This window comes from Callionymus lyra, chromosome 3 (assembly GCF_982586985.1).
Source record: "Callionymus lyra chromosome 3, fCalLyr1.hap1.1, whole genome shotgun sequence".
In the NCBI taxonomy this organism is placed as follows: Eukaryota; Metazoa; Chordata; class Actinopteri; order Syngnathiformes; family Callionymidae; genus Callionymus; species Callionymus lyra.
Genome location: NC_141820.1, coordinates 15,140,323 through 15,212,411, shown reverse-complemented (window position 1 = coordinate 15,212,411; position 72,089 = coordinate 15,140,323). Strand labels below are relative to the sequence as shown.

The 72,089-nt window shown below is 37.6% G+C and overlaps 2 protein-coding genes across 8 annotated transcripts in view; one reads left to right on the top strand and one right to left on the bottom strand.

The window, feature by feature from the left end:
- rps16 (ribosomal protein S16) overlaps positions 1-1,549 on the bottom strand; it is a 2,480-nt gene extending 931 nt beyond the window's left edge. Inside the window, exons 1-3 of the mRNA XM_087786575.1 lie at positions 1,466-1,549; positions 1,326-1,377; positions 796-897 (exon numbers count right to left, since the gene is read on the bottom strand). Coding sequence (XP_087642701.1) covers positions 796-897; positions 1,326-1,373 — 150 coding nt within the window. The 5' untranslated portion in view covers positions 1,374-1,377; positions 1,466-1,549. The remainder of the gene's footprint in view (positions 1-795; positions 898-1,325; positions 1,378-1,465) is intronic.
- A 24,642-nt stretch (positions 1,550-26,191) lies between these two features.
- ppp1r12a (protein phosphatase 1, regulatory subunit 12A) lies at positions 26,192-69,682 on the top strand. 7 transcript variants are annotated; one of them, XM_087786574.1, is made up of 28 exons: positions 26,192-26,534; positions 40,287-40,417; positions 43,968-44,086; positions 47,987-48,146; positions 48,787-48,931; positions 49,006-49,080; positions 49,164-49,252; positions 49,871-50,028; positions 50,155-50,276; positions 51,003-51,110; positions 52,676-52,900; positions 53,374-53,465; positions 53,594-53,710; positions 54,576-54,728; positions 55,688-55,843; positions 56,674-56,829; positions 58,133-58,223; positions 58,670-58,849; positions 58,921-59,080; positions 60,168-60,289; positions 60,362-60,427; positions 61,310-61,326; positions 61,411-61,531; positions 62,281-62,385; positions 62,458-62,505; positions 63,114-63,164; positions 65,243-65,503; positions 68,331-69,682. In XM_087786574.1, exons 1-27 carry the CDS (start codon positions 26,298-26,300, stop codon positions 65,378-65,380), a joined length of 3,342 nt encoding a protein of 1,113 aa, XP_087642700.1. In that variant the 5' UTR covers positions 26,192-26,297; the 3' UTR covers positions 65,381-65,503; positions 68,331-69,682. The 7 variants fall into 7 exon arrangements, with proteins under 7 accessions (XP_087642700.1, XP_087642699.1, XP_087642693.1 ...); XM_087786567.1 differs by lacking the exon at positions 51,003-51,110 and having other exon boundaries at positions 26,193-26,534; positions 61,405-61,531; XM_087786571.1 differs by lacking the exons at positions 51,003-51,110; positions 65,243-65,503 and adding an exon at positions 62,614-62,647 and having other exon boundaries at positions 26,194-26,534; positions 61,405-61,531.
- The last annotated feature ends 2,407 nt before the right edge of the window (positions 69,683-72,089 follow it).

Sequence of the window (72,089 nt, the reverse complement as noted above, 5' to 3'; positions counted from 1 at the left end):
ACGAGATGAAACGTCCAAATACAAGACGGCATGTTATTGGCTAACAGACGAGCGTTAACCACCAAAAAGCTTCAATTCTGTATCCTAGGTGCTGATTGGCTCAATGTCACCGGGTCCAACAGTGACAGCAGGTGTGAATACCAAAAATACACCACTTGACCTCATGAAATAATCACTGTAAAGCTCATCCCATCATTATTGCAGGCTTCTATGGCGAGTACAACAATTTGATTTATAATTAAGGGTGTTTGAACTTAGATATGGTTCAAAATATTCAGAAGTTACTACATTAATATAGCACTGCTTGATAGTGGATTTCCGACTTAGTTTGTTCTGTAACTTAACTCTACGGAAAATGAAAATAAGCCCAATAACAGTAGAACAATCAAACAAGTTATTGGGTAGGTCTTGCCTTTTTACATCAATTACTAAAAGTTCCTTGTATTTTGCAGTATGCCTTGAGTAGTCTTTCCTGGTGTGCATCTGTATTCACTCATCTCATTACAGACACCATTGACTATATAGTACTTTTATCAATTTTAATTATATACATTATTGATTAGTCCTTCACATGCATCACTAGCGTAGGTCAGTCGCCAACACCTTAACTAGATCATCCTCCCTAGTGTGGATCTGTGTTTTCCACATTCATACATGGAAAGATGAACTCGAGAATTTGTACTTCGAGCACAACATACATTTTACCCCCAGATAACTTATGGTATCAGGTGGACACAGACTTCTTTTTTAACCCACATAGTCACGACACAAGTTTGCATCTCAACCAGATCTCACCTTGTACTGAAGAGTGGCGGGCTCCACCATCTCCAGGGGTCTGCCGTTCACCTTGATCAGGCCATTACCCCTCTTACAGTGGGCAACTGCTGTGGCAGTTTTCTGTCAATGGAAGAAAAAAAGCAGGACTTTTAGAATCTTGGAAGCTGGTTGATATGCATTTTTAAACAATTCTGGCGTTCAAATTGGAATTTTAAATTAAGTTAAATCTAAAGTTCACTAGATAACGTCTAATAAAAGTAGGTTTTCTCGATCATAACTTGACGGCTATGCTAGCATACGTCCACCATATTAGTTAGCTAACCGGTGACAACAAACCAAGATAAAACGGAGTCATGTAGCTTATGAATGCGGACAAAGATAGTCTTTAAATTAAATTCCGTTTTATCAAATCTAGGAGAACCTGGTCCGTTTTGGAAAGAATTACTAAAATACCACCAAGTTAGCATTAGCCATTTTAGCTAACATGAGCTAGCCATCGACGTTAGCCACCGAACCACGCGTGCGGTATTATAAGCGATTTCACTCACTTTGCGTCCAAACACCTGGACAGATTGCAGGGGACCTTTAGCTGGCATGTTTCTGAAACACAAGGATTCAACAATAAGATCGTATAGTCGATTTATTTATGTATTTTAGTCGATTTAACGGGCAGGGCTGAGGAACATACCGTCTTCAGCCGAGGTGCCGTACGGAGAGACCGAAGGGGTTTCACAAGGCGAAAATCAGGGGCTGCCACACGACAATTGATGCGACTTTACGGTAAAAATTTGCGACAGTGGCTCCTGCGCGTCCTCCATTTTGCTAAAGAAAAGTTATCGATTAAAATGTGATTTTAAAATATCGATCTGAAAATGTAAAAAATATACGAAAAACATCTTTATATTATTCTCACTGTTTTATTGGTTTGATGAATTTGTTGCGATTGTTGCAGAATACGCTACAATAATAAAAAAGGTAACGTATAATTAATCATTTATTTCGTTTGTATAATTAACAAATACAATTAATGATTCTAAATATATTATTTTTGAAAGATTTTAAACCTGTTAAAGTCGATTTTTATTTTACCGCCTACTGTTAAGGAGTCAACATAAATCTACTGCGAACACTTTTTGAAATTCATATTCATTTAGATTAAGGTATCACCGTATAATTGTTACATTTATTTATTTATTTACATATTTCTATTTAATATATACATATTACCGTTTGGTGTGTGTTTGATTTCGTTTTGCACATTTATTGATTATGTTTTTCAAACGCTAGTAATAGTCATAAAAACACTTATCTTAGCTTTTTAAATATTTTACAGATGTATTTGTCACAAGCTTTATTTTTAGTTCATCGACGAATCACAAATGAATAATTCACTTTTGACTACGTAACAGTGCTGACCTCTAGTGGCTGAAAGATGAATCGTATAAATATAGGAATTTCAAGGCTTTAGTCTTTTGTTTTGTTTTTTCTCTATCAACATAATTTGAGTAACTTCAACAATTGTAACATATACACTAACTTAGACAGTCTTGTATCCCTGCTATATTATTATAAACAATTGCCTCTAGATTGTTTACTTAATTAATTTATGTCATTCACAAGAATAAACACTTAAAAAAATGTCTTCAGTTTCAGGGGCTTACAAAAACTGCAAGTAAATATTTAGGAAAGAACAAATGATGGTTTTAAAAAAAAAAGAAAAGCAAGTGAGACAATGTATTCTTAAACTCATATAATTAGTTGACGAGGTATAATAACACTAAAAAGCAGATGCAGTATCAAGCTAAAGTCTCAACATGAAGTCGATAGTAAGATATTTACAGTTTCAGAGTAGAAGCTTCACAGCAGCATGAGTGTGTATACAGGAGCATGAGTCATGGAGCAGGAAGAACCAACTTTCACATTTGACAAGAGTCGGAGGGTTTACAGTCGGTGCTGAGACTCGACCCGGATTCCCTCGTTGTTAAAGTAACGTTAATGCTTCCAACGTTTTCATGCTATTATTACTTTAAAAACATTTATGAATCTGATGCTGGTTCTTATAGGAGTCTAGTCTAGATAGTCTAGAATCATAAGTATTGTGTTCAAAGGAAGCTTGCTGGAACATTTATCTCCTTCCCTCGATCATTCTTATGTGTATTCAAGGTGATACAAAACTGTTCTTTCTTGACATATAGAATTTAATAATAACTTGCACAGAACTACTTCTACTAGTATCTACGTTTATATATGTGCGTCTCCTAAGTTGACCTACTTCTTCAACGATATATTCTTGGTTGTGAATAGTCTTAGTGGTTGTTATACATTTTTGTGAAATCTTTAAAAATATTACGAATTTACTTACTTACTTTGAACTTACTTTGACCAGGAATTTCCTGTTAGCATGAAGCCACAAATCCACATAATATTCATTTTATAGTTCGCTTGATGTTATTTTTGTAGATCAGATCATTCATATTTACTAACCTGTGACAGAAAAAAACAAACAATTTGATTCATAATGGAGGGATTTATTTCCAAGTATTTTCTTGTCGTGATAATGTTGTCATTTCACATTGGTCAAAAAAGGTTGGTCATTTTAGAGAATTACAATTCTACACTTCAAAATAAACAGTGTTACCGGGTGATATCGTATATACAGTAGCTAAGCTAGTAAACTATTCCGATAAATGTATATTCACGTTGGAAAATAACTTTCCATACACATGTCGGTGGTTAATTTTAACCACCAACAAGAGGGAATAAATCATATCGAATTGGGTGAGGACCTGCCTGCATTAGACCTTGGCTCCTGCATGGGTTGTCCCTGATGTCTGTGATGTCACTTAAAGAACCAGACAAGTCACTTTTATTTTAAACGTTCAGCATTTTATCGAGGTCATCATTTTATTACAGAATCTAGGAAGATTTGATGATTTTTTTTTTGTATTTGATTGTTTCTGGACATAAAAATGATTTTCTAATGTAAATATTTCAATGAAAATAGAGTTTTGTAAGACACACTGATGAGTCCAACATCTATTTAAGACACACTTAAATCAACACATAAGTTGAACTCTAAGGAATGTGCCAATTACTCCCTTATTATTAGCGTATGTATTAAAATATGTCAATAAAATATAAAATAATAAGGAGGTTATAGCCTTTTAAAGACACAAGCCCCCCTCTTAGCTCTCAGTAGGTAAAACGACGCTAGCCTTCTTTTAAGTCCAGTGGAATTTTAATTCTGTAGATCTCCATTTCAACGACAAACCTTTCATTTCAAATGTGTAATGTATCGATTTAGGCTTGTGTTTTCGCAAGAATCGGATCAGATTACAGAACAATACAACACGATATATTGTGACACTGTAGTAACAAGGATATACAAATATATGACTCTGGTGTTGCAGAATTTACAGACCACATGACTCTTGACTAAGTCGTAACTGCTTTTATTTCTTTTGAAACCAAAATAAGTCCAAACATCAGTTTAAAATCTGCTGGAGTCGACTGGTTCCTCTCGTCCTCAGTCATCGCCTGGATTTCGCAGGATTTTAATTTTGTTTAGCTGTGGTGGACGCAATGAGTGCTGCCATCTAGCGGCCGGAGGTTTAATTGCACCCAGAAAATGAACATTGGTTGTGAATATTTGTAAAGACAAAATTATTATGTAATTTTACTCACTCATTATTGAAAAATAAACCATAAAAACTATGGATAAAATACTGTAACAAATAGATCCTCAAAAAACACCTTCAGCTTTGCAAGCACTCTCACGGTTTTCCAGGAATTAATTTAGAGGAAAGAAACAATAATTTATCCGTTGCAAAGGTAAATATAAATCCTGGCACTGTCCCTCGAACGCGTCTTATCTTCCACTGACGACAACAATCAGCACGACAGCGTCTTATCCTAAAAATATACTTGAGACCAGAGGAGAGTTTATTACGCTGCAGGAAAGAACAGGACGGTGACGGACCGAGAAGGAGGAGGGTGGTCCTCCTGCTGTTCCTCAAACATCCGTCACTGCGAAAAAAAAACATGCTAGAACCCAAGATTTCTCACAATCTCAACACAGTCCAGACGTCAACCTGCCGTCAGTTCAACGTCACTATTTCCATCTCGCTATCATCTGAACGTTTACGTGGAAACAAGATGATATCGAAACCCGTGAGCAGGAAGAGCTCGTTCTCCTCCTAATAAATAAAGACAGCGCCATATATGAGCATTTCCTCCCCCGCCGGGCCTTGTGGAAACACATCACCTGAAGGTGCGACCCCGTGACCTCGCCCTGTCACAGCACCGTGAGCATGAGACGTCGCTCGCAGATTTACTGGGGAGGAGATGCTGATCCAGGGTCTGGAGCCGCGTCCCATTTGACCATAATAGGCCTGGCCCTGGAGGAAAAAAGTGTTGACGTTAATTGAGCAGAAGAAGAAGATCCGCTAAAGCCGTGGGATGGAGGGTCGGCGAGGGGGGGGCGCACCGAGGGTCTGTGAGGTATACACAAGTGGGATCGCCATGGCGACCGGGGGAGAGAACTCTCCTGAAGCAGAAGAGTGGCTTCCCTGAGAAGAAGATGTGAAATCCACGAGTCTCTTATCACCAAACTTGGACATTCGTTCTTTCTAGGAAAATGTTTGTTGATTAAAATAAATTACCTTTTTTTTGTATTTGTGCAAGAATGTATTAGAACTTTAAATAGAAAGGTATTAACTGAACATTTATCAGCAGGTTTTAGCTCTAGATTTCATCAAGTGACATCTTAAGAGGGTTTATTTCCTGCAGAAAACTGTTCACTAAAGGCCTTAAATGTCTATAAAGTCGATTTATTGTCTAATTTATTCAATCAAAACTATTTAAAAGTATTGCATATCATTTAAAAATAGAATTAAGGTATAATTTCCGATTAAAAATCATGATTTCCGTATTGTAGTTCTATATACGACGACACAACGTTATCATGTTCTGATTATTGTAACTGAAACTTGATTAATTCAATTATTTTTGTACCATTTGGCGATTTCTGTCCGGTCTGTTTCACAAGATTTTTAAAACATAAAAACATATTTGAAAGGATGACTGCGGTTTATAAAAGCGTTATGAATTACATAATTTATCTTTCAAAGTCATGGTAAATATATTTTTTATTAATCAATGGTACATGTATCTGTACTGTGACAGTTAGTGTATAGAAAGAGGCCTTTAAATAAAATGTATTATTATATATGTTGTACTAAACTATGCCCTTGTTAACACCGAAGGCATCAATAAAGTTCTTTCCATCGACCTTTCTAAATGTTTGAGTAAAATACTTTTATTATATAAAAAACAATTCGCTCACTCGCGCTTTTACACAACAAACTTAAATCCTGCTGCTATTGCAAAGAAAGTACAAAAAAGTGATAAAACAGACATCAAAATGTGTTTCAAAGTCATTGTAAATATAAATCAAAGTGCATTGATCATTTATTTGTCTTGACCCATTTAAATGTTCAAAATAAAAGTACCATTTTATTATATATATATATATATATATATATATTTTATTTTTTTTAAACACACAAATGTTGGCCCTCCCGCAGTTTTAAACACTTACAACACCTGGCTGTTACAAAGACACTGTTTTTTTAAGTGGTATAACGGACATCAAAACATGTATGTTTCAAAATCATTGTAAATATGAATTTATCTCATTTATTTTTGACGTTAATATAAATTCACTTTTAATTAATTCTTTAACAAGAATATGGATCATGTCAGTGACACGAAACCTTCAGAAATATCTGTTTTTGTTTATCGCTTAATCGTCATAAAAGTAAAATGATGCCTTTGATCATTCCAAAGCAATTGATACGTTTATCCACCTAAGTATATTTTTTAAGTACTTTCTTGTTAGTTTGTTAATTAATTGTTTTACACACTTCGCTATATAAATAAATATTACTTACTTACTTACTTACACTTCTATCATCTGGCTTTTACAAAGACATTGATTGTTTAAGTGACAACACAGACATCAAAACAAGTATCTTTCAATATAATTCTAAATATAAACCCCTGTTTTAAATATTTATATATATATATATATATATATAAATCTAAACTTTTTTATTTATTTTCTACCAAGAATATGCATCATTTTTTTGAAGAAATCCCAATATATATATATATATATATATTTAATTATATATTATATATTATATTTATTATATATATTTACCTACATCCTCTGGCTATTACAAAGACACTGTTTCTTTAAGTGATAACATCAGATGCCAATCAGTGGAGTCCTTGCAGGAGCCGAGGTCCCAAGCGAAATCATTTATTTGCTACTTTTTGGTCGTTGAAATGGATCAGTTAAGATGAACTTTACGACCCCTTTGTTAAATATTTTTTTTCAAATTAATTCAAATAGATCTTATGTTTGACAATTAAAATGTTTTTTTCTCTCACTCCTTCTTTCCCATGGCAGCGGTAAATATTGACGAACGACAGCTCATGGTGTTAAAATGTTGAACCCTGGTTTGGACCTGAGCCCCTTCCATTAATTTGTCTATTTCAGCCTGGGTTTAGCACATGGGGTCTGGCAGCTGTCGGGGGCTCCGGCCACTTCAGTCCAGACCTGACAGCAGACAGTTAAGCTGGACTGAGTCGAGGTCAGAAACAGATCGTCTGTTGCTCTGCAGACTCTTCTATATGCTCTTCTTTTGAAATACATTTACATTGTTTCATATTGAAACTGAACGACGTTAAAGACAGTTTTAGGCGTTAAACCCGCAACCAAAAGTTCCAATAGATGTTTGACCCGTCGACTGTTTGAGTTTGACACCCCTGGCCTATATCAACCATTTAACCAAAACATTATGACCACCTACGATTGGAAGGTGACCACTTTCCACTTTCAAAGTTGTACTTCTTTTACACAATAACTAGCAAAGCACAAAGACCACACATACCTCTGCCAAGGAGCTAATTTCACATGACTTTATGAAAAATAAAAAATGATAAAATAGTATGAAGTGCAGTGTTTTTTTTTATGGTTATTGGTTTAAAGTTTCGATCAAGTAGCTCGTTTTTCTTTCGGCACTATTAGACCGACATTATTACATTGAATTTAAAAGGCTAAGAATTAAATAAAATTGAATTAAGGAAATGCATTTTTTTAAACTATTGGAATAAGAATATCAAACTGTATGTGAAAAATAATTCATTAATTAAAAAAAAAGTTTTTAATCAAATTATTAAAAAAAAAAATCAATCGTTAAATAAACATTTTTGTGCTAAATTATTAAATAAAAACAACCTTTAAGTGTATAAAATAGTGAATTAAATGATTCCAATAAACAATAATTTGATGTTTCAATAAAATTCAACCATTCAATATGATGATGGTAAACTTCCATAGGTTTTACACAACGAATAATTCTGTATTAAATAATTTTCAATAGTACACAGAGTCAATAATTCATTTTTAACTTTCAAAAATATTTTAATTAATTTTTTCCATCCATGTTATTTTCTACTAAGAGTGAGTGAGACGCTGGAGAGAACCCAAGTAGCACAGATGATCCAGCAGAGAGGAGTCGACTCTGCCAACGTAACAGCCCTTCGCTCGCCATTACTCAGTGTGACAACACACACACACACGCACACACACACACACACACACACACACACACACACTTCCCCTCCATCAATCTCTCTCTCACTCGCTCACTCTCGCCCACACGATCTGCTGCATCACCCTCTTCTGGCTCCGTCGAGCTCCTCCCTCCCGCTGACTTTCCTCGGCCTCTCCGTGGGTCGCGAGGGGTCAGGGGTCACGGATGAGCTAGTGCGACGAGAATGAAGCCAGTGAAGGTCACAGCAAAATCGGGCCTTTATTCACCGACTTCTGTCATTTCTCTCGACTGTAACTCTTGACCTATGACAGCATCTGGAAATGTCATGACGATGTGATCGTGGCACGAGCAGCTCCTCGACTTCTGTTCAATAACAAGACAAATTAAATAACATTAACTTCTTATTTTACGTTTTGTTTCAAACTATATTTTGTTTGTTTCTTGAACAAAGTCAAAATAATTAAGATCCAGTTGTTTAGATCGATCAAGAGAAGATTTAGTCAAAGTCCATTTATTTATTAAATTTGAACTTTACGATGACTTCTAATTCTTTCCTTTTCTTTAAATAATATTTTACAAACATTATATACTATCACCTTTTTTTTTTACAATTTCTTTTGTCTCCTATTTCTTGATGAATTAAACATTTTAAAGTACAATTATATACTTTTTGTGCCTTTATACTACTTTGTTTTTAATTCTATTTTATATAATTTTAATAAAAATTAATTCATATACATTTAAATTCCACAATTGAACAATCTTTAGATCTTATAATAAAATATTTGTATTTACTATTTAATACTGTAATTTAACAATGTTGCTCATGGTTGTTTTTTTATGCTATTATGTTATTACCTCTTACAATTTATTTCATAAATATCTCATATCTAATGATTTATATTAAACATATTGTTTTGTTATTTTTTTATTTTTTCATTATTATCGTTATTATTATATGTTTATTTAACAAAAAATCTTTAAAATTACAAATGAAATTTTTGGTTGTATTTTCCCTGTAGTTTTTCATATTTTTCATTATATATGATATATTGTATATGTGCTATATGTGTATATATATGTACCGCTTTAAGATTTATGGTAATGTCTCTGGTATACACAGTTAATATATATATATGAATATACATATACAGTAAATTATTTCTAGATTTCTTTTAAACATTTTAAACTACAAATAAATATTTTGTGCCCATATTTTTTTTAATTTGTATTTAATTATGTATCTTTTAATACACTTTTTAAAATATATATATATATATATAAAATCCCACATGTTTAAATAACAACAGTATTTAAAAGTAAATTATTTTTATTTTTACATTTCTTTCAATTATGCCTTTTATTTTCCATAATTTATATCAGAATATATTAATGATATAAGTGAATTATCATAAAAAAATAAGTATTTATTGAAAGCCCAATTTTCACATAGTATTATTGTAAATTTCCAAATCCTGATCCAGAGTAGACGACGAAGATCATGCGGTGAAGAAGAGAGTGCAGGCGGGGTGGACGACGACGGATCTAAATGATATGGATATAGATACATGATTTTAGAACAACCGAAAATGAATATATTTGGAGGGTTTGGACAAAGTCAAGAACTGGGTCATGACTGACTCTGGTGGCTGGAGAACCTTCATGGGAAGAACATCAGAGAAAAAAAACAGATTTCACAAAAATAAAACCTCTCATAAGACAATCATTTTGAAATCTCAGTATCTATGGGTCTTTTATCACGTTGCACATGTTGCTCTACACTTCTTCTACGACCTACAAACGAGTTCCAGGGTCTCTGTGGGAGCAGCTCTTGGGAAGCACCAGTGGGAAAGTGGGCCAGTGCTCTCCAAACCCTCCGCTGGAGAGCTCCTTAAAAGGCCTGGAGAGATGATGTCGTCGCCCCCCCACCCCACCCCCCCTACACCCCCTTGTGTTTTTACTTTCTTCTACATCAGCAGCAAGAATCGCGGCCAAAAACCTCCTCATGTGCATCAGAGGAACACACGACACTGATGACTTCACCTCCTCATCGGCTCCTGGAAAAAAATGGCTTCGGTGTGAAGGTCCACTTGTACATGGTTCGGATCAGGAGCCAGGGGTCGGTTTGCAGAAGTCAAGGTCACGCAAAGCAGAAATGAGCAGGAAGTGCAGCGTCACGACGGCGGCGGCAGATGCAGAAGTGAGGCTGGAGGAAGTCACGCTAGGGATGGAAGTTCTAGAGAAAGAAGCCGGAAAGTCTCGAAGCAACTGTTGTCTTATAACTTATATTATGTCTTCAACACCAGTTTAATAATGTTCTTTTATTGTGAAACCATGTTTTTAAATTGATCCTTTTTAACATTTATATCCAACATATCCATCAATAAAGTTTGAAGGCACATAAAGCAAATCCATTAAAATCCTAATATAACAGAAAAACATTTGATAATAATGTACACAATACAATTTTGAGGAGGTTATATACTTTTATTTTACATATCAGGCTTTAATACTGATATATTTACAGAAGGGACTCGATATTCTTTAAATATTTCAGATTTATCTTTCAAAATATGTAATTTTTAGTAAAAGTCAATGCCATCTTAAAGCTTTTCTGGAAAACATAAGTTTAGAAAATACACCTTGTTGTTCTTGCATTTGTTTTTTTACTGGGTGAATACTATAAATAATTAATTGATTTAATAAAATTAAATAATTGTAACAGTTTATTTTGGTGTCTAAACAATAAGGATCTGTCTCGCCTGCAGTTAATACAAAACTCTGCAGCCAGAATTCTGACCCGCTCTAGTAGAAGAACTCACATTTCTCCGATCCTTAAAACTCTTCACTGGCTGCCAGTTTCTTTCAGGATCATTTTAAAATTCTGGTTCTTACTTTCAGATCTATTCATGGTCAGACTCCTCCTTACATCAATGAACTGATCCAGACTTACACCCCAGCTCGGCCTCTGAGGTCTGTGGATCAGAATCTACTGATGGTTCCTGAACACGCTTCTGGACCAGAGGAGAGAAATCCTTCCAGACTGTTGCTCCTAAGCTTTGGAACCATCTCTGTGTTTGATGATCTACTGACTCCTTCAAGAAACATCTTAAGACTGTTTTATTTGCGCTTTTCCCTGATCTTCTGGGACTCCTGTGTTTGTCTTATGTTGTCTTGATCTTTTAAAATATATATTTTAACTGTGTATTGTTTTTGATTGTTAAAGCGCTTTGTGACCCTGGTCTAGAAAGACGCTTTACAAATAACCTTAACTTACTTACTCACTAATACCAAACAAACAAAGTTAAGAGTGACCTTGAATTGGTATACATACATCTGGTATATTTGAGTTAAATTAAAAAAAAAAAATTCTGGTGTTATGTATATCATCGTTAGCCGCTCGTATTGTATATATTAGCAGATTATTCTTTAGCATTTCTTTTAGCATTTAACCCCAAATTTATGTTGATATTTCCTCTGAGTCCATTTTTAATTTTAATGTTTTCTATTTCTTTTTGTCTTCAAGTAAGATCTGAAGGGCACAACGTTTTTTAAACTCTTTGTTACGTAGAAATATACTTCATTAAACTCTAAATTATCTAATATTTATAGACAAAAAAACAAAGATGGAGAGAAACAAACTACAAGTAAGTCATAACTGTATTCAAGTAAAGTTTTTAAAGTATGTATTTTTTCTTTAGGTAAGTTATTTGGTAGATATTTTGTACTACATTTCTTCATAGCTTAGTTAAATAGAGAGAAATTATTAATGAGTTAATAATTAAATAATTGCTTTAACCCTTGTGTTGTCTGAGGCTCAAGGTGACCCGAAGGCCCGAGAACAAATGTGTTTTTGGTATCCATTGTGTTCTATCAGGGTCAAGGTGACCCGAAGGCCCGAGAACAAATGTGTTTTTGGTATCCATTGTGTTCTATCAGGGTCAAGGTGACACGAAGGCCTGAAAACAAATGTGTTTTTTGTATCCATTGTGTTCTATCAGGGTCAAGGTGACCCGAAGGCCCGAGAACAAATGTGTCATTGTGTTCTCTCAGGGTCAAGGTGACCCGAAGTCCCAAAAAACAAATATGCTTGTGGTATCACTTGTGTTATCTCAGGGTCAAGGTGACTCAAAGTCCCAAAAAACAAATGTGCTTGTGGTATCCCTTGTGTTATCTCAGGGTCAAGGTGACTCAAAGTCCCAAAAAACAAATGTGCTTGTGGTATCCCTTGTGTTATCTCAGGGTCAAGGTGACCTGAAGGCCCGAAAACAAATGTGCTTGTGGTATCACTTGTGTTATCTCAGGGTCAAGGTGACCTGAAGGCCCGAAAACAAATGTGCTTGTGGTATCCCTTGTGTTATCTCAGGGTCAAGGTGACCTGAAGGCCCGAAAACAAATGTGTTTGTGGTATCCCTTGTGCTGTCTCAGGGTCAAGGTAACCCGAAGGCCCGAAAACAAATGTGCTTGTGGTATCCCTTGTGTTGTCTTAGGGTCAAGGTGAACGACCTCCCTGGCTTCCATATGCAGTGGTAAAGGTCCTTGATAAACAGTGTCATTATACAGTATATGTTTATTAATGTATAATGTGTACAGAACTGTGTACACATGTTAAACCTACAGATTGAACTGATGTAAGGACAAGATGAACAGAATACTAAACATATAGATCGTCTTCCTTTCTTCTAAGATCTCTGACTCATGCGTGGAATGTTCCTCACATACTTCACAGACATGTTTGCATCAGTGATGAGACGTCTTCGCTATTTTTATTGTCGTTCAACCGCTCAAGGTTGTCGGACGATGTCACACAGGTATTCAAGAAAGAAAACCTGATCCCTTGTCTTGTGTTTGCAAAAACACTTCCAGCCCACGTTCCATGTCAACCTTTCTTTTTCGTGAGCGAACGCCATCGTCAAGCGTGAAGCGATTACACAACGACAGGATTTTTCAGGATTCAACTGGAAATTGTGTTTAAAGTCAAACAATTACAGCTGAATCTTAAACCTGGTTAACAAATGTGTTTGTGGTATTCCCTGTGTTTCCTCTGGGTGAGGTTCAACGACCTCCACCACTGCATATGTATTTATGGAAGCCAGGGACCTTGTTCACTTTGACCCAGAGACAACACAAGGGATACCCTAAACACATTTGTTTCCGGGACTCCGGGTCACCTTGACCCTGAGATGACACAAGAGTTAAGAATTAGCTCCTTGTGGTGTTTTAAACACCAATTATAGCATAGAAAAAACAAATAAAAAATAAATGAATTAGATGGATAAAATACAATAAAAAAAAAAAGGCCAAACAATATATAATAATAAGTAAAATAATTATATAGGTATATTTTGTATATATTGACAATATCTTAAATACTACTGCAAATTATAATATAATAATAATACATTTTATTTGAAGGCGCTTTTCTCGTCACTCTAACATCTTACATATACATTTAAAACATATTAAAACACATTAAAAAACACCAAAAACACAGATACATTGGCAGAATTAAATCAAAATGCAATGGGCGGTTATTTTAGTCTGTGGACATTGATTTGTTCTATTTAATTAAATAATAACTCAACTATAACTTTACATTTTCTCTTCCAATTAAACTCCACCAAGGAGGTCACATGATCATCTCGTGTTTACCTGTCTATCTATTGGAAAATAACGCAAAAACAGATTCAAAGATTTTAAAGAAATGTGCAGAACAGATATTTTTTTGGGGGGGGTGTTTACTTTCTTACTTGTTGTGTGTGTGTGTTGTGCAAGCGAGTTATGAAAGTATGTGATATTCTTAATGCTTAAATCTTGAATAAAATGGATTAAAAAAAAGATCTACGGAAATAATTTTTGTTGAAAAATATCACTTTATGAATGTAAAAAAAGCTGCTTGGCAGAGGTCTGCGCTCGCTTTTCAATAGTTTCATCATTGTGTTGCTGCGAGTACGAGCCACCTGTCGACAGGTGCCACATGCGACGAGCGGCTTCAGTCGTCGCCTCGTCAGCCACACAGGGGCCGCGCCCTCGAAAGCGAGGCCCCGGAGATACTACCGCACAGATCCGGCGTGACGACCAAGAGCTCCCGATGCCAGCGGAGGTTTTCGTCAGCTGACATGCTCACATTCCTGCGACGACTTCTGGTTCGTTGTGACCCAGGTTGGTAGTTAGGATTGGATTCTTAACTTCTACGAGTTCATGTAGATTCTGGTACAGAAATGAGTGGAAAAGAGGAAAACATTATATAATGACAAATCTATCATCCCACAAGCTTCTCTTTTTTTTTTTCAACACATTTGCAAAGGTTAGCGAACAGATGTGGGTGTTTTTAGTGAGAGTGGGAGAGTCGCTCAGTAGCAGCACAAACACTTGCATGTATTTTTAATCTTCTGCTCAAGGGCTTCATGTGGATCGAGCTAAAATTCTCAAATCCCTAGAATACCAGTTAATCTTCTACAGTAATGGATACATTGACTAGAGCTTAAATGTTTTATTTTTCATGTATATATTTTAGGTTTATTTTTATGCCTGGGACAACTACATTTATTTTTTTTCCACTAAAAATTAGAAGGAAAATACCCATAATAAAGCTCTAATAATGCAGTTTTAGGATCAATAGGTTTTTCGGTACTCCATGTTTTTCTTGTTGGTTATAGACGTGTTTCAGTGTCACCAGAATATTGGTTGAATTCAACATTTTAAAAGTTCAAACTGAATTGTTTTAGTTGAAATGTGGTTGTTTTTTCAAATATTTAATAGTTTTTAATATAATTCAATTAAAAAGGTTGGACCTGTATTTATTGAATAATTTAATTAAATACATTGAATATTATTCTATTACACATAGTTTGTTATTCTAATGAGAATCCAAAAATATATTTTCCAAATTCAATATTTTTTATAATTAAATATAAGAAATGTTGTGAATTGATATCTCAACAGTTTCAATTTAAAGGCGAATGAATATTATACAATTTCAACAGTTTAAATTCATCCGTTCAATATTCTTATGGCACCGAAATACTTCAATAGATGGTCACATGATACAAACCACTTGATTGTACATATTGGTTAAATCCGACTCGTGTTCTCTGATTTCTTTTTTTAAATCTCTCTGTCTTTTTAAACTGAAATCAAATGTTTATCCACAAAATTAATTATTAATATTATGTATATAAATATTATTATTATGCTACCAAAGATTCAATTTCAGTAAATGAAAAGAGGTGAAAATAAAAATCAAACATTTTTCAAAAGTATTTCTGCCGACTGTTGCTTTGTTTATTTGTTTCCAAACCACACAACTCAAAGTGTCAGCCAGAGTTTGGTGAGAAGTGGACTTTAGTTGTTGTATGGCTTCTGCTCACGCACATCTCAGCTGAAATCCTGTTCAAAATTCTATCAAACTCATGGCCTCGGGGCTAAATCCGGCACGCCAAATTGTTTTATGTGGCCCGCCGGTTGGTTTTCTAAAAATAACTGTAGAATAATGTTCATGTTAATATGGTGACTTCTAAAGATGCCAGTGTTTAAGATAATATAAGGGTCGGCTATAATGAATGTTAGAGTAGAACTGAAATTTGTCTGGGAATTTTGAATTTCCCCTCAAAGAATGAAAAGTTAATATCTAAATAAAATTCCTACGTCCTGTTAGCTAAATATACCTTTTTTTTTTTGGAATTTTTTTAAGATTTTGGCCTTTTTCTGCGATGGAATTTACCACCTCTGGTTGTTCACCCAAAATTCTAAATTTCACTCATTTTCAACTCGCCCTCATGTCGAGGTTTGGGATTATTTTTGGAGTAAAAGGAAGAAATGTTTGTCTGTATGACGGTCATGACTCTGGAGCTCACTTATTCTGCTACTAAAAAGACACTTAAAAACATCCAAATACCTCCATGATGCTCGTCTGTAACGACCCTCTTGTATTGAAGCATCTACATAAGAATTGGTTCAATATCTGGTCAGAAAACTATTACTACTACTACTATTAAAAATCATAAATTGAGTTTTCTTTATTGATTTAAAATTATTTCGGTTTTTTTAATTTAGTGAAATTAGCTCCTTGGCTGAGGTATTCTCCATCTCAGTGCTTTTTCTAGTTTCATTTCAGGATTATAAACTAAGACAAATGCTTTGTATCTGGCAGCATCATTTTTTGGGGGGTTACCAACACCCTAGAAGACAGGGGGGGGGGTCAGTCGGGAAACCAGATCCACGTCACCTGTTAATTGAAACATGAACCTGTCCACATGTGAACTCCAGTACTTTCAAGTATTCCTCGTGACAAATGAGCGGCTCCGTGAACTCTGACCCCATCGGTCTGTCTGTTGCCTTCACTTCACGACGTCTGGTTAAAGCGGATTGTTTCGACGGGCTTTAAAGATGGACCCTGGCCTTTGTTTTCATCGAGGTGAGTGAAAATAATGAGGGTTTCGAAGGATCACTTACTGTAGAAGAGCCTCGGGGGTCTTCAAGAGATTCAAAGTGCGTTCACTGGACAATACAAGTGGTCGAGTCGATCATGTGATCAAAACTACTTCACAAAAATATTAAAAGATGTTATTTTAATGTCTTTCTACGCTGACATGATTCACTGAGACATTCCAGGCTTCACCCCAGATTCAGATCCGGACTATTATTAGCTTTTTCTGTTGGAAACAAGGTCAATCCGACACACTCCCATCGGACCGTCGCTCTCCTTTCGACCTTAAAGAAACACACACGTCGAACGCTTGAGCTTGTGTTTATTGGTCGGACATGTTTGTCAGTGGTACAGCCATTGTTGTCGTGCCGCGGAAATGTTTCGGCATCGCAGAAAGAGAAGTGAAATCAACAAAAAAAAACTATTTCTGTCCTAGAGTTGAAGCTCAGCTGTCGTCTACGAGGAGCTCAACGCTTCGGAGACGAACCAGAAGTTGTGTCAAACAGAGAAGACATGGCTGGCTTCTTAATAAATTATAATCAGGGTCTATAGCAGAATACACCAAACCTCACATAGGACCTGGATTCCATGATCTGTTGCCCTTTTATTAGATAACAAGCAGGAGTTTCCTCGGTGTAAACAAGAAATTGAACAACAAACAACCCAAGAAATTCTTAAGGGGAAAGTTCAGGTGGATTATGGGTCTTATTATTGCCAAAAGAGGCTGAAATAATGGAAAACTTCCATATTTAATTTATATTAAATATGGTTAAAATTGTATTTCATTCTATTTTTATGAAAAATAATATGTTTAATACATAAAACAACTTGAATTCAATTAATTTAATTAATATGTGGAATCTGAACAAATTTGATTTCCAGACATTGGTGAATTTACATTTACAATAACATTGAAACATGTGTTTCAATTTCCCTCCTCAGATATAATTTTGATCCTTTTGAATACATTCTGAAAAACCCTTTTTAAGCGCTCATAAAAAAAAGAAAAAGATAGAAAACAAAGACAGTTTTCGTTGAATTTGGAGATGATCATCACAAATAAGGATGTATATTTTCCACTCTTTTCTTCCGCCCTCCCAGTATGATCGTCTTAAACTGAATTTATGACATAAGTGTTGGATTTGGTATGAACATGAATAAAACTGTATGGAAGATATCAGTGGCATCATTGAATTAAAAAAATTAAATATTTATTTTTATTGAAATTTAATATTTAATCATTTAATAGGTTTTCATTATATAATTGACTTTAAAAATATGAATATTTAAAGGTTAAATGTGTTTATATTTAATTAGTTTTTTTACATGTTTTCTAAATGAATGAATTTCAGAAGCAGCTTTATTGGTCATGTATAAACATAAACAATGAACAATAAACATTTTTCTCCAGCTGTTTGTGTCTTCTGTAGGAATTTGTTGTTATATACAAAAAATGAATAAAAATGAACACAATATTACATTTTACACATAGAGTTTGATATTCTAATTCAAATAATTCAAAAATAAATGTTTTTAAATTGAATATTTTCAAATTCATAGCCTTTTAAATTCAACATAAATATGTTAAGTCGTGCCACCAGATAGTCGCTCCGACAATAGCGATGCATTATCCTGCCGCACAATCACAGCTGATGAGAAGCTATTTTTACTCCAGTTGATGGGAACATGGAACCGACACCTCCACCCCCTCCTCTCACCTGCCGTTCTTTCAGCCACTTTCACGTCTTTCACCAGTTTCCCTTCCCATTGGTTCTTCACTCTGCTGACGCTTGGCCTTGAGCAGAGTCGGCTTCTTCTCATTCCATTCCGAATGCCTTGACGGTTGAAGCCTGCGGCGCTGTTGACGCGCTACTCTTTCCAGGAAGGACGTCAGGCATCTTTGATGGAGCCTCACTGTGGGTCCAGATCGTGGTTCTAAAGTTTGAAACCTCCTCAAACCGAATTTTTAAAACCACCTTTTTTTAATCACATCAAAGCTCGACTACTTCAGAGGACGACCCGAGATATGTCCGCGCTCTACATGATGAGTTTGTGGATGTTGTAGACGCCGACCAGAGCCCGGGGTGACTCTGGAAACATGGGTGCTGGTTCTTCTCGGACCAGACACTGATGTCCAAGTCAGTTTTTGTTTGACTTCTTCAATTACACTCTCAGCATCGTGGGCTAGAAGTGGGAAAAAATCCAGTGTCCCATTCATAATTCAGTTTAAAAATATCTTACATGTATTTTTTTCTCTTACGACTATTGAAGTAAAACTTGCTTGAAGAGTCTTGATCAAAAGCGTATATAATTTTGTTTAAAGAGAATATATTATAAGTAAAAATGATCCTAAAGTAAATCAGGGATGTGTTGCCTGGGGAACTGTTTTTCGGCAAGAATCTGGCGATACGCATCACGATACGAAATATTAGGATATATCGTGATACTGTAGTAATAAGGATTTATTTGTAGTACTGTCCGAGTACTTGACTCTGGTGTTGCAGAATTTACAGACCACATGACTCTTGACGAAGTCGTAAAGGCTTTCATATGTTTTCAAAACCAAAATATGTACAAACATCAGCTGCTGGAGTCGGCTGTATCCTCTCGTCCTCAGTTATTGCCCAGATCTCGTTGAATTTCATTGTTCCTGCAGCTGCCGAGGATGTTATGACTGCTGCCATCTAGCTGCCAGAAAGTTACATTGCAACACAAAAAAGAACTGACGTTGAGATATATAAACCATAAAAGATCTATGATGAAATTAAAACAGTATTTGAAAGACCAAAAGAAAGGAATCGATACAGTACTGAGGCAGTATCGTGGGAAAGAAATATCTGGATATATCAGTGTATCGATATTTTCTCACCACATTATCATCAGAATTTGAGTTAACTAACTAAGTTGGAAAAACACTCAAAACTTGAAACTTTATGACGAAGTCTCCACTGTTAGTGTATACAGAATATGGCCAACCTTTGTATTTGTGTTTCCTCTTCTTCTGTCAGTGCTCATCTTCGTTCTACCTTTTCCCTTTTTTTTTCATGCACCTCATCTGGTTGGAAGCCTCCAGGAGCGGGAGCAGGTATTTGAAGTGGTAAACTTCGCTGCCAACCCTCTTTGTCTGGCTGGCCGCCGACCAACACTGAGAGCGCGACAGATGTCGTCTTGTTTCATCGATGACTTGCCTTGTGACTCCAGGGCTTCCATCCTGTCAAGAAACTGGATTGTCAGCAAACATCCGAAATGACTAATGATAGGCAAGTTTTCCTCGGAAGTCTTGTGACAGATACAGGCCTGTCGGTGGCTGGTGTGCTGTTGAAAAACATCAGCTCCTGTACAAATGTTAAATCCTGTACAGTTTTGGACCGTTTGTTTAAGACGCTATAGAAATACAACTACCTTTGGAGGCTTCGTTTTGACTTTCACGAATCAGGAGAATGTTTTAATACTACAGTACATTTTTAGAACCCACAACTTCTATACAGAGTTTATTCTGCTAGATGTATTTTGTTTAAAAAGTTATAGATGTCATAAAGTTGACCAAAGATGTTGAGAATTGAACATGTTTAGGCTCGACTACAGGTATGCAGTTTGGGACGTCAGTTATATTGCGGTTTGGAAAGTAACATCATCAGTCAAAGGTGAGCTTCGCTGCTGGACAATTGAACAATAAAGTACAAGAATTAAAAAATCAATGATTGCTCCAAATTAGTTCACTTGTAAATAGGAGAGATTGGAATTAAATAATGACGTTAATTCCTTGTGTTATCTGGGGGTCAAGGTGACCCGGTGGCACGAATACAAATGTGTTTGTGGAATCCCTTGCTGCTTTTTATGATCTAAAAAAGTAATCTTGTCTTAAAAAAAACAGACATTGGTCTTTTTTAATTAACATTGTTTTCAGGTTATTTGGTGAGATTTGCATTATCTATATCTGTAAAGGGAGCTTCGGTCAGCTTGGTTCTCACGGGTGCTACAGGGTCCTACAAAGATCTTCTTGGGCTTAGAATGACCGTAATATACTGCTCAGACTGGCCTAAGATTTTTCACTTTTTAACTCATTTGTTCACAAAGGCCAAAAAGGTTGAAAACGTCTGTGCGCCATCTACTTTCTTATTATAAGAGAATAGCGGAAATAGGCTTAATTTCTACGTCTCATTCCAAGGATTGTTTTAAACTAAGTATTAAGCAAGATTTTGGCCTTGTTTTAACTCTTAAAGTTAAACCTCTTTTTTTAATCTGTTGCAATTGGCCGTCAATGCAAGCATGGGACCATTAAATATTTAAGACTAAATGACATGGCCTTTTCATTTGTCTAGTTAAATATTTTTTGCAGATTTGTATCTTATCAAAATTCTCTGGGCAATGCCAGGTACCTCATTTAGTATTATTATTGAACTCTGAACTTCAGGAATTACAGTGTAACTGGTAGTCTTGTGATAGAAGTTGGATAGTATCGTTTTATTTTTCAAACAGTAACAGTTAATCTCCATCTGTAGTCCCCGAGCAGGAACACAAAACATGCAGTGTAACGACAGAATAACAAATTGTATGCCGTGTTTTCTGAAGTCCAGCTAAATTATACCTCCTTGTCAGAGGTATGCCCTGTATGTGTGCTTTTCTAATGAGAGAAATGTTTCCATTTAAACCGTGTTGATTTTTTGGAAATGTCCATTTATATTCGTTACTGTCTAGTGATGAAAAAAGAAAATCTACGTTTTGTATTGTTTATCTTTCTTAAATGTCTCTGTCTTACATCTTTTTATCAGCTCTCGCTCAATAAAACAACTTCTTCCCATAGTTAAAAACGCTCTGGTCATAAAGTAGTGCGTCACATTGTTACAGCTACTCTCCATCGTTGTTTTTTTTTTTATGAAACAGAAAACATGTCAGATCCTTTTCATACTGCGCTCGACCTCTCGACGCTGTTGCTGCACCACCATGGCGGTGACTCAGTGGAGTCGGAGTCATTTTCCCATGACATTTCTGTTTTCCCGTCCGGCTTGTTTTTCGCCACCAGCCGGCAACAACAGGAGTCGTAGCTCCGTGACACACTGGCCGCGATGTAGAGGAGTGACGTCGGGTGACAGCAGTTGTATAAATGTTTGGGAAGAGGACAAACTGTTTTTCTGGATGTCGGTCAAGATCGTGCTCGGCTATGAGAAACAGACTCTGGTCGGTTATTACATTTTTTTATTGGTTGTTTAAAGGTTTGAGCTGGTAAATCACTCAAACCTGCGAAGGAGCCAAGATCTCAATCATACATTTTAAAGATTATGTTCTAAATAATTATTATTTGCTTTATTTGTTTACTTTTTTATGCAAGTAACATCCTTTTTATACAATGTAACCATCTTAAACATGTTAATGGCTGTCAAACTTTATCACACAAGAAGTAAATATTGTCAATATTGCAGGCAAACAACATTTTTTGGTACCAAACTGTCTACATGTCTCATTCTTCTTCTTCATTTTTCTTACCTCCAACATCCGTTTCGCTGTCACTGGAAGTCTCAGTAAGTAAGTACAGTTAAAATATATACTTTAAAAGGCCAAGACAAAATAAGACAAACACAGGAGTCTCAGAAGGTCAGGGAAAAGTCTGCAGGAATAAGAATATCTTGATGTTTCTTGAAGGAGTCAGTAGATCATCAAACACAGAGGAAGATTGTTCCAAAGCTAAGGAGCAACAGTCTGGAAGGATTTCTCTCCTCTGGTCTGGAAGCGTGTTCAGGAACCATCATTAGATTCTGATCCACAGACCTCAGAGCCCGAGCTGGGGTGTAAGGCTGGATCAGATCACTGATGTAAGGAGGAGTCTGACCATGAATAGCTCTGAAAGTAAGAACCAGAATTTTAAAGTTGATCCTGAAAGAAACTAGCAGCTAGTGAAGAGTTTTAAGGATCGGAGAAATGTGAGTTCTTCTACTGGAGCGGGTCAGAATTCTCGCTGCAGAGTTTTGTACTAACTGCAGGCGAAACAGATCCTTCTTGTTTAAAATAAACTGTTACAATATTTTAAACAAGAAGACACAAACACATGGATTATAAACTCCAGATCGTGTTGTTGTGACGTTTAGAAATTTTTCTCAGTGGAAGGAATCAGTTTCTGGTCAATTTTTTGCAGTGTTGAACTAAGAACATGTCTTTATCAAATACAACACCCAGGTATCTCAGGCACAGTTTGACAGACTGGGTTAAGTCACCCAAGTCGTGACTCAACCTCGGAACCTTATCATCAGGTAGTATAATTGCTGATAACCCTACGTGTCTTATCTTAAACGCTGATATCACCATAGGTCAACATATCAACATGATTAAAAATCGTATTTGATTTTTAGAACAACATCAAAAACATGTTGTTTTTTTATGTAATATTCTTGATATTCTCATTCTTGTACGGGATATTCTTGCTTGAATTTACGTGTTGTTTACTACATAACAGATGTTGCAGTGAAGCTGAACATCCAATCAATTTTTGACCCATGTCTGAGTCCGTCATTAAGAGAACATTGTATTCAGAGCTACTTAACAGTCTGGTATGGAGTGATAAAAAAAAATAAACTTCACGCTTACCGAGTTTTTACACCCTAGATGAGCCGGACCACCCCGACACTTAAGTCTACAAGACATTCCTGGCTCCTCAGGTGTTACCATCAAATCATTACAGGTACTTTGTGGTAAGACGGCTTTTATTTCCTTTTCAGCCAGAGATTGTTTCCACGAGACACAAACTTGAAGTTTGTTTTGTTGACATGCTATCAGGAAAACGTGTCTTTACACCACATTGTTGTTTCAAGGATAATAAATGCAATAAAAAAGATTCAGTTGATACTTTTGTGTTTGTGCTTGATCTGACTTTACATCTTGTACAGCACAAAACACAGTCAGAAGAAGAAAAAAAAGTTAAAGTTTTCCATTATTTTTATCTGCTTCCCCACTGACCGTGTTCTAGGTAGGTCCTATGTCTTCCTCCCAAAGATATTTTCCACTTATTATGTTAAATGAAATCGAATTATTGTTACATTAAAGCTCATTAAACATTGATGTATGACTCTGCCTGTATCTAAATACTTATTTTATTGAATCTTTTTGGCAATAAACACATAAACACAAATATATTGTTTTAGGATATCATGTTTAAATCAATCTAAATGTGTCGTAAGATAAAAAAACAACAACAATAAAACAGATTCAGTGCACGAAAAAGACAAAAACATAGAGAAATCAGGTTTTTTTGCTTCTCTGAGTAGTTTTATGTGTTGAATTTCTTTATTTGAATCTATTAATGCATCATGTATACATTCCTGTCAGTTAATCAGAGTATATGTAGTATCTAGAGAATTTTTTCCGCAAAAAGCAAAAATAGGTTTTGGTGAATTATTGCTTCATGATACTCAAAAAACTGATAAAATAGTTTCACATCTGCCTGCTGCTTCTGCCTTTCAGATTCATGGTGACTCAATTCTAGAACCACATTTCAAACTGTAACTTTTTTGAGAACTTCCAGATGAAACACTGCAAATACCTGGTAACATATGCAACTGTGCCGGCCTCTAATACTTGCCAGTCAGTTGCACGTTATGTAACGTATCCACGGGCTCTAGTCTTATTTGGTGTACACACACTATGAGGGATTACTGAACTCACTCTCCCTTCGTAATCCCCCCGGATGATGACGTTATGCGTTGGTTCCTGAGTCTCGCGAGACGAGTCCATATATATATATATAGAGAGAGATAGATAGATAGATGGATAGATGGATAGATAGATAGATAGATAGATAGATAGATAGATAGATAGATAGATAGATAGATAGATAGATAGATAGATAGATAGATAGATAGATAGATAGATAGATAGATAGATAGATAGATAGATAGATAGATAGATAGATAGATAGATAGATAGATAGATAGATAGATAGATAGATAGATAGATAGATAGATGGATAGATAGATAGATAGATAGATAGATGGATAGATGGATCTATCTATCTATCTATCTATCTATCTATCTATCTATACACACACACACACATATATATATATATATATATATATATATATATATATGTGTATATATATGAGTTATTATCCGTGATGCTCTGATGGTACTGAACGGTACCTTCAGTGTCACCTGAACTTTAGGAAGTAAGTAAGTAAGTAAGTAATATATATTTATATAGCGCTTTTCGAGACCAGGGTCACAAAGCGCTTTAACGTCTTAAGATGTTTCTTAAAGGAGTCAGTAGACTCCATCAAGCGCAAAGAGAGAGGAAGATTGTTCCAAAGCTTAGGAGCAACAGCCTGAAAAGATTTCTCTCCTCTGGTCCTGAGCCGTGTGCGTGGAACCATAAGTAGATTCTGATCCACAGACCTCAGAGCCCGAGCTGGGGTGTAAGGCTGGATCAGATCAGTGATGTAAGGAGGAGCCTGACCATGAATAGCTCTGAAAGTAAGAACCAGAATTTTAAAGTTGATCCTGAAAGAAACTGGAAGCCAGTGAAGAGTTTTAAGGACCGGAGAAATGTGAGTTCTTCTACTAGAGCGGGTCAGAATTCTCGCTGCAGAGTTCTGAATCAACTGCAGACGAGACAGATCCTTCTTGTTAAGACATGAAAACAAACTGTTACAATAGTCCAGACGAGAAGAAACAAACGCATGGATTACAAGCTCCAGATCATGTTGTGACAGCATTTTCCTAAGTTTAGAGATTTTTCTCAGTTGAAGGAAACAGTTTCTGGTCAGTTTTCTACAGTGTTGAACAAGAGACATGTCTTTATCAAATACAACACCCAGGTTTCTCAGGCTCAGTTTGACAGACTGACCTAAGTCACCCAAGTACTGACTCAACCCTGGAATCGTATCATCAGGAGCAATCACCAGAGTTTCAGTTTTGTCCACATTAAGCTGAAGGAGAGATTCTGCTGCTTCTTCTTGTCCACTTCCAGTCAGGCTATTTAACATTTCAATTATTGTACTTCTTTAGTGTGGGAACGTGTACTAATGTTTATTTACCGTTAGCGCATTTATTATTTATTATGATAGTTAAAAAACAAAATATTTGACTATTATTTGTATTACCCATACTATTTATTTAATATTATTATTTATTTAACAATGGTTATATCTTAATATACTGTTTAATCTTAATTTCCCGTGTGAGGATAATAAAAATAAATAAATAAATATTGATATTTCTTATCCGGTGCTTTTGTTCGTCCCCCTTTTATTATCAGACAAAAGAATCAAAGACGTTACAGAAACTCTCGCGAGATGTCAAACCCCGTCCCGAATCTCGCTCGGTGCTCCCCTCCTCCTCCCTCCCTTCCTCCCTCCCTCCTCCAGCACAGCCCTCCCTTCCCACGCCCCAGTGCGCTGCTGCGGGGATAGTGGCTTCTATAAAGTATATCCTCCCTCGGAAGAAAAAGATAAGAAGCCCGAGAGAGAACCAGGAGGGGGATGAAGATGGCGGACGCCAAGCAGAAGAGGAACGAGCAATTAAAGCGATGGCTGGGCTCGGAGACGGACATGGAGCCGCCGCTGCTGAAGAAGAAGAAGACGAAGGTGAAGTTCGATGATGGCGCAGTGTTCCTGGCCGCCTGCTCCAGCGGCGACACCGAGGAGGTGCTGCGAATGCTTGGCCGCGGCGCCGACATCAACTACGCCAACGTTGACGGACTCACCGCCCTGCACCAGGTCAGTGTCTCTCTCTCCCCGGCTCCTCGCTGCTCGACCCCCGGGTTGGTGTCCGAGCTACAGCCGCTCTTGTAACACCTGTCAAGTTGTTGTTTACCTTAGCATTCGCCACCAACTTCTCCACACTTTTGTCGTCGTTTTTTAAAAACTGTCGGGCGTTAACTTTTTTAACTAAAGCCCCTCCATTATCAACAAACTATCTTTTTTTTTTTAAATTCACCCATTTTTTGTGTTGTTTTTGGGTGTTTTTAGCTCGACTGTTTAGCTTCCCCACCGCGGGCGCAGTCTATTTGCTGCAATGCTGCAGTTTTTGACATGTTTGTTACGTGGAAGTAACAACGTTACATTTTAGCGACTTCCTGTTGTTTTTTTTACCCGGCTTTGGTGTGTTACTGGTCGGTTACATTATGGTAACAGTCACCGCCTGTTGGACCCTCCGGTTGGCGAGAAAAACCTGCTCGATCTGGATGTTCGTCGTGGCATTTTTTTTAACTTTTGGGTTAATAGAAAAATACTTTAAAAATACACACAGTGTTGAAGTATTACTACAACAATACAGAAAATCGTATTTAGTGTTTGCAACTCTTGTTTCCATTTTAAATTTTGAAAAAATAGAAGTCAGAAATCAAACATCTTTCATATATAATAATATTAACTAAATGTTCATTAAGTTAAGGGGATTTATTAATATTATTTTCACGCAGAATATAACATGTAAAATAAAAATACTTGTAAAATGGTTCATTATATAAGAAAACAATTAAATTGAATTAATTGTATGTTTTGTTTTGTTATTATTATCTATATTATTATTAATTTCTGTACTATATGTCTTAATCTAAATTGTATTTATGTGTTTAATATTATTTTTAACTTCTCCATGTCGAGCGACTTAAGGAGTATCAATAATGTAAATACATTTAAAACGTACAGTTCAACGAGAGCATCACCTGGAAAAAAAAGGTATATTTTGCGAGTTAATTCACTTTTTAAATTCTTCCACAAACTTGACATTGTCATGTACGTGTATGTATGCGGTGTACACACATGCGGATATGTATCTTTTGTTGTCTTAAAATGTTTATTAGTTTATAAATACTCTTTCCCAGTGGAGTGGGTGCCGTCTATTTGCTGCAATGCTAACCCGCTAACAACATCAAGCTAGTCGAGATGAAGTGGATGCTAGTTAGCGCTGTTTTAAGTTGGAACGCTACTCGCAAATACGAACTAATCTGTTACAAAAGTGACACCCTCGTTTTAAGTAACAGTAACACGTGTATCCACGTCACTGTCTTAGTTTCATGATATTAATAAGATTGTCGTGAAGGCTAGCGTTAGCATGTTAAGCTAGTCGCTGCTATGTACATTCGGGGGGCTTTGGCTGAACAATACATCCTTGTTTCCTCGCTCTGTTTGCTAAATGACAATATGTATCGATTGGTCGAAACTTTGTGTTGTTATCGTAACAGTAACGGAAACGTTATGGAGTTTAAAAAGAAAATCGATATAGACTCCTGTGTGATTCCAGCCATGCTAAGATAAGCTACAGCCTCTGAGGCTCTGCACGTCCTCCACTAAAACAGTGAAAATGGCAGCTCACTTTCCCTGTCGCTCGCTGCCTTACTTTTGAAATTGTTTGTCTTCTGACGATATATTCGGGCTTTGTGTGCCTTTACAAAGGAATAAACTATATATTTGGTTCCGTCATTGTCAACACTTTTGCGTTTGGGTCACACGTCAACCTTTTGTCTCGTGTATCAAAGATTAAGATCAGAAAAAAACATATTCACATATATGTATTAAAGTTAATTGTATGTCTCAAAAGGATTTAATGTTGTAAAGGTGTGAGTTAACAAGAGAACAATCTTAACACAAGTAGAACTGTTTTTTTTTTTTTAGACATAACCCTTGTGTTATCTCGGGGTCAAGGTGACCTGAAAGACCCATAAACAAATGTGCTTATAGTATCCCTTGTGTTGTCTCTGGGTCAAGGGTTATCGACATCCCCAAATGCATGTAGTTCGTTGCAATTTGCTCAAGACAAAGTTAGGTAAAAATGTGGAGATTTAAAGATGTATATGCATGTATGCATTGGAATAAATAATGTGCCAAAATGGAGACATTTCAACATTTGGAATCTCCACTAGAAATGACACTAAACATAAATAGATAGCGAAAACAACAATAGAAAAGGCTATAATCTAGTCAATACGACCTCGCAGTAGATTCGGACGTGCAACATTTATATAGCAATTGTGTTGTATGTGTTCCATCAGTATTTTAGTATTTTCTGATCCCATGCTTTGTAAAGCAGCACAGTTTGCCCCAGCGTATAAATACTGTCGCCGCAGGTTTTCTCTCCGACTTGTCTTTTAATCAAGGATGCTAAGTTTGTGTGTGACTCAGACTCTCGTTGACTTTATAGTAGGGTACTGGCATTGCCTCACATTTCGGGATCTAGATGTGGCAAGTGTGAGTCACAGGCATTCTGTCATGAGCGATGAGCTGTCGGGATTACTTTTTAAAAATATTCTAGATTTGCACTCATTGTCCGATGCCAATGTGAAATCAAGCAAGCTTAGTTTTGGAGCATTCTGTCATGTAATCCTTGTTGAGGGGTTCTGATATTTATAGACACTCATAACATGGAGTAGTCTCAAAGACTGTATTAATTTGGGGGTGTAACTGGCTCCACGTTGAATACATGAGGATTTTTAGATGCTTTTTTTGGCTAAACTTGTCCCGAAGGGTAGCATTTCAAGTCCTGCCCCCTACTATGTGCATTCCACACATGACAGTCGTTGGAAACCATGGCAAGCGGAGAGTCGAGTCGACATTCCTCAGCTGTCACCTACACCCCTCCCTTCCAGTCGTTCTCATTGGCCTGCTTGTCCCCACACCATGCCAGAGTCCAGCTGACTGTTGCCCACTGAGCTCCATCAAGACAATTAGGAAAGGTTGCTGCTTTGTTCAAGAAACTATACTCGCTGACCTATTTATGGTCTTTAGTGTTGAAGGCGTTTACTGATTTTATTATTATTGTTTTTTCAAGGACCAAAGTGACACCTGCTTTCACCACGTTTAATATCGCAATTTGTTTCACACGATACTGTAGTGATGGTCTTAATTTCTGTGGAAATATTTATTTTCATCATGGTTCTTTTGTGGTTTATATGAATATCATGTGTATATGATAATTGGATTTCTTATCATTTACAGTAAACATGCAAATATCAACCGCAACTGTTCATCTCTGTCTTGCGATTAAACTTGGTCGCTCGATGTAAGCAGTCCTTACATCCTCCGCAGCTAAATAAACAATGAAATCCCTCGAGATCCCACCCATGACTGAGGACAAGAGGATGCAGTCAACTCCTGGAGTTTTTAAAGCTGATGTTTTGGCATAGTTTGGTTTCAAAATAAATGAAGGCAGTTACGAGGAGCTATGCATGTACGAATTGATTGTAGAAGAATATGGTGTACTCTATTGACGTTCCCTTTAGTATTTCTTCTAAAGTCGAGCGATGCCATATTCAGTCTCCATGACAACGCTCCGAACAAGGTTGCCGGTTACTTGTTTTTGTGGATTTGCATGTTCCGAGTGGGAGTTGCATAACGGACTTGACAAAGAAGAAGTCATTGGCAGCACACGGCAGTTTCAAAACGAGAATCGGCTTCATGAGTGTTGCCATGGAACAATTGGAGCATGTGGTCGGAGGACAACAAGCTGGCCACCTCTTCCCTCCATCCCAACCAGCATCATTCATATTAGCACATTACATAATTGTGGCGCATCTCACTAAAGCCCTCCTCACTGGGATTCTCAGCTGTGCTTGTTGGCCGCAGACCTCAAATATTAAAAGCACCGTCGATGTGTCCCTATCCTTTTGATAAAGGCTTAACACCAGCCTCTCTGACACCTCAAGTTATACTGTATGGGTGCTTGAGAGAGAAACAAAGTCGGTCTGACTCTAGTTTCATGACATCAGTCTGAGTTTCATGACATGGCTTCTGTATTTTTTTACTCGACACGTGTTGCTGGGCCAAACCTCAAACTACATTACTAGTATCATTATTGACTAAAAACAGCCTATATTTTATAACTGGGTGCTATTATATGATGTCGTGGGGGTCCGTGTGCTTACAGTAGACAACTTGAATGGTGATTAGGTTGTGAAATATCTTTATAGATATACATGTCATTAATACTTGCTTAACTAAATGTGTTTTTCCAAATATGGTTGCTGGAGTCATCCTCTTTAACAGAAAAATAGTTCATGCATCTCTCCGAGTAGAACCAACTTTTTATTCTGAGAAGCTATTTTGGTGGGTTCAGGCATGTCACATAGTCAATTTCCTCATGTAAGTTTTTGCATTTCAATAAAGTGTCTAACTTTAATAGCTTCCTATTCCTAGGGACTGTATGGATGTGTGAATAGGATGGGCAAGTTGGTTTAAGTTGAAAAAGATGGGCCCTAACATTTGATCTAGCAGTGCAATAAGTTTGTCTCGATCTTTCCGTGGATCTCTTCACAGTGTTTAGATTCCCTGGCCCGCTTTGTCTAAGAAATATCTAAGTTACTACCCACAACGACTATAGTCACTTCCTCTTTGATCTGCGTTTTGCTATATTTCTGTGCCCAATATGTTTTTGAAGTCACTCGTGCGTGTTTAACGTTATGCAGAATGCATCAAGAAGTAAGTCAATAATTCATGAATGGAATCAAGACTGTCAAGATGCTTTTGTTCTTTGTGGTGCTCGGAAGGTTTCTTTTGTGGTAATAGGTTAAAAGTTAATTGCTTGTTATTTATGACGGCTTTTGGCACATTTTTCATATTTCCCAGCCAGATTTTCAAGGAAAAAAAATGTTGCTTAAAATAGGTTACCCAGTAGGTTATTAAAGTTCTTGAGGGATGGAGGTACCCGGTGTTAGGAGTTTGAGAAACTTCGTAACCTTTAACCACTGACACCTGCAATCTTTGACCTACATTTAAATGATAAACTGCATAAAAAAAGTGGATCAGAAAAGGCGGCCTATTAGATAACCATGAGCGCAACGCCAAGTGGTTGTTGTGGCTGGAATCCCTTTTGTTTCAAAAGAAACCTGGAGCTCATTTATTCATGTGATATGTCTGCGGGAGAAGATATGCCAGTCCTGTCCTGTCCTGTCATGTATCTGGCAACATTGTCTCAACCAACGCATTCAATGCTATGTTCCAGTTAGCAGTGAGTCATCGACTGATAATTTTAGATCTGGAGCTGTGTACATGTGCATTTTACCTGTGTTCTAATTGGCAGGTCCGTCCTTGTCAAGCTGGCCTCGCTCGGTTTCATTCATGCTCCACCGCCAAACCCATAATCACCTGCAGGAAGTCCCAGTAGTGTTTCAGCTTCAGTGTTTTTGCAACATGCCAGGTCCTTGTCTGGATAGGAAATGTAAGGGCACTTCTCTTTTTTCGCACCTGGCAACAGGAATAAGATGACGGTTTTGAAATAAAGGCGGTATTCAGTCATATAACGTCTTTTTCTGTAGACCTTATTTCTCTTTTAACTGAATCATGCATAACTTGGACTAAAACAAAGATATGAGGTATACAATATAAAACGACACCAGGAAAGGCCAGACATGCGACATGCTAAAGAATCCTAGCCTGGATTCTAGAAGGTATTTTTGAGAGTGTTGCTACAGGTTGGAACTGGTTCACCTGGGGTCGTATCATGAATTCCGCAGCCGAGCAAACCTGCTGTTTGGTGTGCGTCATGCTAAGTAGGCATCAAGACTTCTGGGACACACTTGACCTCGCCGTGACTCATTCGTGTTGCCCTCAATTTGTTAACGTTGGCAACTGTAGCGCTGACAACGTTGAATGTTCCTCAATGTTTTGACTAAGTTGAAATGCCGGATTATTATTATTATTCTAAATGGTTTGCATTGGACAGATGTGGACGCAACAAACTGATTTCTGGTGATGCATATTCTACCTGCTTTAGTCCTTTTAGACACTTTGCTAGAAAGAAACCACATGTGTTTGCTCCCCCTCCCGCCCCTCTGAACCAGGCATAGTACTGAGCTGCTGCGAAATGTTTGTGGGATGACCTCAGCTCTTTTTTTTCTTTTTTTTTTTCCCCACCCCATGGCACATCGTGTCTGTCTTCTACTTAAGCCAGGTTCTTCTTGAAGCCATCCCGTTGTTTGCTTGGCGGCAGTCACATGCCTCATGCCGGGTGTTTTTATGAGCTGTTTTTTTGAACTCAAAACACCTGGTAAGAGGGTCTATGAATTCCACGTTGTCTAACAAATCTGGTACAATTAACAAATGCTGTAGACGACTGTTCTTTTCATCAGTTATATTCTTTTAATTTTTAATTAAATTGAAAGGTTTAAGTGAAATATATTGTATATGTTTACACCAGCTTGTGTATCATAACATAATTTCATCACTTAAATAATGTATTGCATAGAAATTGAGGAAGAATAATAATAAAAACGCAACTGTCCTTTAGAAAATGTTATGGAAAAATGGTTCAGTCCAAGGCATAATGGTTGGTAAAATGTGTAATTTACCAATTTGCATTATTTTCTGATTCTGCTGTTTTCCTTAAAATATAATTTCATTAGGATACACAATTTCCAATTTTTTTTCCGCCAGCTATTAACGAAACATGTTGTTGCCCTTTAGTCGAAGTACATTTCACATTTTGACAAGATCAAATTAAAAGGCTTTATAGCACGCCTGACTGAAATTCAATCTGTCTTATAGAGCATAAATGTCAGGTCACCGAATCCATTTTTAAGGGTAATTGAGTGTCACATGAATAATGAAGAGATATGAACCTGTCACGGAATTAATTTACATACATGGAGCACAATTAAGATGCTTTAGCCCTGAGGCTTTGTATTAAATGTGACTCGATGCAGATTGTTTTCTGTAGCTTATGAATTAATGTGATTTGATTTTGCTCATTTGAATGTAAAGATCCATCTGAGATCTTCATAGTTCATTGTATATACATTTAGTTAATACCATGTGATATCCATATGCTGTTAAATCCTCACTGAAGAGGTAATGTTTGGGGGGTGGAGGGGGAGATCAGGGTGTTGGAGAGTTCTGGCCAAAGAGGAACAGGAAGTGCCTGTTTATTTTTCTCATTTCCTCTGCGAGGCTCCACTAGTAAGCCTGTTTCTTCCACTCCCTCAGCTTTTATCACTAGTGCCTACGCCACATGAACACTAACAAACACGCGTCTTTCATTCCTACGCATTCTGAAGCGGAATTGTATTTCAAGTGGATGGCTCCATAAAAGATCATTTCAATGTTGCTGCAACCTTGTGCAGCAGTTTGACCAATTGGGATTTTCTTTTTTGTTTTTATCATTTCATGATTTAGCATTTATTTTTAATCAAAATGAACTTGATTTATTTTTTTTTTTACTTAAGAAAATCACATTCTACTTGTGCAGTAGATGCATACAACAAACAAGCACACAACTATATATTCATAATATATTTTGCATTATACTATAACTACTGTATATTTGGAATGAAGGATGGTCTTAAAAACTTGAAGCTGAACAATTTCAATTTTTTGATCTACTGCGGACCATCGGGTATCATCTGATGTAGACTCGAAGAAGAGCCACGTGTCCAACGTCCATTTCTTGCCAGGTCTGACGTTGCACTCTTTGGTTATCTCTTCCACTAGCATTTACCCTGGTCAGAGTTTCTATTCAGAGATGGTTATGATATCTGGTTTGTAAATAATATGCTTCGTAGTCTCTAATGGCCCTTCAAGAACTACAATTGGCCGAGTTGTCAGAGGTAAATACAGGTGAAACTGAACAACACGCACTGATCTCTGCCCTAATTGTCCGGTTGGTTCGACGTTTGTCGACGAGTGACGCGATTCCGCCGATTCCTATTCATCGTGTTTATTCCTTGAATTAGCCGTCGTCGAGTCACTCACCGGTCGCACTTCGTACACAACTTCTGTTTCGTGTAAGCTGTGGTTTTCTGTGACCGTTTGGCCCGCTCCTGGATCTACACGAGGAAAAACTAATTTTTTACAGTTTTGTTGAGCAAAAAAAAAAAAAAAAAAAAGATGAAGAGGAACTTGTTGCAGTCTTGCCAACATTTCCACTCCCCCTCTCCCTCGATCCCGGTCTTCTTTTTCCACGGGAATCCCAGGGCCTTATATGGTCGTCCTTGGTTGCAGGAGCCGCTAAAGTGAAGGCAGTGAGTGTGTGAGTGTGTGTGTGTGCTCGCTGATGTAGTCTGGTTACAGCTCCCAACAGAGCTCATCTAGTAGAGACCCAGCTGGTCGCCCCGCAGCACTCGAACCCTCCCCCTTGCCGTACCCTCTGGCCTCCTGAACTCTGCCAATAGCACAGAAGCTGGGAGCTCTTTGTCCTGAATGTAAACACACACACGTTTAAATGGGGAATACTTAAAAGTGAACAGCGTCCTCTTCACTCTGCCCCGCCGTAATGGATGAAGCGGCGTAATCATGTTATCGTGCGTCCGATTTCACTGTCGTCCGGGGGTCTTCCACTCCACACGTGAAAAGGCAAACCCCATCACACACACTCACTATGTACATGCAGGTTCGGTGGGAAGAAGGAATTCCTTTTGTGGAAGTGGTTGCGCGCCTGTGAGCTGATGACGTTGACCGCGAGGAGTGGCCAGAGCACCGATGCCTGAAGCCCCAAGGCTAGAAGTATTACTTATCTGGGAATTTCTCCACTGGTATGCCCGCAGTGGGCCGGCCCGGTTCCTACTATGGAGGCTTCCAAAGTGAAGTGTTGTAGGGGTAGGAAGTTTAGTGAAACCCAGGTGAAGTCGGGGAAGGCGGTTTTGACGTGGCATAAATCACTTACCTTTATTTATCATCTGAATTAACTGGATTACTTTTTTCATTTCATCACAATAACCTTTATTTAACATGTGAATTAACTAATTACTTTTTTCATTTAATCACAATTATGTCATCATAGGTGTACTTATTGCTGTTCACCAATTAAGTTAAGTAAAACTAGTTTAGTAGGAACATTTACAATGCCTACTCTTTCATGCAGATTTATATTCAGAAAAAACGACTGTTGCTGCTGCGCTGTCACTGTATAAATGCCACGTTGAGTGTGAAATTTAAATCTTGAGTCATTAAAAAATCAGCATGCTACAATGGGTGGTAAGTAATAGTGATTTGTAAAGCGCCTTTCTAGACCAGGGTCACAAAGTGCTTGGACAATCAAAAGTAATACACAGTTAAGTACCCGGTCTTGGACTTTGGACATGGCTTTGTCCTGGATCTCCCAGTGTCCATCAGAGGTGACGAGGTGGAGATGGTTCACGACTATAAGTACCTCGATGTGTGGCTGGACAGTAAACTGGTCCTGCAACACAGACCATGTATATAAGAAAGTTCACAGTAGACTACATTCTGAGGAGGCTCCAATCATTTAAAATCTGCCGGGAACTCCTCTGGATGTTCTACCAGTCTGTGGTGGCCAGTGTCCTGTTCTATGTTGTAGTGTGTTGGGGTGGGAATGTGTCCAAGAGGTTGTCAACAGGTTGGACAGGTTGATCAGAAAAGGCTGGCTCTGTGGTTGGCATGAAGCTGGACTCACTGGTGACAGTTGCTGAGAGGAGATCACTGGACAAACTACTGTCCATCATGGATGATGACAGTCATCCTCTGAACACTGTCAAACCTTGATCTTGTTCTTGTGTTTTATGAATCTATCATCTCTGTTGCTGTATGCTGACTGGCAAAACAATTTCCGAAGGATACCTCCAGAGGGATCAATACGTTTTTATCAATCTAAAAATACATGCAAATTTAAAAACTCTGAAAGGCCAAGACATAAGACAAACACAGGAAAAAAGCCTGCACAAATCAAAAACCTGAGATCTGAAAATAAACACGCCATACATTTTTAGGTTGTGCTTTATTTTCCTATAATAGAGACGTGTTGTAAGCTCATTCCTTGACAGTCTTGAGATTTTAATGTAATTTTGTGAAGCTTATAAATAACTCTTGCTGGACTATTTGAGGATGGTTTAAGCCAGAATCTACTTTTAATCTTCAAGGCAGAAAAATGTCAGAAGACCAATGCAACATCTCATTCTACAAACACTCTACTAATATATGGTGTTGGATTGTCTTCTTTCCCTCCTGAGTGGTTGACGCATCTGTGATTACTCAAGGTTGTACAGGTGTAGTCGAGTCATTAACTGGATCTTCTTCATAGCTTAGTCCAAGACTAGACATTTGAATGTCTCTCCCATAGTTGGACAGGGGTATTTTATAGGACTAAATGGACTAAAGCATCAATTTAGTTTTCTTAGCTGTCATACAAACATGGTCATAGTTGGCCTAGGTATAGAAGGTATATTGCAAAAATGGTATAACTAAACAGCTTATTGGTTTCTTAATTAAAAGTAAGTAGACTAAGGGTGACATGAAATGTAAATAGTTTGTCTTTTTAGCATTCCAATCTTTATTCATCCATACAGACCTTTTAAGCAAGTACAAAACTACCTTGTAAATGTTGTTACGGTATACTTGGATATTGTTTATTGCCATAGCAACACATTATGCAGATCAACTAAACTGCAGTAGTAGGATGGTCTGCAAGCCGTCCCCGCCAGTAAAACATGGTAAGACAGCTCGAGCTGTCCTTGGGACGGTGCCACTTGAGGAAGTTAGTGAGGGGAGGATTCTTGAAGTGCCCCCTTGATGTCGAGTGCTGCTAAATACAGCTCTGCACAATTGGAAAGTAGGGCTTTTTATAAACACAGTAGCTCTGGCCAGATAGCTGTGGTGCCATTTTAGGAATCATCTCGTGCAGCGACTTTTGGATTTGTGATTATAACATTGCGTACATGGAGTCTGTTGAGTGTTATGTGTGCCGGCTGCTCTCATAATGCTGTCAGTTCATTTTCTGGAGTGGAATAATAGTTTCAAAATCTCAAACTAAAGTTTGCACTTAAGTTTTGTTTGGTTAATAATATTGTTAAAATGTTGACACCCTTGTTCTTACAGTTAAATGTGCTGAGGATGGTTTTATAAATGTGTGATACAATTTAAATCATCTGATAAATGTATAATAGAAATTAAATTGATAATATTGGGACTCTTGATAATACAAATCCCTTTTTTTAATGCTTAATAATGTTTGTAACCTGAAGTAAAGCTTGATCTTCACCACATCAAGAGTCAACGTCGTTGCTGTCTCAGTGTCACACGCTCTGAAATGTCAACAACGAAATAAGTGAGGCGTTTTATTAGAAGCAGCAGGAACCTGGCGACTCAACCCTGTCGGTGAACATTCAATAGCCGCAGGTGTGATGTCCTTCCTTGTCAGTGTCATTAAACATGACACGACGCGTTAGCCCCACATCAATGCATTTTCTTTTAGACAACCATGTTTTGGATATTTTGTTAAATTCATCATGTTTGACAAAGATTTACAGTACATTATACCAATCAATATTACACAACTGTAGGTCCCTAAAAAAATGTCATAAGCATCACAACAACAAGCTCTCTCGATGTTACCAATCCCGTATCTAATGATCGAGCTAGCACTAGATTTCCTTTTACCCGTATATCGACTTCCCAGAAGGCTCCGATTCCATTAGAGTGAACCTTTTATTAGAAATGACATCAAGGGCTAATGCTGCAGTGCTTCCTGGCACACGGTCAGAATTCTTTAGAATTGCTTGAAAGCATTTATTAATGCTGGAAAAGTGTCCGTATCTGTCAATAACCTTAAATAGCAGTTGATATATGGCATGTGGGGAGGCTCTTCTGGAAGGAAATGCACCTTTCTAAATAACTTTATTAAATAATTAGCTTTCCTAAGCAGAATATTCCATGATTATTTAAGCTGGAAATCCTTTACATAATTATGAATATTTTCTTTGCTTTTCACATGTTTTGCTCACGTCCATCTGAAAGTATTTATGCTTGAACACATTTTTGTTTTTTTACCCTGTGCTGAAACACTTGCCTGACAGGTTTAAAATGACAGCGTGACTATTTGACTTTCCTACCGATTCAGAGTTGGATCTTTATCAAACTTGTATGTATTGATTCTAAACCACGATGCAAGGAAACGACTTGCCCAGTTCCACCCAAATGTCCTTCAGTTGTTTTTCTTTTTCTGTGCAGAATTACCGATTCGTTCATATGAGATGACATATTAATTCTTGTAATCCTCTCCCTGTGAATGATGAATGCACAGATAAACACAAATAAACCCCATGAAACAAAAAAGAAACCACCTTTTAAAAAAGGTAATTAAACTGTCACTTGTGACATGTCAGTGTCTGGTTAAACCTGAAGTGTTGTGTCATGAGTTAAGCAATTATTCTCAGAAGCTACCTCTTCACAACAACTGACCCTTTCTTCTTAAATAAAGGTATTTTAAAGTAATCTTCAGTGGAAATGCTCATTTGCTTTTTTGTTTTTATTAATTGTAATGTGAAAACGAGTATATCTGTTGTTGTACTAGAAGGTTCGACATGGTTTTGAATCAGTTGTGACTAGTGAGAGTTATACATTATATGTTCTGTGATTCTTATCATTTGCTTGTATAACTCGGGTTGACCGGTTGTTTAAAACAACTGAGGGATGAGGAACAGTGTGTAATGCAAGAGGTGATGTTAATTTAAAAATAATAAATGGAAAATCATTTCTGGGAATTACCTTTGTTGGACTGCACGAGTGCTCGGGAGTCGTGGACATTGTGGACAAGAGATGCATCATTCAGACAGAAGGAGGAGGAGGGGGTCATTGCCACTGTCTTTTCCTTAACAGGTTTGTTTCCATTCTTGGAGGCAGAGAGAACATTGAGGAGATAAGTGAGAAGCAAATGACTCGGTGAAAGGTTCTGATGATCGGCAGTTTTTAGAAGTGGAAAGTTGTCAAAGGTTAAAGTAAATCCAACTGCTGTTTGTTTGTCAGAGCCTTTTGTTATATAATATAATTACTTAATCAACATTCAATGTTGCTCTTATTTATCTAATATTGTTATAGTAGATCTTGTATTGCAAGAGAAAAAAGGTCAAATCCACCTGTTAAGTGAAAAGCTCAAATGCAGAACACACACTTGGAAAGATAAGCCCGGCGAGGCCTTTCCAGGAACTCTTCGGCCGTCGCCATCTATGGCATTGTAAACGGCCCAAATTTGGACAAGGATTCCAGCCAGATAGACATGTGCCCCGAACGTGAGGCCACTCTGTGTTCGTACATGTGTGTTTCTCTTGTCAATGCTTGTGTTGACATAGCAACGCTGGGAGAGATGGCTCAAAGTGGCTCCTTAAACAGAGAGTACAGAAGCTTCATCGGAGAACTCTCTCCTGAAGCAGAAAGAAGTGGATTTGAAGTAATAAATACTTCTCTATCTGAACAAAAACCTGAGGAACTTGAAACCTTGAACCTCATTTTTTCTTTGCTACGTATAAAAACAAACATATCCTGCCTTCACTGATAGCCTTGCCTCCAGTAGCACAACCTCAAAACATGGTTTTCCCCAACACCGCTTCCGTGTCCAGGTATTCCAGGAACAAACTTGACTTGGCCGCGATCCTGTGATGGTGTAATTCTCTTTCCATGTAAGCACTTTGCAACAATAACAAAATCCATCAAGCTGCCTAGTATGTGTGTGTAAACTCAGGAAGCATTAATGGGTAGATATTGCTATGCCCGTCTCTGGCCTGACACTTTCTCCTCTCGCTTGTCTCGCAGGCATGCATCGACGACAACGTGGACATGGTGACCTTCCTCGTGGAGAACGGTGCCGGCATCAATCAGCCCGACAACGAGGGCTGGATCCCTCTCCACGCTGCGTCCTCCTGTGGATACCTGGACATAGCTGAGTGAGTGAAGAGTTATTGTTAGGATTACTCCATTTTTTATCTCTTCAATGAGTTTTTCGATTAGAGACGAGGAAAAACCCTTTCACCTTTCACTACAATAATGGACAATATATTGTTTTTAAGTGAGATTTGAAGAGTTTTCGGATCAGATTTTAATGTAAAATATCTCCAAGTTGGCACCTGTTTCAATTTAGCCCTGTTTGATTTTATGAGTCACTTGTTATTATTTCCTTTTTTTAATTTTATGACCTTAATTATCTTTCATACTGTATTTCCACAACACCGCCAAAAATAATAAGTTTCTATTTTGTACATTAGTTCCAATGAACATTTTCCGACTCTAATGTATCTTAATGGAACTCTTAATGGAAATGACGAGGCAAAAGATGTCAAGATTTGCAATTCCAAAAGATACAAATTGGTTAATTAAGTTTCTGGAACGGATATGGAAAAGGAATTTAGAAGTACTAACTTAGGGTTTCACAATCAGTTTATTATTGATGTGTTAGCCTTTTCCATATTAGTACCCGTGGATTTGGACTTGCAGTTAACCAGGATTTCTATGTATTTTCTCAAAATCAATGCTCACAGAAGTGGCAACTTCCCGGCATGTCTTCATGTTTTCATGCTCTACACACCGTCTTCAGACAGAGGAACGATTCAACGGCACATGTTTGCTCAAAGCAACTCTTGATATCATTAACCATATCTCATACCATTTATCTATCGACCGAAGATTAAGAGACAAAAACGTCCAAACTCAAGTTTAGGTTGAATGTCAACCTCTTAATAGGTTTGTTCTGTGCTGCTCAAGCTTTAAAAACCTTGTTGTGTAAATACAAAACTTGAGAAATCCAGAGGGAGCATTTTGGCATAAACCAAGAGAGGAAATGGAAACGAGTCTGTTTTGCAAGCGCGATCAATAAAGTTTTATCGATCCATCCATTTATCTAGATCCTGCAAAACTTGACACTCATTTTGTGTAAAGGTTAAGCATATGTTTAAAACTTTGGTAGTTTTTTCACATTGAATTTTCTTTAAGTTCCAATAGAAGTTCAAATTCAAAGTTCAAATTTGCACACTAATCAAATTCAGTGATGTGTGTCGATGTTGTGTTTTCACGCTATTTGAAAGTGCATCGACACTACGATGGTTATCTGAAAATATTAAAACAAGCCAAAGGGAGCTCAGTCAAGCCATTGTTCGTCAGTTTGGGAGTGTTCTGACCTGCTTTGCTACTGTTACAGCAACCTGGCAAGAATTCAAGCCTTACTCCGAGTCTTTGACCGAGTGTACGCGGGTGAGGTCTCGCTCTTTTACGAGGATCTCCGCAGAAACGAGGGCAAAGTGGCACTTCATCAATTGAAATGACAGATCTAGTGTTGGCCCACAACCACGTCCCGGGCAGATCAAAAATAGGCTGAACTCGTAGTCCAGTCATGAAGAGGCATCTAAACTGTAACTACCGTCTGCCATGTTGAGGGAAGTCATCATCCCCGACTACTTTCAAGTGGCGGTCGGCTCTAATGAGGAAGGTCTGACTCCGTCCGCAGCTTTTATTGGTAGCAGATGAAGTCAACATGTTGAAAGGTTAAAGAGGTTTTCAACTCACTGCACAGTAGAAACTACATTTAACCATCTGCTCTGTGCATGAATAATTTAAAGGATATAAAAAAAACAACCCAAAATGATCTCCAATCATGTGATGCCTTTCCCTGCAAGCCAGTCGGTGCAGTTTTATTGCCAATTTGTCTGAATCGTCTGTAAATATTTGCATCACAAAATGCACAATTCATCATTTGCACACTGTGACTTTTTACAGTCAATATTCAATATCCTACATTTTCTGGATGACTAACGTGTTGAAAATTCCACGTGAATTTTACAATTGATTCTCAAATTGCTCGGGTAGCATGACCTCTATGTAGCAACTAAGGTATTTACTGCACTGAGCTATGTTTTATGAGCAAGTCTTTTGTGTGTGAGAAGCTCAAGGCTTAAGCTCGAAGGCAATGCAGACCTAGTACTTACTTGTTGCGTCATTTAGAAAATAAATATCTTCGAAGATGAACATTAAGTGTCATGATTCCAGTTCATTTTTTTTGCACAAAGTGACCAAAAACTATTTTATTGTGTTACTCAAGTTGTAAGTGAAATTGTATCTATCTACTTCATTTAAATATGGACAATTCTGCTGCAGGTATTTTTCAGACCCTTTATTATTATTATTATTATTGTTATTATTATTAGTTGCCTTATATCATATTTATCTGCTTTTTTGCTAAATCTCCATGACAATTTATTCTCTGTGGTAAATATAACTTATAACAAAATTAAATGCTGATTCAACCATGATATATTCGACGAATCCATATCTTAAGAATGTTTAATCAATGGAATTTTGTGCTGTTCGAACAAAACCTCGTAAGTTGAGCTTCAGAATTCTAAATGAAGATAAGACGGAGGGGAGACCATTCTTTCTTTTTAGAACCTCAACGGTTTGTTGGCTGATCAGAAGTTTAGATGCATCTAAAATGTGGCTTTTTTTGTCATTTTTCTATTAGAAATTCACGCTTTTAAAATCCGCTTAAGCCAAAATTAAAAAAGGTTAAAGGTAGCGAAGTTACTGAGCTTTAAAGCAAAGCCTCTGAAAAACATGCCGCCGCTACATAAGCCTGCAGTCATTTTTCATTTCTTAAAAGGTCCTGAAGGTAGTGGGACAAAAGTGATGGACACAAAACAATCCTGTTGTAACCCGAAGGATTAGACGGTTATGAAAATGGATCCGCCTCTTGCATAAAGTGATTGCAGTTCAATAACCATTAAAGTGCATCACCACGACAACAAATGTATTGCCTAATTATCTTTTGATCTCAATTTGTTTTATTAAATTAGTCCCAAATTACATATAATAATAAACTATATTTTTGTCTTTAATGGGTTTAAGGCTCGACATATGTAATGGAAGATATCATTTTTAAAGCAACTTGTTTATTCTTTAAATATTAAGTTCTTCGGTCTGTGTAGTTTGTTTAGTTTGTAGACATGCGTATACACTGGTATTGTAATAATTCCATTTTTCTTTCACGAAAGATGTAAAAAATCAGTAAGACATTTGAAAAAATTCTCATGTAAATATTAAGGCATCTTAGGCGTTTAAGTTGGTAACTGATAATGTTGCTTTTGTGGGAAACCATATTAAAATCAATTGTTTTTCATTTGTTCACATTAGTATCCAGTAGCTTCTGTCAACTATTTTTTGCTACATTAAATTCACATTTATGAAATCCAATTATGTTATTTGGAACCTAAAGCACAGATAAATATGGTTTTATAGCCAAAAAGAAAGAGTTGTTTGACGATTCCAGCTATTCTACCTTACCATAATGTCTACAAACGACAACAAACAAATTTAGAACTTTTCTTCTGACGAAAGATGCTTTTATAAAAATAGATGGCAACTTTATTTCAGCAAGTTTTGCTTAACACTGGTCCTTTTAAGTGTGTAAGTGTTTTAGCTCAAAGCTAACATTTCTTCTTTTCGTTGCAGGTATCTTATAAGTCAGGGCGCAAGTGTGGGAGTCGTCAACAGCGAGGGAGAGACTCCTCTGGACATCGCCGAGGAGGAGGCCATGGAAGAACTCCTGCAGAATGAGATCAACAGACAAGGTAGACTTGACATGTGTCGAAAATATGTTATGAATTCAGGTTTGAGTGATTTTTAGAGAGCGTTTGGTTACAAATTAAATGGTGTGTTTAATTGAGTGACATGTGGATCTCTGAACCTGGTAATTATTTACATCTAAATGGATGTAAAAGTGTAGTTGAACAAACCCGTGTCGATCTTTACTGAACGGTGTGGCAATATGTAGAGGGAATGTTGTGTTATTGCTCAGCGGAGGTCAGGAATAGCACAGCTATATGTAGTTGTGTGGAGATTAGGGGCCTGTTTGTATGTCACGCATCTACGAGTTTGTTGTTAAATCGGACCTGAGTCGTCTGTCAGCTTCAGTCACCTGCTGTTTTTCCATTTGCCTGCGCGCTTAAAGAAACCTTACGTAATGTACCGGCCGTCTGCAGCGATGATGTGTGCGTTCATGTGATCGTTTCAAAAGTGAAAAGTCAGGTGTTTCTATTTATGGCAGAGACTCTTGTGGTGCTGAGAGGCCCGTTGTGTCTGTCGGGGGCCCCTCGCTGTCCTGTGGCATGACCCCGGGCCAGAGAAATGCATCTTAATCCACATAAAACCTTCAGGGATGACTAGTTTGCCGTCTTCTTTGGAGTCTAGACTGTTTTTCAACTGGCAAATGAACAAACAAATGAGTAGTGTTAGTTTTATTTTCATATTACACTTTTTTTTAAACATTTTTTATTTGTTTTTAAGCCTGTTTTTGTTTGATTTACACATTTGCTGTGTGTAAAAAAATAAAATATGGTTATGTGAAACATAAAGAATACATTTTATAAGTCAAATACTTTTAGATTAAATCTAAGTCTAAGTCTATTAGGGTATGATAATTGGCAATCTGGCAATATATGTGTAGGAACAGGGATATATTTGTAGTATTGTCGGAGTACCTGAGTCGTGACAAAGTCTTAACTCCTTTCATTTGTTTTGATACGTCTAAATGTAGGTTTGGAGACGACTGTATCCTCTTGTCCTCAGACACTGCCGGGATTTCATTGCTCCTTTAGCTGCGGATGACGTAGAACTTTTACTGCAACACAAATGAACTAAAACAACGAATATTTGCATTCATTGTAAAAGGAAAAGTCTAATTGTTTCATTATACACACACTGAATTGAAATATAAAGTAGACCAGAACTATGATGAAAATAAAATGTTTTGAAAGCCAAAATAATAATTAAAGTTTACACACACATATACAGTATATATCTATTTTTCCTCACACTCCAAGTAAAAATGAAAACAAATATTCACATTGAAATTCCCCCTGTCGTGCTGTGAGTGACCCTTTATTATTATTATTATTATTATTATTATTTTTAGTAGATTATTATTATTCAATTATTCAAAGCATTTTCTTTGGACTCGGGAAGATGATTCGTTTGGCAGCAGTTGTAGAAGATCCACTTGTTTGTCGCTGAGGCAACATTATGCAACTTACTGTTTTGTAATAAGTCTACCGTCAATGTGATTTTTAAAACTAAATTTCCCAACAGAAACTTGTTAGCAGAGAAGCTTCGCTGTGACTCACTAAATGAAACTTGTATTCATCCCTTCGTCTCCACTGGTTCTTTATCAACGTTCAATCACGGCTTCTGAGAAGTAATTAAAGAAGTCCATCTTGCAACGCAAAATCATGTTTTCTTCCCTCTAGGTGTGATGTAAAAACTTCCTTTTTTGGTCTGACAAAGCGTCTCTTTATCATGTCAGTGTTCAGGTAGAAGATGTGCTGTTCTCTTGTAAAACTCTAGCTTTGAATGGCCGCCAGCTCTCCCACTCCGTTTCTTTTTGTAGTCCTACTTAGAGGCCATTAGACGGCCTTCTTTTTATAGACACCGTGTAGGCAACTTCCCAAGAGATCACAGGAACTTGCTCTACCTGGCCAGCTCCCATTTCTTCTGCTCTAGTGCAACTGCTCCTTCACATGTTGGTTCTAATAGCAAATACCATTTTAGCTGTTTTTTTAAAATATTTGACTAATATTATTATTATATTGTGCAATCTCTATTCATATTTCTTAATTGTTACTGAGCATTTCTTGGCTGTTTCCTCCTATTTTAATGTATACATTAAAATATAATGCTGCCTTTTCAGAATTATGAGAACACAAATGATTCAAATATAAGAAAATGGTTCCTGCTGTTCTATTAAAATCTTTTTTGGCAATGATATTTCTTACCTAGAAATTTTCAAGTCTTAAAAATGTGAACACATGATGAGTGAGATCTGATGTAAGGTTCAATTTACCAAAAATATTGTATCGTTTTATCTATTTATTAAAAACCTTAAACAAAAGTGAAAGTTCAATGAACATTGTCCAGTTCTTTTCATCACTGAAAGTGATACCAGACATTGTGTTTGAGGGACATTGTATTTTGTGCTTTTTTTATTTCTATTTAGTTGATGGTCAATTTTGCCTTAAATTGAATTTCCAATGGTATAGAAAGTATCAAAAGTCTTGAACTAAGATGCCTTAAGATGTAGGAACCTTTGAGGAACTGGTTTCTGACTACAGCGATGAGTTGAAATTAATTCATGTATTTATATTTGCTGGTGTTGTTGGAAACAAATCTCTCTTCTGGAGATGTGAACACATTGATTTTGGGGAAAAAGATCTTTATTATCAGCTGAATTTCTGTCTCCGCTCCAAAAAGCTCTTTTTCGTAACCGCCGTCGATGTCGTTTTGCCACATTTAACGCTCAGCTGACAATTTGTCGACTCATGCAACAGTTTGCTTCAGACCATCTCATGTTCCGACCAGGTGTCAACAAGACAATGCGGGCCTGTCTTCATGACTGGCCTACATGCACGGCAGCGCTCACACACACACTGACCCAATTACACAACCACAGCCTGCATCGTCATGTAGACGTTATTCTGTTGCCAACCTTGTTGTGTAGCATGTTCTGCTGGATTTCAACAAAAGTGGCATTTTATATGTTGCATAAAATCTGAATAGAATTTGGTAAAAAAAAAAAAAGAAAGACATTTGAAATTGATGTTATTGTTTTGATTGACTTATTTGTTGATAACCTTTTTTTTCAAGATAAAGGTTAATATAAATATTATTTTCATTTAACACTAACAAAAGAATAAAAAATCCTGAAATAAAACTTATGTAAATACAAGTTTTATTCAGAATAAGATCACTTACTTATAAAATATATTTTAAAACTATAGAATGTGTTTATTCATGTATTCTAGCAAATTAACATTTTTTATATATATTTTTTAAAAATAAACTGTTTTTGCTTGTATCTTTCTTTCAGGTCTCAACACCACATTATATAACGATATTGAACTAAAGTAAAAAAGGCACAAATAATACTTATAATATAATTACTGTTTAAAGAATGTTCTTGCTGTTAATTAATAAAAAAAATAATTATTATAATAATTTGAATAATGAAAACCCAATGCAGTTTTGTTTAAATTACACTCTAAACCCTAAACCAAAAATAAGCATTCATTGAATTTATATTTCCATAGCACATAAAATTATCATAAAGGGGATTCTGTTGAAATTCACCGTTACAAAAAGCCACTTCAAATTAATTTAAATGGATTCATTGTTGATTCATGGCAAGAATATACAAAGAACTACTGCTTGTTTTATAAAATGCATTGACATTGTTCGGACCAAGTCTAGTCAAGATCATAATTAATTAAGTAAATTATTGTAAAATAAAGAGTTGTTATTATCTGGTTTGTTATTGAAATTTCACTTTAACTATATTACAATATAATAACTACTGCTCTTTGATGTTACTTGATAGCACACGTCTATTGTCACAAGCTGATGACAAACAGTGATTTCTTTTTCAGGTTAAATTCATTTTTGGTAGTCCTGCAAGTTGACCAACATTCCTCTCTTTCCAGGTGTGGATATTGAGGCAGCTCGAAAGGAGGAGGAGCGGGTCATGCTTCGGGACGCCCGGCAGTGGGTCAACAGCGGCCAGATCCAAGACACCCGGCACGCCAAGTCCGGTGGGACGGCGCTGCACGTGGCAGCTGCTAAGGGATACGTTGAGGTTTTAAAGTAAGCAATTACTTTACGCAGTCAATGTCCATTTAATGTGCATTTAATGTCCATTTGATGTCCAGTTAATGTCCAGTTAATGTGTAATTCATTTCACCTTTTAAACAAAATTGTTCACTGTTTTAAATAAGCTCTTTTAAGTGGTAGTTTTGTATGCATGAGGACGTGGCGATAAATTATTTTTACTGTCGGTGCTTGTTCAACTTCTCTATTGCTCGGCACTGTGTTATAACGGAGGCATAACAATTTCAGTTTAGAGAGAAAACTATGTTCCTGTTTGTTTGGTCCAGTAGATTACTTCACTGCCACGCGTATTTCTTTTCATCTTTGACGTCTAAACACGTGATGGGGATCAACCGTATCGTTTGTTTTTATAAGCTGGACACTCGCAAGTTTCTCGAAAACTTTAAAAGATCTTCATACACTCACTGTGGGATTATTTGGGAGTTCAGCTCGAACGCTATCAGGACGTCATCAAATCATTCTGGCACAGGTCTGTGATGCTGACGCACTGCTGTGAGCTTGGCAGTCCCTCAAAAGATTAGTTTACAGAATCAAATCTTACAAAACCCAGATTTGCTTACTCTAGCGTACCTATTTTTACCGCTCTCCTTGACCCTCTTCCACCTTGACGTTGCAGGCTTTTAATCCAAGCAGGGTATGATGTAAATATTAAGGACTACGACGGCTGGACGCCTCTACACGCAGCCTCGCACTGGGGGAAAGAGGAGGCGTGTCGGATATTAGTGGAGAACTTTTGTGACATGGACTTGATTAATAAAATGGTTTGTATTTTCCTCAAGATTCTCATTTCTTTTTGTTTTAAAGTTCAGATGTGAATTGATGTTGTGATGCACAGGGCCAGACGCCTTTCGATGTCGCGGATGAAGACGTTCTAGGATATTTAGAAGAACTACAGAAGAAACAGAATTTGGTATGTCGAAGTATTTTAAGGAAAGAAGCAAAAACCTCTTTCTTTTAAATGTATTTTGTTTTTTAATATTGTTTTTCATCCAGCTACTGAGCGAGAAGAATGTCAAAAAGTCTCCGTTGATAGAGACGACGACCACCGGAGACAACAATCAATCACTAAAGCCAATCAAAAGGTATAGTTATTTATTACATGTTTAAACTTTTTTTGCAGGTTAACTATTCAAATGTGATAAGATCGTGACCTAGGCCAGTTATATCAATGCAGTCAATTAATTTGAGTTATTGCTGTGGATAATTGGAGTAATGATAATAAATATATATATGTAATTGTGCATGTAAGTAAGCATCGTTTGTAGCTAGAAATAATATATTGTATTTTTCTTTAGATTCATTGTTAGGATAATTAATAATTTAAAGTTACGTTTACATTGAAATCTGAAATTGTAAAGAACAGCTAATATTCAGGTGGGAAATTGCTGTTAGCTTTGTTGTTAAACATAAAAACAAAGTGCATTTGTTTATATTGTTTTCTTAAAATACATTTAAAGAAAAGAAAAATCGGCAAAAAAATAGTAATTATTTATTTATTATATAAAATAATCGATAATATTTACACAGATATTATGGAAGTCAACAATTGCACAGAGACCAATAAGAATTAAACTGAGGTCGATGGAAATTTGATGATTTAATAGATATAAAATGTGTTAAGTGATTAAATGTACACCCCTGCTTGTTGAAGATCAGTGTGCACTCCTGCTACGATGATGAATGTAATTTTAAATCCGCAGCAGGGAGACGCTGCTGCTAGAACCAGAGAAGATCGCTCCACGCATCGAGACTCTGGAGCCGGAGAAGGTGGACGAAGAGGAGGAGTGTAAGAAGGACGAGTCCAGCTGCTCCAGTGAGGAAGAGGAGGAGGAAGACTCTGAATCAGAGACTGAGACAGGTCTGCTCGATTGTGTTTAATAACGTGATTTTTCACTCATTTTCTCTACCAACGTATGGAAAATACGTCACATTCTACACACCATTTTGAAGTCACCAAATGCTCGTCTTTCCTGTTCTTCCGCAGATAAGAGCAAATCTTCAGCTTCAGTGAGCAACAGCACAACACCTGCTGCTACCACGGTGACGGTGTCGTCGCCGTCCAGCCCGACAAACCAGATAACGACTCCCCCTTCGCCATCAAAGAAGGTGAAACTCTAACCAGCTTTAAAGAGTCTTTGAACAAATATAAATCTGCAAGATTCTCATATGGAAAAATGGCTTCATTATAAGCGATTTAATATTTCACCTGTTCACTTTATTCCTTATATAGATAATAATGGTCTAAATACATTTTATTTTAGAGGCTGCTGCCCCCTGCTGGCTTACTGAAGCCAAGCAGCTTCTAAGGAATCTTAATTAAATGTTTGAGTCTGGTTAAAGCTTAGGGTTGACAACGTGTCGACATGAAAAACTCAATCCAAAGCAATCTAACTGAAAGGACAAGTCCATTAGTTCATATTAACCTCTCCAAAATTACCCGTTTATCCACAAATGTATACATTTGCCATTGATTTTAGTCTTTTCCTGCAATGATCTCGCAGCTTCGAAGCCTACAGCGCACACATCACAATGTCTTCTGTCTAACATCCAAACATTAACAATGTCCGGTTGTTAAACTACCAAACTTTTAATGATCGCCGGAGCAATAATTTTACCCCCGCTCCCCCTGTTTGACAGCAAGCATTGTGTGGTGTGACGAGGCCGTTTTAAAATCTGTCCTTTTTTGCCTTAAAGTTTGTTTTCATTTGCTGCTGCTTTACTTCTCATTCCGGCTTCTTCTCAATCTATGTGGACCTTCTTCTCTCTCTTTTATCTCTTCCCCCCCTTTTCTCTGTCTGTGACTCTTTCATCCGGGCTCTCGGTTGGCTTTAGTTTGATTGTATTGCCTCCCCATTGCCCGTGGCGGAGCCGGGCTGTCCTGCATTGTGGCGTCAGGGCTTGCGCAAAACTGGCATTTCTCTTGCGCCCAAAAAACCTATGGTGAGGCATTGGTGTGCACCGGAGTCGTCCAATCCTCGTACATGCACTTGTGCACTCACAAAAGTAACGGTCCACCCTCACCGATCCAAGTGATATTCGTATTGCTGACACTCACTCACCGACCTTGACCCACTCGTGCTCTCACTTTGTGCTTCTGTGTTGCTAACTGCCTGTCGCCTTCACAACCGATCTCCCCTTTTTCTGGTTGAAAATGTATATATATCGTCCATATTTACCTGCAACTTTTTTTCACTTATGCATGTTTCACATTGTACAGTTGTGATGTGTCAATGAGGCTTCATGAAACAGCTGATGAGGTATCATGATACAGTGTCTTCATTTTGAAAGACCAGATGTCACTCTCTGCTTCATAATCTTTGAGTCTGATCTACTAATCTAATGAAACTTGGCATCATTTTTAAACTGAAAGTGACATCTAGTGGTCGATCAAAATGAAGACACTGTATCATGATAACTCATCAGCTGTTTCATGAAGCCTCATCAACACATCACAAATGTACAGCTATCATGATAATCGGAGCACTTCAGTATTTGCACTTCCTTGACCATCATCACAAATATGCTTGAAACAGACAAAGAGTTAATTAGATTTTGGGGAAAAAAGTCACTCACAATCACAAGAGGGAATGTAAGGTAAGGTAAGGTAAAACTTTATTATGATGTTGGATACAGTTTCAGGTTCAAATATGGACTACAACGGCACTTCCACGGCATTGTGCGACCAGAAAAAATAGACAATATTGCACAAGAAAGTGTACAAAAACTACAAACAAAGCTTGTTATGATAAGCTTATGATAATATTTAAATCATGAGGAGAACAGGTTGTAGTTATTGATTCATTTGTTACACTAAGCACTTCCTTCCTTCCTTTCTTCTTTCCTGACGTTTAGATGCGACTGCAGTGTCTTGTGAGTGTGTTTAAAAAAAAAAATGGTTACCAGGATGTTACTCCGTTTGAGGAGTACGCCTCCAACCGGTTTTACCGTTTCAGTCATGGACTGAGTTAAACCAATAGTAAATACCACTTGTTTATCTAAAGTAGACATTAAAGAATTAAAAAAATAGAAGATTAAGAAATAATAGGGAATGTCTGCGTAATTGATCGCTGTTGGAAATGACATTACAAATGACATACACTTCTATATACTGTGTCCTAATGAGTGTTCAAATACTAAAGTAGTTATCGGCTGCAGCACTAAACATTTAATTTTAGTGAGGTAGAATCCACTGAAGGTCAGTATTTCGGTCTTTAAAGTCAGAGGTGTAGGTTGTATCTTTGTGGAACAGGAATAGTGTCATGTTCTTCTATTAGAAAAATAAACATGGGTGCCAACATATTGTCACTTATGAGCTTGTTCAAAACTAAATCTTGATGTGATCCGTTTTCCTCCTAACTGGCATGTTGTAACATGAAATGTGTATTCCTGGTATCGTTTGTCAACAGGTCCAATGTTGTCCTCATGAATGAAGTCCGTTCCTGATGATTAACTTTTGATATGTAGGTGGTTGTGAAAGCTAAAATCTCTACACAATTCCACCTCAGACCGTCCAGCCCACGGCTAAAGTCTCTGCTAAAGTGGAGGAGGAGAGGAAGGACGAGTCGCCCTCATCCTGGCGGCTGGGCTTGAGGAAGACGGGAAGCTACGGCGCTCTGGCCGAGATCACGGCTACCAAGGAAGCTCAGCGCGAGAAGGACACGGCGGGCGTGATGCGCTCGGCGTCGAGCCCTCGACTGTCGTCCTCGCTGGACAACAAAGACAAAGACAAGGTTTGTTTTCTATCAATTTCTGGTCCTGAACCATCAGTAGATTCTGATCCACAGACCTCAGAGCCCGAGCTGGGGTGTAAGTCTGGATCAGATCACTGATGTAAGGAGGAGTCTGACCATGAATAGTTCTGAAAGTAAGAACCAGAATTTTAAAGTTGATCCTGAAAGAAACTGGCAGCCAGTGAAGAGTTTTAAGGATCGCAGAAATGTGAGTTCTTCTACTAGAGCGGGTCAGAATTCTTGCTGCAGAGTTTTGTGTAAACTGCAGGCGAGACAGATCCTTTTTGTTTAGACACCAAAATAAACTGTCTTCTCGTTTGGACTATTTTAACAAACACATGGATTATAAGCTCAAGCTTATGTTGTGACATCAGTTTCCTAAGTTTAGAGATTTTCCTCAATTGAAGGAAACGGTTTCTGGTCAGTTTTCTGCACTGTTGTACTTTAATTGAACAACGTTTTTGTACTTGCAGGAAAAGGACAAAGGAACACGGCTGGCTTACGTGGCTCCCACCATCCCCAGGAGACTTGCCAGTACATCAGACATCGATGAGAAGGAAAACAGGTGACGGTTTAAACATTAAGCTAAAATGTGCCGTTTAAATACTACTTGATGGTATAAATATATTTCCACCCTGTCACCAAATGATCCTGTGACTTGTGAGGAACTATTACGAGCTTGCGTTTCCTCAGGGACTCTTCTTCGGCTTTGACCAGAAGTGGCTCCTACACCCGGCGGCGCTGGGACGATGACCTGAAGAACAGTGAAGGAAGCACCTCGACCAATAGAACCTCTAGCTACCAGCGAAGGTTGGCATCAGCGGTTGATCGAGGGGCTCCTTCGATAAAACTTATCCTTAGAGATCAGTGTTGCTGCCGTTTCCCACTGCCACAGTGTGTTGCTGCATGTCTGTTCCATATGGAAGTGGGTCAGTGCCGTCAGAATATTAATCCCAATCCATATGTTTTAAGTGAATAATTGAAATAATTTCTATATTAATAGCATGAACTTGTTTGTCAAATTCACTAAATTAAACATTAAAATATTTTTTATTTATTTAATTTAAAAAAAAAAAAAATTTTTTTACTTTTATTAGTTTGATATTCTAATTCCAATAATTTTAGAAACAAATAATATAAATGTAATATTTGTCATTTGTACCCTTTTATATTAAATATAAAATGTAGGTTTAAATGTATTTATTTAGGTATAATGATAGATAAGTTGATGAAGCTTCATCAAGAGTTGCTTGATTTTACTTTCATTATATAAAATATAAAATGGAGGAAACGATGCAATTCTTAAAAAACTTTTAAATAAAAAATGAAAGTTTCAACATTTAAAATGTTAACTTATTCAATATTCTGTTGGCACTGATCTACTTACTTCCAGTCAAGCTCTGATGCAGATGTTGTCACAGACTGTTCAACGAGTGATCTGTAGTTCTGTCATCTGGGAAAACTACATTTAAAAAAAAGTTCAAATTCATCTTTAAATTTCCAAAATGTTATTTTCCCAGATGACTTGCAACCATCCAATGTGTGTGTCAAAAGCGTAATATTTGTGTACAATATCTGTGTTTTGTTTGTCTGTGTGTGTGTGTGTTTTGTGTGCGCCTCCACCGCTAACATGCCTCTCTCACCCACCCACCCACCCACCTGCCGAACACGCCAGCACGTCCCACACGCTAGCGCTAGGACGGAGTGGCAGCACGCGGGACGTGCCAGCCAAGTCTTCGTCCACCTCCAGCTTGGACCCTAACACCTGTAATACTAAACCCTGGCAGCCACCCTCCTCCCACTACCAGTCTTACAGCATTTACCGCAGGTACTCCCAGCCTCACCCGGGGCGACAAGGTCCACACTCACCCAACCTGTCCTCTTCTGTCTGATTGACGTTTAAGATCAGGGTTCTTGAAAGTCGACTGGCCCAGAGGCCACCAAAGGTCAATTCTTGTTGACAGTTAGCAGCAGACTGGCGAGTCTTTCTCTCTGCACGCATTTCATACTTTAATGTTTTGTTGACAATGATTTTTACTGTGATTTAAGGCTTATTTTATGACCTTTTAAAACAAACCGTTCCATCTTGACTGTAAAATTTGATTTGATAATCCTTAACTCACACTCATTAAAAAGGGTGTCGGATTGTTATCTCACTTGTCGCAAATGGACGGCCAAAAGTTCAGCAGATTACCAAAAATTAATCTAATCTTCACTGAGGATGGCTGCAGATTTCTTAACAAGTCTGACATTTTGTTGATTGTTGAGTTTTGCTTGATAATATGGCTTTAAAAAAGTAAAGTGTAAGGTAACATGGCTACAAGCAAAACAAACATTACTTTAGGAACCCGTCGTTCATGTAGTCACAGTTATGTGTCTTATTAGAAAGTGAAATAAAAATAAGGGTCGATTGATAAATTAGAGGAACGTTCGAATGCCATTCTGATAGAGGTTGTTGAATAGTCCAAGTTAAAAATCAACTCACTTTTGTCATTTCTGTCAAGACAACATCATTTAATGCGTATTAAACGTTTATTAATTCATTCATTTAAAAATACAAAAAAACACAACAAATACAATCTTGTTAAAAAAAACCGCTAGCACTTGTATTTACTGATGAGTAGAACACAAATCATTCATATATAATCCATAAGTAAACAAGTGTGAGTCGTACTAATGCGCAGAACGTGACTCTCTCTCTAAATCGACTCTACAACTGTGATGCCACGTTTGACAAAACCTTTCTCTCCTGTTGTTGATTATTTTTTATTTATTTTTCTTCTTCAGCGGCTCCTTTGGAAGACGATATGAAGACTCGAGCTCCTCGACCACCTCCCCCTCGACAACAACCACTACCACCTCCTCATCGGTTACCTCGCCCACAGGCCACCGTAGCCTGGGCTCCTCCTCCACCCGCACTGGCTCCACCAGTCTCACCAGCAGGTTTGTCCATAGAGTCACTCTTTTTTTAAAATAAGTGAACACATTATTTTATGATGATTGGTTTTGTTTAAATAAAGTTTACATTTGCCATTATAAATTATTGAATTCAAAATAAATTTTAATATCTTGGAAACTAAAACCAGGGTTCCTGCGCATCCTTAAATATTCTTAAAAAAGGTATTCTTTGATCTATGTTCTTTATCTTTATCTTTAGACTTAGATTGTATCATCTTGTTCTTTCTCTTTATTTCTCTTTGTTCTTGTTCCTATTTTATTTTGATTTATTTTTGTGAAAATTTGCTGTATTTGCTGTATTTGCTGTGGCTATTGGAAAAAAACAATCAATAAAGTTCTACCTTACCTTACCTTAAATCTAAAAATAAGGCCTTAAAGGTCTTTATTCAAGGTGAACACATGATAAGTAAGATTTTATATTTGTTCCCAAAAAATATAGGCCCCATGTACAGGATAGAAATATAACTAAATCATTACGATGGGAGAAATTTTCCCGGTAATGTTCCTTTTTATTTTAATATTAACATATGGATAAATCATCTCTAAAATATGTTTATTTTTATTTTATTGTTCCATTTTGATCGATTCAACAATCAGAACAATCTTCTAACAGTTGGTCTTAAATAATGTTTTACATGCTATAAATTTAACTTTTTATAAACTGTATGAAATCTTCTTATTTATGTATTAAAAATAAGAAGTTTGTTTTCGACTCATTCCCATTTAAAGTTTGTCTATATTCTTTCCTCAGTTTATAGTAACGACCATAAAAAGTAGCTGCCAACATCCGAGTTAACCTGTCTGTGCGTCCTCAGGTACTGGTCAGAAGAGAGTGCAGAGAGGGAAAAGGAAAAGGAGAGGGAGTCTGCTGCAGTTATTCCCACAATTAACACTGGCTCCACGACAACGTCAACCACCACGACTTCCACCGGCTTATCCGCCCTCACCGGCACCGGACCTGAGAGACGCAGGTTTGATATTTGCTCATTAAACCGATGCGATCGCACTCGACATCCTTCCGTGTTTGTGATCCTCTGTACAAGTTTGTGTCGGAGCGAGTGTTTGCTGTCGTGTTTGAGGGGGTTCGAGTGCTCGTCTTCCTGTTCCAGTGCAGAAACAAGCCACCTGTCAGGGTGGGAGGGGGGTCGAGGGCCCGACTGCTCCCTGGTCTTCCCCTTATATGGAATAAAGACAGAAGCTGCATGTTTTCCCTCAAGGCCAAGACACTTTACTCTACTGAATGAGTTCATGCTTCTGTGTGGCCACGAGAAGCAGCTTTATTTTTACAAGTCTACTCCCTTAACTTGATACTTGAGAAATGAGTCGGTAACAACACGGACCACAGCAGAAATGGTAAACCTTGGCTTATTACTATGTTTCTTGGCCATTTAAAGCATGTATTTTAGCTGTGTATTGTTATTTATTGTTAAAGTGCTTTGTGAACCTGGTCTACAAAGACACTTTATAAATAACCTTTACTTCCTTCCTTCCTCACTAGTGGTTGTCAGTGTTATTAAAGAACACGCACATGTGCATCTCTTTAGTTGTTTAAATCTCAAAAAAGTGATCAAAGTGCATTTTAAGATGAACATTTATTGATCCTTAATTAATTAAAAATAATGCCGTGATTAGACTAATTCTTGCTCACTAGTTTATTTGTATCATAGTTCTTTAATGCTTATATATTTTTTTAAAAACAACATTTTTTTTAAATAAAATGATGAATTGATGATTTACATGCAAATATTTACAGTATTTCTTAATTTTTGTGTAGCAATTAAACTTCCGGCTAGCAGTCATTACGTCCTCCACTGCACAAGTAACAAAGAAATCCTGCAAAATTGAGGACGAGAGGATGCAGTCGATTCCAGCAAATTTTATTGCTGATGTTTGGACATATTTTGGAGTCTAAACGTTAATTAAAAATCCGATGTCATTCAGCAACAATCGTAACATTTCCCATATTTAATTGAGACATTTTTAATTTCTTCTTTTTTTGGGTGGGAGGTACACAGCAAACTCATTCGCATTTATGACTTTTACTTTCTAGAAAATAAACCCGTCAGTAGTAAAATATTATCACTATTTTTTGGGGGTAAATCTAGTTTTCAATGCTCTTGTTGGAAAGGAACACTCATTTTGCACCAGCTGTACTTGGTTAAAGCTCTTACGCCTACATAAAAATACTAGTCTGATTCAGAGTGATGCAATGAAAGAGAGAATAAAAGTAATGTCTTTGTATTAATGTTGACTGTGTCTCCGTGCGTGATTCAGGTCATACTTGACCCCAGTACGAGATGAAGAATCAGAGTCTCAAAGGAAAGCTCGATCCAGACAGGCCCGACAGTCCAGGAGGTCCACACAGGTGAGCAGATTTAAAAAGATCATGAAACAGACCCGACATTTAAATATATCCATTTAATGTGAATGATTCTTTCTCTCAGATGTAGGTACCTGTTTTAAATACTGATGATGTATTTTTATGTTCGTTGAATATTCCGCCTCTGCAGGATTCAAGGAGTTCGATAACGGGATTTAGTTCTTTATTTTATTTGCCAAACTAGAATATTAACCATTTCTCAACACAATTACCTCATTAGATGCCTGTGATTTTTGGTGTCAAACTTCTACTTTAGCTTTTACCAAAACTGTTCTTGCTACTCCACGTGAACATGAATCTTTCCCATTTGTGAGATTTGACAAAAGTATTGTTTTTATTGTTATTATATAGTTAATTTAGCCACTGTTATAACTGCAGACAAGTGTTTGTTGACCACAAAGGTTAACTGTAGTATTTTATTGTTCATCTAGGGCGTCACTCTGACTGACCTACAAGAGGCTGAGAAGACCATTGGAAGGAGTCGCCCCACAAAGACCCGCGAGGAGGAGAAGGAAGAAAAGGAAAAGCAGGATAAGGAGAAGCAGGAGGAAAAGAAGGAGACGGAAACCAAGGAAGAAGACTACAGACCAAAGTACCGAAGCTTTGAAGAGGTGCGTCAAATCACCATGGTTGAGTTTTGTAAACGGGCTTTAAAAATGTATTTTTATAAATTCTGTGGCAGCGCTACCGGACGTCGTCTTCCACATCTGGCATCTCCTCGATCGGCACCACCACCCCATCCTACTCCAGCACCTCCCTGTCCTCCAGCTCCCTCAGCAGACCCAACAGTCTGACAGGGATCACCTCCTCCTACAGCCGCTCCTCCAGGGATACGGAAAAAGGTAAGTCACGTGGTTTTTCGCTCGTGTATCCGTACGCACATGTTCACATGGACTTCCTGCCGTTGGCTCGCTGGGAAAAGAATGGGATTTTTTTTTTTTTTAACTGAAGTGGCTCTAAAGTCGTGAGCATCCCTGTGCCGATCCACGCCAGCTGGAGTCTGTGAGAGAAGAAAGCTGTCAGTGTTTCAGCCACTGCCGCTTTCTCTCCCTCTCTCTCTGAACTCCCGCCAAGTCAAGTTATTGTCTCGATTGTACCGAGCTCGCTCAATTTTCTCTCCTGCCCAACCAGAACCCTTTCATTTTTTTTCTGGCACGCTCTTTTATCAGGGCCGCTTAATTACCGCTGCACACTGTGGACGTCAAAGCAGGATTTTCTTTTTCCGTTTCTCGGCTCCAAACGATGGCGCCCACTTCACCTCACGAGCTGTTTAAACATTTGCATTTTCAAGATTATTGTCGCGTCTAAACAGCACCACGCGGTGCGTCCAACAGAGAGGAACAATGTAAGAATTATGGTAGTTTGTCATTCATGTTGGAGATGTTGAGAGCAGGCTTTTGATTCAACATAAATGGACTAAAAACCACACATCAGTATGAGATATTAGATTCTCCTTGACCCGACTTTTGTTTCAGTGTCGCTTTGATATTTAAATTTGTATTCATCTTAAAGTAGTTTGATAATATAAGACTGGACTGTTTTCCTACCAAACTAAAGAGTCACTGAGACAGCGCATACCTCTGCCAAGGGGCTCATTTTCCCAAGACTTTATAAATTCAAAGACTTCAGTATTTGCTACTTCATAACAGAGATGAGCGAAAAAGCAGCAGCAATATGCTATAAAAGTAAATAAAAAAACCTTTTACAATATTAACCCATGTGTTAGCTCAGGGTCAAGGCGAATCCAAAGGCCCCTAAACAAATGTGTTTGAGGTATCCCTTGTATTGTCTCTGGGTCAATGCAGTGGTCGAGGTCGTTTATCTTGACTCGGAGACGACACAAGGTGCTTTTTTTATCCCGGACAAAGAAGCAAACATAACCCTCCTTGAGAGAGTTTTTGATGAAGTGATCCTTTGTCTGACCTTCAGAAACGGACAAGAAGGAGGAGGAGAAGGAAGGGGATGACAAGTCCCAGCCCCGCTCCATACGGGATCGCAGGCGGCCCCGCGAGAAGAGGCGCTCCACCGGAGTGTCTTTCTGGACCCAAGACGTACGCAGATCTTTTTTTTTAATTCGAAAGATCCGTCAACCTTTTTTTGATCCTTTTGATTTGGAACCGCAGGGTGACGAGAATGACGGGGATCAGCAGTCGGACTCGGAAGAGGGAAGCACCAAAGGAGAGCCACAGGTAACACTTGATCTTAAGGGACTGGATTACATAAAACTGACGGGTTAAGCAGCCTGACCGAATCCATCTCATCCTGCTCCACTCCCAGCCGACTCTCCCTTTGTGCATTTTTTTTCAAGAGGCTCTAATAGAAGAAGGTCAAGAGGCGAAACTTTCCTTTTGATAGTCCGTCGCTGTCCTCTCTGGTGTCGGTTCATCCAGGACATCGTCGGCAGCCTTTGAATTTCTCTGCACATCCGCCAATTGTCGGGTTGCTACAGTGATTATTGAAGCCAGAAGTCAGAGCGGGCGGCGTTTATTTATTTAGGAAAGGGAAGTCTGGTCCCTGAGGAGGTCAGGCACAAGCTATGATGATCTTTTGTGTCTTTGTGTATACTTCATCACATTTCAATAAATGTTGTTGGACAGGTTGGAGAGGATATTATGACAGGTCGTGTCCTTCTGTGAGTTTATTTGAAACTGATCTTTCAGCCTCACTTTACAAACTGAACTGCTGCACATGACTCCCCAGTTTAGTCGAGTCAACTTGGGATTTTGGGAGTTTCAACCAAATATTAACTAATACTTTAAGTTTCACTTTTCTAGGTCACGTTTGATGAATTTAATTTGATTTTGCAGACAAATTTCTCTTTTTATTTTGCATTTAAATCAAGGTTATTCAAGTTCATTCTTTACTCGTCTCACAAAGTCATGGTCGCCATCTTGTGTTTTTTTATCAGTTGTCAGTGTCTCAAGCCTGTCGGTGCAGAAGGGAAGAGTCTGGTGTATGTTTTATCCAGGAAGTAGATTATAGTTGCAGAGCTGATACTCTGACTGATGTGCTGCTACATTTTCACTTATGGGTTTTTATAATGTACTGATCCGTGTCCTCCTCTCTTTCAGAGCGACAGATTGTCGAGGTACGTTTCACCACTTTTTCTCTGTCTTTCTCCGCATGGATGCCTGACTAACATGTTTTTTTTTTAATATAAATATAGTTACAGAAACGAGAGCAGCTTGTCGTCCTTGGATCGCAACGACTCTCTTTACACCCGCAGTTACGGCGAGAGTCGGAGGCCTTACTCGAGCCGACTCGATCGAGACGACGCGACCGACTACAAGAAGGTCAGTCGATTTCAAAAGTGTTTTCCCCACAGAAAGATTTAGTTAATTTCAGTCTGACTAGATCATGAGTGGCATCCAAAATCCATTAAATCTCTATAGTAAGCAAGTAAGTAATTTATATTTATAGAGCGCTTTTTTCAGACCAGGGTCACAAAGTGCTTATACAATCAAAATAATACTCGATATAATATAGGTCATAATATCAACATGAACATTCATTTAATTGGACTACAAGATCATGAGAAATTATATGTTTTAACATAATGTTAAAAAAGGAACAACGTTTTATTCTACAGGGTTCCAACTAATAATTGCTTTTGAATATTGCTTTTCTTGCACATTTTTTTTCTTCTAGCAAATGTAAAAAAAAAAGAAAAAAAAAAGGCAGAATTCAACAAAATTACTCAAACAGATAAAGAAATTTCAGGATACATTGACAAAATATATATATTTTTTTTAATGCTTGCATTTACTGTGTGTGTTGTGCAAGTGGGTTCCAGAATGCTACTGCCACCTGGTGTCCCATTTAGCTCGTTGTGATTTGTTGGTAAAGGTTTAATTTATATTTAAATAGGGCATTAATAATGAGTAAATAATTCATAATATTGGTGGAAATGAGCTGCTTGGCAGTGGGCTGCACTCTCTGACTGTTAATGCTCTTTATTCTCATTTAAAAAAAAGTTTTGCTGCCGCTTCTATCGACACATTTTTTTAATCCCCGTCGACGTGTTTGTGTGTTCCGTCTGCAGCTCTACGAGCAGATCTTAGCTGAGAACGAGAAGTTGAAGGCTCAGTTACGTGACACGGACCTGGAACTGGCCGACTTGAAGATACAACTAGAAAAGGCAACACAGGTAAATCGGGTGAAACTACAGATCCGAGGAAAGGATGTCGCTCATGTTCTTCTTCTTCTTCTGTCTTTGCAGAGGCAGGAACGCTACGCGGACAGGTCACAGCTTGAGATCGAGAAAAGGGTAAAGACTGAACTGCCCTCCTATTAAAACACCCCCCCCACCCCTCTCCTCAATAACATACCTGTTCATCTTAGCTTAAGTGTAACATCGCCGGATTTATGTCTTAAGGTAACAAGCAGGCCCCAATATCAACTAGGTGGTGGTATGAACCTGCAGTTCTTACTCTTGTGTCTCTGCTGCTGGCTGCTGTTTCACACGTAGCTGCGGTTTCGACGAGAACTTCCCGAAAGCCACGCAGTCACCGCCCACTTTCACTTATGACTTCCGAGTGGTCACTGCTGTCCGTGTGTGAAGAGAAGCCTCGGATACGTCGTGCATGTTTGTGTGAAATCTCTTAATGTGTGTAACGTCGAGTGTTATCAGATCCTGTTCATCGTTTGTTTCTTGACGAGCACTTAAACGTAGGGTTTGAAACGTCACCGCGTATGTAGGCCAGAGCGCTTGCAGACACCTCACTTCAGGCGTGTGTGTGAGTGTGTGTGTGTGTGTGTGTCATCCTTACACCCTCACCATCCTCCACGACCTATTTTTAGGACAAATGTTTGTCTGAATTTATCATGACACTCAGAGTTTTTGACCCATTTTCCTGTTCTCTTTCTGACCCGCAGGAAAGAAGAGCTCTGGAAAGGAAGATTTCTGAGATGGAGGAGGAACTCAAGGTACGTGCAAATACATCTAAGTCTGGATTATTATTTTGACAAAGCTTTTAAATGGGAGTTAAAACTGTGAAATCGTTTCTCATATTTCATGAGGTTTTGAGTCGCATAATGATAATCATTGTTAGTAGGGCTGAAAAAAATTTAGATGACACGATAATGTTCAACATCTCTTTATCGATTTATTTTATTAACAATTAACATTCAAATATTTCGCTCTTATTTCTCCTTTTGTAGAATACAAATATACTGTATCTGTAACAATTAATTAAGCTTATTTTATTGAGTGACGACATTGCGTTTTCAGTATCATCGAATAATCAGATTAATTTTGTTCTACTGCATGACTGATATCCTTGGCTTACAGCCACGGTGCAGCTTGGTAGTATTACTCAGCTAAGTTTCGTAGTATCAATATCAGTAATAGTACTGAGCATCCTGCAAAAATAATACGGAGCATCATGGAGAAATGGTTATGGTAGTAGTACAATTAGTCATAATATTGCGTACGGCCGTGCAGAAGTATTACGCAATCTCGTGCAGAAGTATTACGCAGCCTCGCAGAGAAGTACTACCTAGCCTCGCCGAGAAGTAATACCTAGCCTCGCGGAGAAGTACTACCTAGCCTCGCGGAGAAGTACTACGCAAGCTCGCTGATCTAATCGCATCGCCACATTCTTGCCTATACCCTGGTCTAGAAAGGCGCTATATAAATAGAGATTATTATTATTATTATTATACACAATACTATTTGTGTGTCTTTATTGTGTCAGAAGTTTCACGAAACACAACATCCAGCCTCGCACTAACACAAGATCATTATAAGTGATTTTTATTCTTGCTTTTTCTGGAGAAGTACTACGCAGCCTCTCGCAGAAGTACTATGCAGCGTTGCGTAAAAGTATCACGCAGCCTTACGTAGAAGTATTATGCAGTCTCCACAGAAGTACTACGCAGCCTCGCGGAGTAAATTGTATCGACACATTCTTGCCAATACACACTACTATTTGTGAGTCTGTATTGTGTCAGAAGTTTCACAAAACCCAACATCCAGCCTCATTTGCACAAGATAAATTTCAGTTTTTTTTTTTTTTTATTACGTTGTTTGTTGAACCTTCTATAGCTGCTTAAAAAAAATGTTTGCAGAGAAACTTCACTTGTGTAAATAAAAGCTGATGTTGCACTTCCTAGTTAATTCAACATCTCTTTAAACGGCTTTAATCACTCGGTTAATCCTTGTTACTGCAATACTCCAGATGTAGAGAAACGTCACTCAGTTATGATGATTCTATTCATTTTCAAGGCCACGGAGGTCGTTTTAATTGAATTTCCATCTGGATATTTATACACGCAACGAAGCCGCAAAGAAGGACGAAAGCTGCTGATCGAAAGAAGAAAATGTGTTCGTAATTAACCTTTACCTCCGAAGGTTTAGTCGTCATGACAACCGCTCGACTCGATCCGCAGCTAGTTGATCTAAAACCGAAGTAAATGGTTTCATTTATTCACACGACACGGCCTTGATGAAGCAGCGGTCGCTGTTAATTCCTACGCACTTTAGCTTCTGCGTCATGTTTCATGTTGATGTTGATGTTGATGTTGATATTGTGACCTTTAAAGATGTCAGAACAAACACGGAGATCATTCATATTAATTCAACCTTAAAAAATGAAAAGATTGTTTTTTCATTTGATTGTGTTTTGTAATATAGATCTTTTGCATCATGGAAAGTTTAAATATGGTGTTTATGGTAAAATACTGCCTATAAAGGTGCAAGAAAAGTGCTCGATGTCGCGAGAGAACGAGCGGTGCTCGCGTATGATCCGTGTCGTGATTCAATTTCCACCTACAAGTTGATCTAATCACTTCCAAATGAAATCTGTCTCCATTTTTTCTAACAGTCTTCTTCTTCTGTTTCTCCCCTGTCTCCTTCCTTCATCCGTGTCCATTAATCTCTCTTGTCTGTAACCTTTTTTTTTCTCTGTCTCTCCTTCCTTTATCTCTCTTGTCCTTTTTTTTTATGTCGTTGTTGTCGTTGTTCATCTCCCCCTCCTCCCTCCCTGCCTCCCCCCCTCTTGCAGAACCTCCCCCAGGTAAAGCAGGTTCAGGCCCTGCGGCAGGTGAAGGAGCGGCTGCAGGCTGAGAACCGGGCGCTGGCCCGAGTGGTGGCGAAGCTCTCGCAGTCCGCCTGCAGCCAGCTGCCCACCGTTGACCTCTGATCTCCACGTCCGTCTGTCCGCCACCTTCACCTCCTCCCACCCCTCAAACCCACCTCCCTTTTACCCCCTTGACTTCCATTCTTCTCATGCTCCATTCGTGCTCTGACCCGCTCACGTAGACAGGCAGGTGTCCAGCCCAAAACATCAGTCTTTTTCTAATCTCACACCGGACTCCCCCAAAACTCTCTTTTTTTTTGGCTTTCAGTTGGGGAGTGTGTCTTTTTTTTGTTGATAGGACACTTTCCTTTACCGGCCACTTCAAAGTGAACTAGAAACTGGTTGTTAATCTGCTCCTTTTAATGGTGGCTGGGAAAGAAAAGTGTCCCCTTATGTTGGTGATCTAGGATAGTTTGGCTTGTCTTGGCTTCTTCTGTGCATGAAGTGGTTTTTAAAAATGTATTGTTTTTACACCGCGCTGCCTTAGGTGCCCATAACTCGTCTTATTTTGCGCGACTTTCACGATACTACTACTGGGGCCGGAGTGGGCGGGGCTAACGTCGGCTGTGTCCAAATATTTTTTTGTTATTTATTTCATTCTATAAAAGTGAATCGGTTTGTTAAAGCTTATTTTATTTACCATTTGTCGTTATTATAATTCACGCTCTGATTCGTAATTCCGTTCAGACTCGAGGTCAAAGTTCAGATCTTTGTACTCGAGTGTCTGATGCTACTTGTGTCGTAATAAACCGATTTACTGATGAGATCAGGTCGTAAATATAAACCGCTCTTATACTGTCACGAAAACTGTTTGTGGCTCTAGTCTACGTTTAAACCTGTCGCTTGTCGTGGTTGTTGTAAAAAGTTATTTATTATTTAATTTACCTGTTGCAATGCATTATGGGGTTTGAGATGACGAGCCAGATATATATATGTATATATTTTTAATGACTAATTTAATCTTTTTTCCTCTTCTTGTTCGTTTTATCACTAAAATCTGTTTTGATTAAATCAATAAAAATACAGATGTTTTTTTTCAAACATTTTGAAACATCAGCCTGAAGGAGTGTCTTGCTGTCATTTGTGGAAAGTTTAAAAAAAAAAAGAAGCTCATTTTCTTTACTTACTTTTGGTCAATTAAACATTGTTTAACGGATCTGACGTTGACTTGGAGGTGGTGTGATTTTCTACCTGAAGGTAGTTTCCGATACTGATGGTCTGATGAAGCTTCATGAAGCAGTGTCATTATTTTCAGAGTCCACTAGATGGCGGTCTCTGCACTATATTTCTCTGTTTTAAACAACTGTTCTAATGAAAACATCATTTTTAAACTGATGGCGCCACCTACTGACCTCTAAACAACGTGACACTGTTTCATGAAGCTTCACCAGACCATCACTAGTTTCTGATGAACTGTAGCTCAAGTTACACAAACGATGGTCGTCCTTCTTGAACATTTCACCGTCAATCAATCAAATCTTGAATTCAGTGATCCAGTCCAGATAAACTTTCCCACAATAAAAAAGAAAAAGAAGGATCAAAAACAATGTCGGGTCAGCAGATGGTAGAACATAGACGGAGAGAAAAGCATGGAAGTGATAAAATAACAAGGTCCACCTGAGCCTGTGATGGATGAACATGTCCCTCACTCTGGTACCGGCTCCGCTCAGGCTCGCTTTTCAGCACTTTGTCCAAATGTAAAAACTAAAAGGACAAAAATAATAGAGAAAAGGTCTCGCTGTTGCTCGAGCTACTTTCTTATGTTTGTTTTTTTGGTCACGACAATAAATTAAACGAATAAAAACCTAAAAACTTCAGCTAAAAAAAAAAAGGTTGACGTTCAACTGTCGTTTTCTTTTTCCTAGTCTCTGCGTATTAAACAAAAGTTTTCTGATCATATTCTTGTGTTTCCTCTTGAGTTTGGATTTAAAGATTAATCTCTGCATCGTCGCACATGATCGATAGTAAAATGCTAACATAAATGTGACGCAACAAGCTGACCTGACCTGGTAAAACCACAAAATAATTTCTCTTTGACATGTCTTTTTTTAAAATCTACCTTTAATTATATTTTTATATCGTTCCCCCAGCGAGACACTTGACCTCTGTGTGACCTCTAACAAATGTTCTTCACGTGAGGATTATTTAAGATTAGATTCATCATCATTAAGATAATTTAATGTTCTTTCTAAAGTCGTTTACACTCGTGAATCAATGGATCAAGATGAGCTCCGTCATCTTCTCGTGACTCGGAGCGGAACTGGTCGCAAATAAAACGTGTTTTTTATCTTTGTCCTTTTAAATAAATAAATAAACTAAATCATCGGATCATAAGAGACGATTAAACATTTTTATAAAAGTGAGGCCCGGGGGCCACATGCAGCCCGTTTAATTGCAAATAAATTGGCGTAAATAAATACTTCCTTTGATGAACATTTATTGATCGCTATAAGTCGGACCTCAACAAAGTGTGGCCCCTTTTACTGTGTTTTTGTGGCCCTCAAGAGGTCAAATATTCATGTTGAAACTAACAATTATGTTTTTTATTTGTTTATATTATTAATAACTTGTCTCTAAATATAACTTTAGGGTTTTTGTTTTCAGACTTTCCTCCTCAGTGTTGCGAGTATTCTTTACGCCTTAAAGATCGAAGTGAACATAAGTATTTTTAAAAAAGTTATTGTATTTCATATTGAAAAAATGGACATTAAATACATTTAAAACAACACAAGTTGAATTTTGCGGGTCAAGTCACTAAAGTTACTCGACGACGATGTGGATTTTGATGAAGGTCTTCGGTGTGAATCCTGCATGGCTTTGTGGCGACTGATCTGTGGTGCTTTAAAAAAAAAAAAAAAAAAAGTTTTCTCCTCCAATCTTAAAGTACATCTTAAGAAAACAAAGGAGAAACTCAGTGTGATTGGCTCTCTCTCTCTCTCTCTCTCTCTCTCTCTCTCTCATGTGTGACCCGGGACGCCCCGTCTAAGCCCCGCCTCTCCTCTGTCTCTTCCAGATGCTCCCGGACTTGAAAGCCGACAACCAGAGACTAAAGGACGAGAACGGAGCGCTCATCCGAGTCATTAGCAAGCTCTCCAAGTAGACCCCCCCCTCCTCCTCCAACCCCGACCACCACTCTTCCTCTTCTCACCCTCTCTCTCCTCCACCTCCGCACTCTAGCGCCCTCTGCCAGTGACTAATGGAATTGCACATTTAGACATTAATTGCAAGAGACATCAGAGAAGCGACAGCGCCCCCCCATCACTTGAGTTTACAAAAAAAAGAAAAAAAATGGGGGGTTGTGGGCGGGGAATCCTGAAAAACTATATAACCAATAAGCCTTAGATGTACATAAAGAAGAAAAAAAACACACACACTCGGCGCTCACCGAAGATTTATCACCTGATTTTTTTTTTTGTGCCACGAGTTTTCTTTTATTCGACCTCCTTATGTGTTGTGTGCTGTGAGCTTTTTCCTTCATCCCTCCTGGAAGAAAAAAAAACAAAAAAAAACCCTTAAGTGCCACTCATCAATCAGGCACCTTCCTCCTCCTCACACACACACCACCGTGCACACACACACACACACACACACACACACTCTCGCCCCCTTTTGTTCCTCCAAGAGGTAAATTCCCGAGACGGACCTGGTGGAGTTTAAGCTTTCACTGTATGTGCAATATATGCATTTTTTTAATGCTTTAACGATGAGTCCCATCACCAGTAGGATATTCTTTTTTTTTTTTTTTTCTCACCCTTCCTCCCTTCCTCTCCTCCTCCTCCTCCTCTTTTTTTTTTTTCTTCTGTTTGTAGTGTAGTCGGTTTATACTCTCACGTTGTTTTAGCAGGTACTGAGTGATGCTGTATATACCTGTATGTATTTGTTGAGACCAGCACATGCGCATGCGTTCATGGTTTCCCGTCTGTTACTATTAAAAAGTATACAAAAAAAAATTCCAGTTGACAAAAAAAGAGTTTTTAATCATTTTTTTTTTATATATATATATATATAGTCCCTTTAATCAGACCGGAGTGATCGCAACATTTCATCAGTTTTTCTTTTTTTTGTTTTTTTAACGCTCGAGTGCACAGCAGACGCCACGTGAGAAGAACGCCACCTGTTTAAATGCTCCATCCGAACCTTTTTAAAAAGCATTTCAGTGGCCTTTATAAAGGATATTTTAGTCAAAAGTCGAAAAAAAAAAGATCTACTCTTGTTTTTTTTTTTGTTTTATTCTCGGTTTCTTCTTTCACTTTCTTTCCCTTTCGTCTTCTTGTAAAATAGGTGTGTGTGGCTTCATGACATGCAAGCTGTGCTGTGACTACAACCACTGAAGAGTTCATTAAAAATAAACTTGTACATTGTAAAGTTGCAGCGTTTGATTCTTTTCACCGTCAAGATTTCGGGTGTGAACGTGACAGAATCTCAACTGTGGGGGTAAAAAGTGGGTCAGAGAACAATCTGCTTTTGAATAATGTTTTATTCATGAGTTTGGGGTGACGGTGTGTCCCCAAAATCAGACTCATTTTCCTCTGGAACTCCATAAACATCCAGTCTAGATCAGTGGTTCTCAAAACCAGAGTGCAGAATTGACACGAACCTACGACCTTCTTGGCGCAAGTGTGACCGAGATCTCTCTGCTGGAAGATTTTAATTCTCTTTGTGGGTGTCATATCATCAATGGCCACTAGATGGGGATGGCAAAACGGCACGATCCTCCTCGGGATTTTTTTTTAGTATTTTTCACTCTGTTTTTTTGAAGCGCCTGTATTGTATAATGGATCATCTGACATATCTATCACTGCTAAATCAACTTTTTTTTTTTAGTTATTGACTACAAACAAAACTTTAACTGAAAGATTTGTAGTCTCTAAAGTACGTATACAGTCATATTTATATTTCACATTTTAATCTTGTTTTTTACAGCTTCAGTGTTTGTTTGTTGTTCCCCCAGTTTTATTTGTTTTACAACCTTCACTTTTCTTAATCCGTTTTTTTATTCTAAAATAAGTTCAATCGAAACTATAACATTCACAGTGACTTGTGATTTTATTGTATTTATTTTATTTAGTACTAATATTTACTTCACATACCAATTATATTCATGGTGTTCATACTTTTTACTTTGAGTCGTGTGATAAAGGTGAAAAATAAAAGATTTATATAAAATGTTCTGATAATGTCTTCCATGTTCTTTTTAATAACACAAACTTATGTGTTTTTGTGTTGAAGTTGGTGATTTTGTAAGTAAGTAAGTCATTTTTTTTTGTATAGCGCTTTTCCAGACCAGGGTCACAAAGCGCATAAACAGTCAAAACAATATTCAATAAAGTATATACTTTAAAGATCAAGATAAAACTGATAACACAACAGGAGTTCCAGAAAATCAAGGAAAAGCCTGAACAAATAAAAATGACTTAAGATGTTTCTTGAAGGAGTCAGTAGATCATAAAACACAGAGAGAGAGGAAGATCGTTCCAAAGCTTAGGAGCAACAGTCTGAAAAGATTTCTCTCCTCTGGTCCTGAACCGTGTTCAGGAACCATCAGTAGATTCTGATCCACAGACCTCAGAGCCCGAGCTGGGGTGTGTTGTTAAAGAGACCAGAGGAAGGAATTGATAATGTTCTGAGGAGCAACACTTATTCCTGGGATTGTTGTGAGAAGCTACAAAAATATAGAAGGAATATGATGAATAATGATCATCAATCCTTCCATTCATTTTCTAGGCCTTAGCCAAGCTCAGGTCGTGGGGGCAGCGTCCACTACGAAGAGACCCAGACTTTCCTTATGGCTAGAAATTTCCTCGATGGTCTTTCTTGGATAACTCAGCCTCGTCTCTTCAGTCCAGAGACCTGCAGAGATACATGGATCAAAACCTCAATCAAAATCTTTGCCTTTTGGCTCAGCTCTTTCTTCATCATGACCCGCTCATACCGAGACCTTATGACCGTAAATCTCACGATCCATCCTTCCCTTTAGATAGTTACGTTTATCAGAATATTGAATTGTTTTTATAATAATTTAATTAATCATTTCTATCTTTAAACATTGAATTTGTTTTATTAAATAATTACATTCAATAATTAGTATATTTCAAGGTAACAATTATATATTAACATTTATAATATGTTCTAAAAATATATATATATATATATATATATATATAAATACTGTATATATATATATATATATATATATATTACACATATAGAGTTTGATAGTCAAAATAAAAAAAAAAAACAAGAATACATTTTCTAAATTAAATATTTTTTAATTCGTAGCCTTTTAAATTCAACATAAAAATGTAGGTATAAAGTTCCATTTATTTTCTATTTATTTACCAAATAATAGCAAATTCTACCCTTCAGTATTTGTATTATTTAATTCAATTATTCAACATTTCAATGCAAAAATATATAAAAGTATTTAATCGTGTAAAAATATTTAAACGAAAAAAAAAATCAACATTTAAAATGTTTAATTGAACTACTATTATATACTGACACCGATATACTTACATAAACTCCTGGTCCATGACGTCATAGACGTGAGTAAATAAGGCACAAGATGTTCTTCAATATTTTTCTATCCATATGTTTTTTCCTATATTTACATAGTATTTCCTGGAACTGTTTGTTGTTTTGTTGCACAAACATCATGGCCAGTGTTTATTGCTTGAAAACGTGTTAGCACAGTCGCTAACGCTAATTGAACTACTAAATATTTTATATACTGACACCGATATACTTGCATAAACTCCTGGTCCATGACGTC

Excerpts from the sequence above, each read along its gene's own strand:
- ppp1r12a (XM_087786574.1), top strand. The coding sequence starts at position 26,298 with ATGAAGATGGCGGACGCCAAGCAGAAGAGGAACGAGCAATTAAAGCGA. Across the intron at positions 51,111-52,675 it reads TTGCGCCCAAAAAACCTATG|ACCGTCCAGCCCACGGCTAA; the intron begins GTGAGGCATTGG and ends ATTCCACCTCAG. Across the intron at positions 59,081-60,167 it reads CTCCAGGGATACGGAAAAAG|AAACGGACAAGAAGGAGGAG; the intron begins GTAAGTCACGTG and ends TCTGACCTTCAG.